Source organism: Spea bombifrons, chromosome 4 (assembly GCF_027358695.1).
Source record: "Spea bombifrons isolate aSpeBom1 chromosome 4, aSpeBom1.2.pri, whole genome shotgun sequence".
NCBI lineage: Eukaryota > Metazoa > Chordata > Amphibia > Anura > Pelobatidae > Spea > Spea bombifrons.
In genome coordinates, this window is record NC_071090.1 from 11,048,182 (window position 1) to 11,120,270 (window position 72,089).

The window sequence follows — 72,089 nt, forward strand, 5'->3', positions numbered from 1 at the left end:
CTATTAAGAAGAATTTAGTGAATCCCCAGATTTTTTTTCTGTTCGCCATCAGGTTACATTTTGAATCTGAATTAAAGTCCTTTTAAAATCCAAAACAAGTGTGGTTTAGACTAATTTGTTTTTCCATTCATGACCTAGATTAGGATTATGGAGAATCTTCTACATGTCAGGGCATCACAGAAAAATGTTATATTAATTATTTTGGTATGAGCAAATTGAACCCAAAAAGTTGAATTGGGTATTCAGCCAGTTTAGTAAAAGCTTTTAGTGGAAAACACTTAATTCAAATTGGGTTCAAAGGGACCTTTACCAATTACATTTGGCAGCAGTTCATTATGATGATTACTGATTTACAAAAAAATGAATCAAAATGACTATGTACAGTCTCAAAACTTCAATGATCTGAAATAATTAAATGAATGCACAAGTGTCAAATGCAGCCTCTTTGCAGTATTTTAATGCATTATTTAACCTATTAAAAAACAAGACAACTTTAGGAGAAGCTGCATCACCAAATGTGTGACATTTTCTGCGAGGTCTCGTTACATGCGCCCCAGGAACTTATTACTTGTGCTTGTGTAGTAATGTGATTATAGTACATTTTGGGATTTCAAAGGTTGGGGTTCACATCATTTCAAGCAGAAACGTTTCCGTAGCAGAGTTGTGTGCTCTTGTTGTAAGTGGCAGCATTGAAACATATAAGGGGGAAATTCTCTGACTGCTATTTTACAAACAAGATTGCCATGAGAATTTGTCACTTAGTTAATAAACACCCCAGATATACAAATCATCATTGGGATTTATTCCCTAAAGAAGGAGTCGGAGGGACAGTTTTTATTTCACTGAACTCAGGGAACACGGCAGTAAGCCCTTTATAACGGGTATTTAAATCAGTGACATTTTCTGTGCCTCACTTATTGAGCCATGCAGTATGCAGACACTTGCCAGCGATTGCTCTTTATAATGCTTAATGAATTCAAGAAAGGAAAACCACAACGCTCCTTCCAAATCCAAATTTCCATGAGTAAACTCCATTGATTTCAACGGGAAAACTCGCAGTACCTGAGATGTCACAATTTCACCGGAGAGTTATTACCTTGGCTTTCTGAATGTTGTTTCTTTAAAACATTCTTTATACATATATATGTATATATACACACACTGATTCACATATGCACACCATCAAATACACATAATAATACATTTAATATTATATATATGTATATATCTCACATACACACTGATTCATATATGCACACCGTCACATAAAATACATTTAATATTATATATATATATATGTATATATCTCATATACACACTGATTCATATATGCACACCGTCACATAAAATACATTTTTTTTTTATATGTATATATGTCACATACACACTGATTCGTAAATGCACACCATCACTTACATATAAAATACATTTTATATATATATATATATATATATATATATATATCACATACACACTAATTCACATTATATATTATTAGGAAGCCTTGGAAACCATGTTGATTTCAGATTTAATAATATACATACACTCATTACACACATGAGTAGATTCAGAATGTAAACTCCTTTATTTCCAGGCATGAGTAGATTCAGAGAATTACCTCCTCCTTCACTCAGCCTTCTCATTCTGGGACAGTGCGTTGACCCAGACTGAGACCGCGCGGCACTTAAAGTCCCATTCATGTGGCATGTGGTCAGTGACCCTATATCCAGCAAGAGACAGCAGCCACCGCAATTTCAGCATCATTTGTCAGCTTTGAAAAAAGGAAACATAAAAGTGTATTTTATTAATCTTGTGCTTTTTGTCTCATTTTGTTTTATGTATTTACTGTCTAGAGTAGATAAAAAAAATAATCTTTATTAAAAATAAGGAATCATCCACAGAAAAGCTGCTCCATTCTTCCTATTTTACGCCTCCAAGATTCCACGCTGTAGTATTCTATTAATCAGAAAAGTGAAAACCTAACTGAAGTCCTGACTGTCCTCACATTTACCATCCAAACAATAGAGTAACACTTTCCCTCCTTTTTGAACTTTCCACCAGGCTGCTTCCGGGTGTTCTCTGATCATATGACCACCGGAGTCACGTGATTTGGTAATTCCCAGACATGACATCATTCGCTCCATCAGCTGGATGGGGAATGTCCTATAGCGTGTGACTTCCTGTGCAGGCTGAGCTATGTTGGCAGATAGGGGAGGAGGAGGAGGAGGAGGACATGGCTGATCAGTATGTGAAGCCAGGTGAGGAGAACCGGGGGCTTTGAAATGCTTATGAAATGTTAAAAAATGAAGGTGGGCATTAAGGGGGTGATGAAGATCAGGGGAGTAATGCAGAGAAGTACAGACACGTGGAAGGGGCAGGATCTATTCCAGAGGGGCTTCAAGAATAGAATGCTTAGTACAGAGTGATTTAACAACTGAAGCTAAAATAGACACAGAGAGCTGAAGAGGATCTCTTATGTACATTATATATATATATATATATATATATATATATATGGACCTATCATTGTTTATAGTGCCTGTCCCCTCATTCTATAAATACATGTATCCTATATTATTCTTTATTCTAATGTTTAGGTAAGCAGCTATTCTATCTGTCCCCTCATTCTATAAATACATTTATTCTATATTATTCTTTATGTTAATGTATCAGTAAGCAGATATTCTGTCACCTCATTCTACAAATGCATTTATTCTGTATTATTCTTTACACTAATGTATAGGTAAGCAGATATTCTAAAATACATTTTCCCCGTGAGTTCACTAGAACAATTTATATATGATATGGTATTATTTTAGTCAGCCCAACAGCTGCAATGAGTCAATTTTCACAAAGACCAGAGTCATATAATAACATTAGAAGATATCAGTTCTAAATGAATAAATTACACATATGGTTGTAGAGAGGGTTTTTATGGTAATTTTCGGTTTGGAATTAAAGTATATTCCATATTGCGGTATTATTACTACTATGATCTATTATTTATAAAGCGGCAACAAATTACGCAGTGCTGTACAGTTTAACACAGACCTGGGCAAAGCACGGCCCGCGGGCCACATCCGGCCCGCTGAATAGCTCGGACCGGCCCGCAAAGAGTGTCCTGGTGACTCACCAATGAGTCCGGTGTCCCGCCCCGCCCCGCCCCGGTCACTTACCTTAAACTCCTGTGTTGGAAGCGTTTGTCTCGGGTGCCGGCGCTTTACGCTGGGCGCCGGCATATGACGTCAGACGCCGGCGATCAGCAGTGAAGCGCCGGCACCCGAGACAAACGCCTCACGCTTCCAACACAGGAGTTTAAGGTAAGTGACCGGGGCGGGGGGGGAGATCCTGAGAAGGGGGGGTTAGGGAGTTAGAGGGGAGATACTGAGAAGGGGGGGTTAGGGAGTTAGAGGGGAGATACTGAGAAGGGGGGTTAGGGAGGGAGGTCTTACTGTGTGTGTGTGTCTTACTGTGTTTGTGTGTGTGTGTCTTACTGTGTCTGTGTGTGTCTCACTGTGTCTGTGTGTGTCTTACTGTGTCTGTGTGTGTCTTACTGTGTCTGTGTGTGTCTCACTGTGTCTGTGTGTGTCTTACTGTGTCTGTGTGTGTCTTACTGTGTCTGTGTGTGTCTCACTGTGTCTGTGTGTGTCTTACTGTGTCTGTGTGTGTCTTACTGTGTCTGTGTGTGTCTCACTGTGTCTGTGTGTATCTTACTGTGTCTGTGTGTGTCTTACTGTGTCTGTGTGTGTCTTACTGTGTCTGTGTGTGTCTTACTGTGTCTGTGTGTGTCTTACTGTGTCTGTGTGTGTCTTACTGTGTCTGTGTGTGTCTTACTGCGTGTGTCTTACTGTGTTCATAGCTTATTCAGTTATTGTAATAAATATTTTAGCCCATTTTTTAGCTCAAAATATTTTTTCCTTTTTTTTCTCCTCTAAAATCTAGGTGCGTCTTATCAGCAGGTGCGTCTTATAGAGCGAAAAATACGGTATGCACTCCGAAGCCTTGTTCATTTTGTTCACTTCTGTGCTGTGCTAATAGTTATTCAGGCCTTACTTATTCAAGCACCTCTACCAATGACGTAGGCTTGAATAACTTTATTAAACAGCACATAAGTTAACAAAATGGACAAGGCTTCGGAGTTTGTAGTTTGTAGAGGTCTGGCCCTCTAAAACCATTCCAATTTCTCATGTGGCCCCATGGGAAAATTAATTGCCCACCCCTGGTTTAACACATACGTCACAAATATACATTAATGCATACAGACACATCAGGAGCTGAGAACCCTGCCCGGGAGCTGCCATTTAGCCTTATGGTACTTTACACAGAGCTCCTGGCAGGAATGGTGGGGTTTTGGGGTCCCGCTCGTGAGCTTACAATCTAAGGGACGAGTATGGGCAGTAATTCACCAGGCCACGTTTCTTTCTACCTACGACACACTAAACCGCAATGACGTAACGCCGTACATTTATGTTTACTGGTTCATCATGTGGTGACTGTCGCTCTCTTCTGGTCACGCTAGTTGATGGGTAAATATTCTTTACAGAAGTGAGGAAAACGCAGAGCGGAACAGGATCTGTTTTAAGTAGGGATCCTATATATATATATATATATATATATATATATATATATATATATATTTCAGTATACATTTCTATTGATTATTCTTCAAGAAATCTGCAAAAATAAGACAAAGTAAGATCATGGGCCAGTTTTACCTAAAAAGTAGGTCTTACAGACTGTTAATTTATGATGTCATTTTAATTGACAAACACAATATATATCATTCTCATTGGCTAATGTTTATTTATTCTATAGGCAACAAAGAGAGAGGGTGGAACGATCCCCCCCAGTTCTCCTATGGCCTACAAGCTCAGCTTGGAAGTGGTAAACGGACACCGCTCAATAAGAGGGTTCCTGCGCCTTTGCACGGACCTCCGGCAGGTAAGCAACAAACAGGGTTGGGTTAGGATAAGCTTTGGTTAAATGGAACACAACGTTTATCCTTATCATCTGAGTCATCGAGTAAACACGCTGCAGTGTATTCCTAATGAGCCATGACACAAGATGAAGACGTGCACAGAACACGTGAGCAAAACTACCATGTAATGAATTATTACCTCTTAAAACATTCGGGAGAAACCAAACAAAAAATAGAATGTAATAGACTAGTATATAATGTTCAGTTACTTGGACACCCAAATCCAAGCAGGACCAGCATGCAAAAATAAAAAAATATATAGAAATGTCAACGTATTTTTTTTATATCCTAAACGTGCATTAAAACATTATAGTAGGGTTTTCAGACATGGCATCTTTCCAAGGAAAGTAAAATATAAAAATGTCTCCCTTTTCTATTATTTTTCATGGTGTTAAAACTTCAGACTAATAAGAATGATTAATTCTAATAAAAAAAAAAAAAAACTAGACGTGATTAAAGCTTAACGATCCATTTAAGTTTTCGTGGTATCCCCCTTGCAAATGCATGGTGGAATTCTGAAGAAGCCCCCCATATGCGTTTTCCCCTATTGAGACCCCCATGTGCATGCACGGAGATCAATTCCATTGATTAGCTGCATGCATCCGTTTGTGGCAGGTAAGCAGGCTGGTCTACGTTTACAATGTATATACGCATGTGTGTTGATATTGTAATGCTGTTGTGTTGCTCATATACTATTAACACTTCTTTCTATAGCTCCTGCTGTGCAATCCCTTCCTTCTAACACCCCTCCAAAATGTCCGGCAAGTACAGTCGGCCCTCCGCCCCTAGGACAAGCTGCGTTGCAGATTAAAAGTGATGGAGTAAAGTCGTGTTCCAGTCCGACAGAGGTCGAGTGTAACATCGATGTAAAAGACGTTATAACTCCACTGAGCGAAACATTGGAAGCCTGCAGGGATGCAATCAAGGTATTTAAAACCAAAAAATTTGAAGATCAGATCAGATTTATATTTTGAAAAATAAAAAAAGCTGCTTTTGGTTTGGCTTCCTAGAATTTCCTTATTTCCATACAGTGTCCAGCCATACAACGAAACAAGCATACACTGTTGGCAGTGAGTTTTGTTATGTTTCCCTATAAATATGAAAGGAAAACAATTGGTCATCTGCTTTGGTACATTTGCTTATGACTGTAAACTTTACATGATTAAACTTGTGTGTTTCTAGAAACAAGTTTTTAATGATATTAGCAAGAGGCTGACCATGCTAGAAGAAATGTGGAACAGCGGAAAACTATCCCCTCCTGTACGCAAGAGAATGAGCATCCTGATAAAAGGTAATTGATAATTGTGTATAGAAGCCGAAGGGGAGAAGGCAACGGCTCAAGTAGCCCAACCCCACCGGGCACAGGTCTCCCTACCTGTTTTGTCAAAACAGGACTAATAGGTGATCAAGTCCTGTTTGGACAAAACACGTCAGGTAGATCACTAACTGATTTCTATCTTCTCATGCTCTGGTTTAACTTTGGATTATAATAAAAGCTATGTTTTAGCTGAAGACTCCAGCTCGGCTCTCCTATCTAATTGCGGATTAGTAAAAATAAAGTAAAATATCAGTGATTACATTAACAACCATCTTTCAGCTGTGATACTATTGGTAATATCAGTCCGTTGGATCGGCAGTGGTCTAGGATCTACAGATCACCTATAAATGTTTAAAAATCCATAAAAACATGTTGACTTCTGAACTAGTTATTATCAGATATCTCAGTAGTTTTTCCTATAATTTCTAACACTGGTTTTAAAACATCCAATAAAATTTTCCCAGTTTGTTCATTGCTGCTTTAAATTTACATTTTTTTTTCAAATAATCACGTCATCTCATTTTGTCTAAAGAATGTTTACTATAATAACCCCCTCCGTATAGATACAACGTATAGTAGTGGGTGCATGTAAGGATGTTATATTATCATTCTAGAGCTGAAATGCCAGAACTGGGATTCTGCGGATGAGATCCACAGGTCACTTATGGTGGATTATGTGAATGAAGTCAGCCAGTGGATGGTCGGAGTTAAGCGCTTAATTGCAGAAGCAAGGAACTTACCTACGCATGAAAAGGATGAGAAGCCAGAAGTCAGTACCGGAGAAGATGTTAAGCAAGAAATTTAAAAAGGAACTACTTTTTGCTCCCTAATAAATGGCTATGGTGTTTTAGGTGCACTTTTTTTGTGCTTCTGCTTCTTCCATTATGAGGAGGTGGACTACTCCTGCTGATTCTGTACCCCCTTTCTTCGGTTATAACTACAGCATAAAAAAGGAGAGATTAATTTATAAGGCATGTACTTATCTTAGCCTTCCAGGAACAATTACAACAGAATCTCAGAAAATGTCTAAAAAATAGCATCGAAATCGAAATCTAATCGCTCCTAAAATAATATAGCCATTTATTTAAAGGAGAAAAATCCATATTCCAACCTCTTCGATGAGATTTGCTGCGAAGCCATGTTTGGATTGCTATGCAATCTGTATGTGATATCAAAAACTAATTCCCACAAGAACAAAGTCTAGAGCAAAATAGTTCTTGTGTTAAAATATTAACACTTTTCTGCTCCAGGGCGTGAAATTAGTTTTTCATCCTGATCAGTATATGAACTTTTAAAAAGAGTTCTGTTTACATTTGGAATCCTCCAGTTGTATTTTTTCATGGGGATTATAAAAAGAAAAGTGCGAATGTTTCGTATTCCTAACAGAACATTAAATGTTTTTAAGGTGCTTATTGATCAACCATCTATTTTTTTCCTGTTTTAATACGAATATTGAAATATTGTGTTCTTTTGAATAAATTTGGTTACACTTCTGAAAATGTCAATGTTTTCCTCCCTGGTATTGGCATCATTGTATTTGCTTGCATGATTGATTACAATGACGGGGGCAAACATTCTTCATGGTGTAAAAGTTATCAATAAGGGAGCAGCATTGCAGCCAGATTCATTGATGAACTGAAAACGCAGCCCTTGCCAGGTTGTCCCTGCTGAAAATTACTGTTGTTCTATACTCAATATTTCTGCTCATGTGAAGATGACAAAGCAAACATTTATACAGTATATTTCACAATATACATGAATATGAATTTTAAGATTCAAAGTACTTTTAAAGGGGCGAGTGCATTCATGGTATCACATAAAATAAAGTATAGGAATCTCTATATTTGAATCGGGTAATGATACCATGTTTTGGGGTGAGAATATTTTTTCGCTGAATTGTTAGCTGTATACTTTATGCACTAAGATAGTAATTTAGGTTGGAAAAAAAAAACCTAATCATCCCTTCTGCCTTCCTGCGTTTGACCCAAAAGAAGGCAAAACAAACGCTATTAAGCTATTTTTCTAATTTTAGGGGGTTAAAAGATTTCTTCTTATCTCCAAAAGGCAATCAAATTTCTTCTTGGATTAAGAAGCTCTAAAATATTTAAAAAATGTTTATTCTATAATTTATAAGCCTGTAAATGTTGCTTTTCTAAAAAAAAATATCCAGACCCTTTTTGAAGGCATTTATTGAATTTGATACCCTGTATTTGCCCGACTGAACCCTTAGTGGGCACCACATCTGCCTTACACTCGTCTATTGGCAATATACCCGAACTGAAGGAGTCCCTAAAGATCCAAAATAGTGGTCTCGTCAGAATAAGGCTTAGCTCCTTAACCCCTTCATGACAAAGCCTGTACGGGCTCACAATGCATTGTCATTAATGGGTTTAGGGCAACCTGTTGTCCTTAAGGGGTTAAGTACTCTTGGGTGTATACTATCCTGGCCTGGGGCCTTGTTTACCTAAACAGTATTTAAATGATTAAGCTCTTTTTTCTGTGTCAGCCAATCCCATGTTTGTTGCAACATTTCTGTAAAATGAGACCAACAGGGGCTTAACCATCAGAATCATTTTTTTAACCCCTTCACTTCAAATAATGTATGTTTTTGGGTTTTTTTTTTACCATTTTCACCATATGTGGGTTTCATTAAGATTCCCATTTTCTGCGTTTGATGCACCCACACAAATTATACATATTTTTTTCCAGAACAAATAGGGCTTCTTAAGGGCTTCTTTATGTTCTGCGATATACCCTGATTAGAAATATTTTTTATGTCCTAGAGGGCCACATCCATCCCTTAAAGAGTACCCTAGAGGGTAGCCATGCTTTTTACAATGGTATGTATCTATTTTTATTATTTTATTTTTATTTAATTATTTGCAATTATCGGTGCAATGTGGATAGAAATTCCTCTAGGGACCACTGGAACATATTGTTATGGTAGTGATGTCACAATGACATCACTTAGCTCAATTTATCATTTATTTTTTATTTTTTTCGTGATTTTATTTAAATAAATTAAAGCAAAACTTATTTTCCCAATTCTGGGAAGGGATCTCTTCCCTGTGATCCCCTCACAGCGTGATCAAGCATTTCTCATCTAATGCTGGCTTCTGCTGACAGAGAGGAGATATCCCTGTCGCTGCATGAAAGTCAGGACGTACCGGTATGTACTAAGGGTCTTTATTGGACGCTTTTTTAGTTGTTCCAGAATTCCAATCGATGCCTGGGTAAATAAAATCTCCCATGATTAAAACTTCACCCAGAGTTACAGCCTTTTCAATTTTCAATAAAAGCAGATCCTCCCCATCCATGCCAATGTTTGGCGGCTTGTAGCATATGCCTACATGTAATGTGTGACCCTTTTTAAAGTCTGTGCTAATCTCCACCCATAGTGTCTACACAATAGTACCAGAATCATCACACACACCTTCCTTAATACTGGGCTTTAATTTAGAGTTCACTAAATAGTGAAAAACATTATAAATTTACTGACCAGTCATGTATATCATCCCACCATGATTCTGTGATACCGATCACATTATATTTTCTCACTCCCCAATATTTCCAGCTCACCCAATTAGTTTGTCAAGGTCATTGACCCACTTTTAAATGTGCCACAAGCCACTCCATTAATTGGAGGTCAAACTATTAAAAACAATGGTATAATAGAACCTATAATGTCTTACAGGACATTGGGGCTCGCACAAAAAGCCTTTTCGGGGCAGGATCCATCCACCAGAACCCCAGTTGTCCCTGAAACCCCTGAGCTGGATTTTCACACATTAGAATGCACAATTTAATACTAAAGATACAATCATATAAGATACTTAATATCATAACCGGTATCCCAGAAACATGTGTTTTTTCCATTGGTAAACTGGTTTCTCTCTTTTGCATCATTTTTGATCTTGGGATTCATCAATAAATAACAATAATATTATTATAATAATAATAATGAATACTTCTATATGTAATGAAAAGATAACCATGCATGACATTTTATTTACATAATTGTTTTCAAACCATAATAATCCATGCATAATTACATGCTAACCTTAACTTTTTTTAACATTTTCTTGAGCAGTAATAATTATAAATATTAAATTAAAATGGAGGCAGCTGGATTGCGTACTTAGCACAGTTTGAGTACGATCCCTAATCAATGTCATAGGTACACCCATACTGACAAATTCATGAAATATTTTGGTACGTGTACAAGTTCTCAGCAAACACAATGAGCTGGTTTGGTGAAAAAACATTATAGCCATCGGTCCTCAACTGGCACCTAATTTTTCCTTTGCGCCGGTTTCATCATTTGTATCATCAATATACTCTTGTTCAGGATAGATGAGGAATCCTGTAAATAAACTGTCTGTCCAATATGGGTCATAAAATAGTCCATTCTGCTCAGAATAAAAGATCTGAAGCCACACTTCATCTCCAAGTTTCAAAGGAAGAACAGTAGAACCGGATGCAACGTCATGGTTTCCTGTATTTGCGTCGAATGTTTTTATCCTGTAGTGACCATTGTGTACCAAACCAATAGCTAAGTGTTTATTTGCCAGTGTGATGTCATAAGTGAAGAAGTAAATGCCGGGAATGCTACATATATATTTTCCGCTGGATACATTGTAATGGCCTCCTTCATTCATAAGTACTTTGTCAAACTTAATAGGCAAACGTTCTTTGGGGTAACTTTTCGTGACAGCCACTGAGAAGGCTGACTTGGCCTTCTTTGATCCACAACTGCACGGCCCTGGCATGCCCATATCCCCTTTCTTCCCCTTTGGTCCTTTGGTCCCTACATCACCTGGTTTTCCTCGATCTCCAGAAATTCCTTTCGGTCCTCTTGGGCCAGCTCTTCCAATGGCTCCTTGTTTTCCTTTAAAACCTTGTTTTCCTGGATTCCCTACTCTTCCAGGTGTGCCTATGGAATACACAATTGTTTAGTTCTTGCAGTGAAGACCAGACATTCATTATATGTACTGCACCGTTTTTAATATCAGTTTTCAATCTGCACAGCCCTATTATTAGTGATCAACAGAAGATGCCGTATCTGAGGCCTTGTACAATTGGTTATGAGGTATGTGTTCTAGCCCAGTGTTAGAACATACATTGTTTTGTGGGCAATCGACATATACTGTATGTACAGCCACATACTGGGTCCGTTTTGATAACAATTGACATGTCAGACACGTCACAGGAAAAAATCCCCTTGGCGACAATTGATGTGCCTGGCACATCATGAGTTTAACCAGGTACAGAAAGTGATCTATGATTGCTTTTTTCTCCCAAATAGTGTTGCTGTAATGCCTCCATGTCGTGGCATTCAGCAACATTGAAATCCACAGCAGGGGCCTGGTCTGATCGTTTCATGGACCGTCAATGTGAGCCATATTACATTAAAAAAAGTTAGGAGACGATCAACGATCGCCTTCTAGAATCCACCCAGGGTGCACTGTGACTGCCCTGGAGAGCAGTCACAAGCACAATAGACTTTGCCTCTCGCAAGATGGCGGCACCAATTCAGAAACAAACAAGGTCTCAACAGGGTCTCTCCTGACCCATAAAGGTATTGCGGGACACACCATTTTTAATTGAGAAGTGGGCAGGGAGTAGGGCGTGCTGGAGCCTCTGGTAAAACCCGGGGAGTTCCCAGGTATGATCATATCCCAGCACTCACATCTCCTTCCCACTTGCCCCTGCCTAAGGTTGGCCCTGGGTGCTTAATTTATTACCTTTACAGACCTCTCTTTAAATTCAGAGAACAATGTCAGACACATTTACCAGTCTGATATGAACAAAAAATATCAATGATGGTAAAATCTCCATGTTTTATTAAACTATAAATTAATACAGAGATGGCTATAGATAAAGGAAGGTTGGTTATTATTATAGTCATTACCTTCATCTCCCCTTTCTCCCTTGTCTCCATCTTTTCCATCTTTCCCATCTTTCCCTGGAAAACCCATTCTTCCAATGGTTCCAGTAGATCCTGGATGACCTGGTATTCCTGGTAAACCAGGAGGGCCTGGTAAGCTGCAGAAAAGCTGAGAAGTGTCCCCTGGAAAATGGGGATCTCCTTTAACAGGGCTGCTGAAAAATATATGAGCAGCAAATGGTATGGTCCAAACAAGTAGTATTAGGGAAATCATGGTGAACCCTGAACCCTGGGAAACAAAAATGTAGAATTAATATATAAGATTAAGAGATTAATATATTAAGAAATGAGATTAAAAAATACCTAGTACAATGCTAAAAATATTAAAACTCAATTATTCCAGTACTATTAATCTACAGAATAAACCATTCTCTATGTTTGTTCCTCAAAAAGAATCATTTGGAGTCAAACCCCATACCTTAAATAATATAATGCTCAATAGAAAGCCCTCTTTTTCCTCTTCTGGAGAAATTTGGTATTCAACTATGACGTATCTGACGTCTGCTCAGGCTAATATCTCCCTTGGCTAGGAAAGCAATCCTCTCAACTGTCTTGGTTTTGATGGAAGATTTCTGCTTTTGTGGACAGTGTTGATCAAGGGCCAATAGGCAAAATAATAGATAAACTATCTGGCTCTAAACACAATGAAGGTCTATGCTTTTGCACGCCTCCATTGGCTTCTGAAGCTGGGCACCACAATGTGGTTCTTTGGGTAAGATGGCCTGGTGACCACACTGCCCATTTCCAGTGCCAGCCCTGCACCTCCCCACCTCTTACCTCACACCTCAAGACAGGTGTCATGATTTGGACACCTAAAATGTTGGGGTGTATAAAAAAAGGTGACATTCAACTGTAGCGGACACTTGGGTTACTACCTGTAAACCACAATAGAAAAACAGGAACTAAAGGACACGTTCACAACTCAATATAAGTTTCCCTGCTCCTCAAACCTATTTAGCAAACATTGACCTATTATAAATATGCCACATACATGAAAAACATTGTGGGAGTTCACCTTTAGGTTTGATTATTTTACATTTCTGTGTTAAAATTCTAGAAATACAAGTAGCTGGTCATCAAAGGAGATAATGTCTTAAAATGCACGTTCTCAATTAAATACACTTATCCACTAAAAATAAAATACTTAAATTACACTCATTTACAATGGAGTACTTTCAACATTACTTGGTTTATAGTTCGCAGTATTTTTCAGTAAAAGAATTGCTGCATAGACCACGTAACCTATCCATAACAGAAAACATATCTCCTCTGTGAAAATTGGAAGCAGAAACACAGAGTTGTCCTCTCTGCTATGCGTAGGAGTCTTCAAAAAAGAGACTTTCCAGAAAATGAAATATTGTTTGATATTTGTCCACACACATGTGTGAAACACACTTAGTAAAGAATTCCTAGCAGGAAATTAAGGTTTGAGAAGCTTTATGTGCAAAAAGAGAGGGGAGGATATGTTGGGCGACGGTATCTGAAACCTTACCCACTGCAACTGAAGACTGGCAAAAGGCAACAGAGGACTCAAACATTGGTCAATACTTACTGTACTACAGAGCAAAGGGCACATAGCTCTCTAAAATGAAAAAATACAGAGCTGTATCCATTTCACACGCACGATGTCAATGCCATGACTGCTAGGTTGTCAAGTTGTGTGGTCAAGACATCTTAGTAGATCAGTCCTACGCTCCTCTGCAAAGGAGCCATCTGAGATGACAATGACCTGCGTACTACAATAACTCACGTGGTGTTCCTGCTTCCAAGGACATGGATAAAGCAACCAGTATTTGAGTGACTATTTGAGTAAGTCTTCCAAGATGTGTGTGGAGTCAGGACCACAGGGGTCGTGAGCAGAAGAATTCCAGAAAGTCTTTGGCCGCATTTTTTATATGCCTTGTGCAGCCTGTCATTATGGGGGGGGGGGGGTCAACAAGTATATTTTAGGGATAAAACCTCCTATAATTTCACCAATATATAATAATCAAATGGTGAGTGTTTCATATATCAGTAGTAGCCTGTTCCAAGAATGCCCCGGGACGCTGCAGGTCATGATGTCACACATGGGTCCTCCTGCAGGACATGGAACGGCAGTATGACGATGAATCGTGCTTCTTCCATGTTGTGACATCACATCTTGTCGGACCAGCGGGCAACTGGTACAAATTCAAATTCTGTAAATGTTATTTATACTGGGCCTTAGTTAGTGCCCCCTCCATGCAGTAAAGAATGCAAGAGAACATAAAGGTGGATATTTTGACACTGGACGTCTACAGCTTAACTATCTGTGCTGACGGCTCGATACACGCAGCCGCACGCTACATTTTTATGCTCACGTAGGGTGTGGAGGGGCTAACCCAGCCAATGGCTGCACGCTGTAGCACCCACTTTGCCGCTGGAGAGTCAGATTGGGTGAGTGTGTGGCACTATTGGCCAGCATCCCACCGGGCATATGTTCAGTGTGCCACTTTAACTCACAATGTTATATCACAGGTTTTTTTCTCATAATTCATATTTATCTTGTTAGTGAGATAGTTTACATTTTGAATCTACTACAAAAAACCTATTTCTAACGGCTGTAAAAATAGTCGCTCCTACAGTTTCTGATCGTTGTGCATGTAAGATGCCAAGTCTCACACAAATAATCCCAGGGGTGAAATTGTACAATTGTAATAAATTATAATACATTTAAATTGCTAATTTTGTTTGTATTAGCGGCAACTTGAGTTCATTACTCATTACCATTCTGATTTTGTACCCAGAAATCAGAGCCGATCACCAGGCGTCCGGGTCAGTTGGTTAATCTACAGGGAAACGCTATTTTGCCAAGCCGACTCCATGTCCAGGTCCTGCTCGCTCCCCCTTCCAAATATATCTGGGGCTACCAGGGGAGCTAGTCTTGCCTTATGTAGATAGTGCCCCCTACTGCCTGCTATAAGATGCAGCAGAAGCATAGCTTTAGAAGATGAGCCCTGGGAAGCAATGTTCATCAACATCAGAGGAGGAACTGCAAGCTCCATGATGTCATTTGAAGAACAGGTGCCGAGGACTTGCGCTACATACTCAATGTGGGGTCTTGACATTGACCTATAAAATACTTTTCCTCCTGTACCTCTTTTTATACATGACAATATCTTACTAGCCTTTACAGCAGCTACCTGACATTGAACACGTTTGCTTGTTTATTGTCTACATTTACTCCCAAGTCCTTTTCATTTAATGATTACCATAACCTATAATTTAAACATTTAGGTATTTATTTTCCCCCAAATTCATGCGTTCAGAGTGTCTGGAAAGGTGCAACCTGGCCCGAGAAACCACACGCACAACTTATAGGAAGAGCCACCTTGCAGCGATCAGCTGAAGAGCATCATAAGGTGGTCACGAAGGAGCTGCGACGGAAGTCAATGCTGCAACAACACAGATTGATTTTACAAAACTGAATCATGACCCCCACTGGCCACAAAAGCAGGAAAGTGCGGGACAAAGGGGCAGCTGCCAGCAGAATAGTGCCTGCATATTGGGACTGTGCCACAAGCACTGGGGCTATAGGGAGGTATGAGGAAATAATCCAAAATCTCCAACTGACTTCATAATCAGGGTCATCCCTATGCTACATAAAAATACATTTTGTTTATCCAGTTCTGAGCCTCCTACTGCTCCATTCCGGATATATTTAAACTTGCTTTAAATGATGGTGTTAACTCTTGGGAAGCCATAAGTACCCAAAGCATGCCTCCCAGCTGTCCCGCTTTGCGTGGGACAGTCTCAGTGATAAGAATCCCTTGCTTCATTCCACTTAATAGGCATCACTGTGCTATGAAACATTTTAACAACAAACACAGTACATCAAATCTGCCGTCCTCGGTGCCTGAATACATGCATATGCACATATATACGGCACATACGGTTCTATAATGTTGGCTGTTTTTCTTTGAAGCTGCATTTTATACTCACGTCGACCGGTGGACTGTATACAATATATAGGCGAGCAGCTGGAAGGCTTTCTGCGTTCCTTAAAGAGTTGCTGGAATGCTCCTGCTGATTAGCTTATTCTGCATTTTCTTCTTGTACTATAACTGGAACCCAGTCCCATCCGCTCCTACTCTCCCAGCTCTCCCTCCAGCCTGAACTTCTTTCATTAATCTTTGCCAATGCATATTTCTCCAATGCTGTAACCGGCTCTAGGCATTTCTTACAGGCTACGTTGCAACGGAAATCACGTCTTTAAACAGATGGTTCAAGGATCTGTTGACTCCTTCGATGCTCTAGAAGAGAAATATTGTACAGCAGAGCTTAACATTATCATGTAATATTACCCCTTGCCCATTTAACCCCTTAATGACAAAGCCCGTACATGTACAGGCTCAAAATGCATTGTTTTCAATAGGTTTAGGGACTGCCCATTGTCCTTAACGGGTTAATATTTCAATATTTACATGATACTTTTTTTGTTTTTGACAGTTACTATAAACTAGGATCTATAGCATATAACTAGTATCTTACCGTGTATCCAAGACGTAATATATATTTCAATTTCAGGCCTGGAGTGGCTACCTGGCACACTTGGCAAATGCCCGGTGGGCTGCTGACCGACGACATCACCCAATCAGCTGACTGCAACGGGTGGCCACTGGCTGGATATTCCCGGTATTTTGGACGTTTACATAGTATGGAATCCTTAAGCTATCACCAGAAAAAGTGAAAAAAACCTTTTATAACCAACTGCCGTTTAGCACGAGATTCATTTGGGCATTAAGGTTCCGCACACAAACCTTCTAGTGCTAAGTGTCTGAATTTTGCATCCGCCAACCAACCAACTCCTGAGCTGAGCTCCCATTGATTTTAGCGAGAAGCCAACTCAGGAGCATAACTCATGGGAAACCTTAAGGTCATTCGTACCTAGTAAAGTCTAACGTTTGGAGGCTTCAATAGGGAACCTAAGGTGGTGAGGGACACGCTCACCGTACATGTTAGATGTCCAAATCATCACATCTGTACTATGTGGCATAACAATGTAACGTGTGACCACACTTACGTCATTAACCAGTCACCGGCCTAAAAGCGCCAGGGCTGCCTCGTTATGCCCAGTCCGGCCCTATGCAGGTCCATCCACCCATCCAAAGAGCCAACTGCGAGGGGAAAGGTTGTGAAGGTCCATAGAACGTCATTAAATTGTCCACCACAGACTCCTGATGTCCACCATGAGCAATGTTGGCGCCTACCCTTGGCCACCTTGGCAAAAAACCAGACACTTGGGAGGTATGTTGGTGATTTTGCTTTCGCACTTTCACTGGTTTACTGGAACGTATCACTATATTGTGTTCCTTAATTTACGTATAAATGCCTTTTTATTATAAATGTCTCTAACCTGTTTCGCTTTAAAGCTTCTAAGAACCTTAAGCAGTTTGCATCACTGACCCCTGAGGATAAAATGATATATCGGTAATTGTTATTATGAAATTCTTCTAACCCTTAAAATGGTTTGTCAGATTATTTTAGGACGCTATTGACCGAATACATTTTTCGTAAGGAATTTTTTTATTACATGTGATCGTATTTAAAGCCAAAGACTTGCAGCTATGCGGGACCAGTCAGGAGTGCTTCAGGACACTTAGTAGGTATGATCTATACGCACTAACCAGGTCTGTCCAAAATTCATTAAGAGGATGTATAGAAAAACGAGAGATCTGCAGAAAAACGGATCCAGTCAAGGGCCACATGAAGTCCATCTTACTATAGACATCCTGGTAAATGTATGTAGAAAGGCTATAAACCTTTATCATCAATATTGCCCCCCTTAAACCCCCAGGGCAAAACTAGAGCACAGAATAATAACACGTAGAGTTCGGTGCAGAAAGGGTTAATTCGAAGACTACACAAACTCCTCCCATTGGCTGGTGCGTCCCGTCGGCCCTGGTGGTTGTTGTCGCGGTCACGCGCTCAGTTCCCGACCGGAGGCGGCGAGTTTTAGGTGAGGATTCAGCTACCGAATCGTGGATTTATTATTGTTTTTTTTTTTAAAGTCTTTATTAAGCAGGTGGGTGGCCCGGAGCGGGTCAAAACGGCGATCGTGCTACCAAATATCGGGCTGCTAGGCCGCTGTGTTTACTTGGAGAGCAAACGTCTTCCTGTGCGTGTGTGTATCCGGGCCTGTTCCTCCATGCCGTAAGGCGAAGAAAGCCTGGTTACCCCAGTTACCGTGTGCTGCTAGAGTGCCGTCTGTACGGTTTCCCCTGTGCCGGTCTGTGCCCCAGAACGGTCTCTTTCCTCCCCGTTGCCGGTCTGTGGCCCCTGAATGGTCTCTTCCCTCGCCGCTGCCGGTCTGTAGCCCCCGGAACGGTCTCTTCCCTCGCCGCTGCCGGTCTGTAGCCCCCGGTACGGTCTCTTCCCTCGCCTCTGCCGGTCTGTAGCCCCCGGTACGGTCTCTTCCCTCGCCTCTGCCGGTCTGTAGCCCCCAGAACGGTCTCTTCCTTCCCCTCTGCAGGTCTGTAGCCCCCGGAACGGTCTCTTTCCTCCTCGCTGCCGGTCTGTAGCCCCCGGAACGGTCTCTTCCCTCCCCGCTGCCGGTCTGTAGCCCCCGGAACGGTCTCTTCCCTCCCCGCTGCCGGTCTGTAGCCCCCAGAACGGTCTCTTCCCTCCCCGCTGCCGGTCTGTAGCCCCCACAACGGTCTCCCCCCCCCCGCTGCCGGTCTCTTCTTATCCCTCCTCAGCGTGTGTACCTGCGCAAGAGTCTTCTGACCCTGTGCCAGTCTGCATGACCCATTTGTACCGTAGAAGGGTCTCGCTAGCCCACCTCCGAGTACCCAGCCGCGTTCTCCAGTCTCTAATCTGAATGAATCCGTCATGCTGGGTAACGTGGATCCGGATGCCAGGAGGACAGATTTCCAAATGAACTTTTTTTTCTACATTTTTCTGTTTATACCCAAAAACGTGTATTAATGGATTCTTGCGTAATATTGTGAAGTCTCTGTTTTGCAGCAAAAACTCTCCAAAATGCCAGAGGGTACAAAAATGATGGCGGTTCCCGATGGAGGAGGAGGAGGTGCGGACCCAGCCGGCCTGGAGGAGCCTAAAAAAATGACGAGGGAGGATTGGAGGAGGAAAAAGGAGTTGGAAGAACAGCGAAAGTTGGGTAACGCGCCCGCCGAGGTGGATGAAGAAGGAAAGTAAGTTTGTGTGAATTTGTCTGTCTGTATTTCTATATATATCTCTTTTGTAATTAAATGATACCGATGGATATTTAACTCTTCAGTGGCGTACATGTTTTCCCAGCTCCCTCATAATGAATAACGTATAAGTTTAAAAATGAATAAAAAGTGCTGCCTGGTTATGTACCTTTTTTAACTTTTTTTTTTCCCCTTTTTAATTTTATTCTTTCTCCAGAGACATTAACCCTCACATTCCACAGTATATTTCATCGGTTCCTTGGTATGTGGATCCTACAAAGAGGCCTACCTTAAAACATCAAAGGCCACAAGATGAGAAGCAGGCGGAATACACGCCGATGGGAGAATGGTACAAGAAAGGTGTTAAGGAGGTAATCGGTTGAGTTTCTTTTGGGTGCCTGTTCCACAAGGATGTATTTCTTAGTCTGAAGTTGTCCGTTGATTCTATAGAAAACATACTGGGCATTTCTGCTGTTTGATCCTCCCCGAAATAGTAATTTGCATGGAATATTCTTCTGTAGGTAGATGGGTCTCTGAGAGCTCTGTCTGCTTTGACGCCGGCGGTGTTGGCACTCGTTTTCTTTTTGGGGGTTATAGAATCCCCCAAGTTTCTAACTAATAGAATTTCTCTGATAGAGACAAATGTTACTTGCTACTGAAAATGTAACAAAAAATAGCCGACGGCTGATCTACAGCCAGTCTTTTGAGAATGGATGTTGAACGGATGACCTCTCACCTTTACTGCAATCAGGAATCTTCATTTGGTTCCAAAATACCGTGTTTCCCCGATAGTAAGACACCCCCGATAGTAAGACGTATCGGGGGTTTCAGAGGGGTTGGCTAATATAAGCCGTACCCCGAAAGTAAGACATATGTCTTACTTTCGGGGAAACACGGGGGATTTGCCGGGTCCGCCACTCTAAGGGGCCGGGAAGTCCCCACCAAGGCCGGCCTTACGTGTCTGCGGCCGCACAGGATTTAAATTAAAACATCGGGGGTTTTTTTTAACTTTATTTAACATCCTCCATGTTAAATAAAGTTTTTTTAACTTTATTTAACATGGAGGATGTTAAATAAAGTTGAAAAAAACCCCCGATGTTTTTATTTAAACCCTGTGCGGCCGCAGACCCCTAAGGCCGGCCCCTTAGAGCAGGGCCGACCTTTGGGGTGTGCGACCGCACAGGGCGCCACACTCCAGGGGGTGCCAACCTGCGGCACCCGGCACCCCTCCAGAGACGGACAGTAATGTCCGCCGCTGGAGGAGCAGGCTCGCAAGGGAGCGGTATCGGAGGTCTTTAACAGACCTCCGGCTCCCTTGAGTGATTTTAAGCCGGGTTCAACCCGGCTTAAAATCACTCAAGGGAGCCGGAGGTCTGTTAATGACCTCCGATACCGCTCCCTTGTGATCTGCGCGGCAACAGCTGTTGTGCGCCGGGGTTTCTTGTCAGATCCCGGCGCACAACACTGAAGCCGCGCCCACCGCTGTCCGTGCCCTCTGAACCAGGAAGAAGACAGAACTGAAGAAGAGGAGCGAAGAGGAGGAAAAGAAGCTGAAAGAAGAAAGGAAAGGTAGGAAAGAATTAAGTGAGAGTGGATTGGTGTATATGTGTGTGGATTGGTGTATATGTGTGTGGATTGGTATATGTGTGTGGATTAGTGTATATGTGTGTGGATTTGTGTATACGTGTGTGGATTTGTGTATATGTGTGTGGATTGGTATACGTGTGGATTGGTAGGTGTGTTGATTGGTAAGTGTGTGAGAGTGATGGGTGTTATGCTGTACCATTTCCAATGTCTTTTTCATGATCTAATTATGCTCTAAAAGTACATCATAACTCCCATCACTCTCAATTTTTTCCCAATATAAGACATACCCCGAAAGTAAGACATAGTGGGGCTTTTAGGGATAAAAAGAAAGTAAGACACTGTCTTACTTTCGGGGAAACACGGTAGTAGAGGGGATAGAGTTAAGATCTCCTGTATTGAAGCAACAACTGTCTGAGAACAGAACGCAGTGCTGATCACTCAGGGAAATGTAGCTTGAACTGCTTTCATATTTTTTTCTGTAGAAAGGATCCAGAGTTATTCTTTTTAATGCATAGCAGCACTTCCATGAAGCTGCTTTGTGCCAGCTGAGATGTAGCATCTCTAATTTAGGGTATATTCTACCAACTTTAGGTATCGGTCATGGTCTGGAGGATTAGCAATTTCAATTTGATTTTTTTTTTTATCTTTAGGGTTCCATTGCAATAAAATACCGTGACGGAGCATGTGAGAATTGCGGTTCTATATCACACAAGAAAAAAGATTGCTTTGAGGTAAGGACATTCTCCTGCTGTGATAACTCATAACCTTGGGGGTTGTGCTTTCTGTTTGTTTCCTCTTCTGTGTTTGTGTTTATGTATGTATATAATATATAAATATGGCGCATAGTAAATAGCAGATAGTAATAGAATATTTATTGCCTGTTTTGCAAATGGGTGCCATATGTGCTGCTTTTTAAACGGGTACTAAAACAGAAGGAGAAGAAACCTTTCATTGCTGTTTGAAATGTGTAATGGTCTCATTGATATCATAGTCACTCTTTTCTTGTATCTGCAAAGTTGGCTCCCTGGTAGTGAGCTACGGCTTCCACGTTTTAAATGTCTGTTTACTTTAGAGACCCAGAAGAGTTGGAGCAAGGTTCACTGGGACTAACATTGCTCCGGATGAATACGAACAACCTAAGCTGCTGTTGGACTACGATGGCAAAAGAGACCGATGGAATGGTTACAACCCAGAAGAACACATGAAGATCGTTGAAGAGCATTCTAAAGTTGACTTGGTAAATTGGTTCTTCTCAATTCCCCTTCGGGTCCTAATGCAATAGTTAGGAGTGTTTATTTACATTAAAAGGGAATAGTCTTGTCACGCTTGACCAATTCCCACCGCTGTGTGCATTTACCCTTGCTGTTGCAGCATGTTTACATCTGTACCTTCCCTGAAATAGTTGCAATGTTGGGTTGTTGACGACCTCTGGCAGAAGGTTCCTGTGGGCAGTCTGCGAAAACTGGACTTCTCTGACAGAAGTGCTGCATCTTCCCACTTGGACTGACAATGCTGTTCCTGGGAAATCTTCAACTTTTATTTCTGAGCACACAAGAGATGCCCTGATAGTATCCCTCGCTCATAAAAGTGTGTGGCTCTTATAATGGATAGGCACAGGGCAAGGCTTCTCATTAATGTGGCCAGTTGTTATGCCATATCTTTTGCAGGACAGTAACTTAGTATGAGGACAAATTGAAAAATAGTGTTCTAATTGAGATACAGAAAACTTAATCCGAAAGGAAATTTTAGGGATGCGTTCTGTGAATAAAAATCTAATTTTGTATTGTCTATATTAAATATGGCGATGCCTTACTTTAGAGCGACAGTTCGGTAGAACAGAACAATAGGTTGGGTTTTCCCTCACCGGTTTCCATTAGTAACTACAAATTGCTTGCGATAAACACATTTTAATCTAATTAACAAAACACGGTAGAAGAATCGCATGCAGTGGAGGCAAGTTGCAGTGGAGGCAAGTTACAGCGGAGATCAAGCAGATGTACAGTGCTTAAAGTTGGGTAGTATATACACTTTAGTAACATGCACTTTGCTTTTGTTGATCTGCAGGCCAAACGTACGTTGAAGGCTCAGAAACTGCAGGAAGAGCTGGCCTCTGGAAAACTTTCAGAACATGTGGTAAGTAATAGAGATGCTACACACACCCGTATTTACCTTGAAGTGATAATACGCTATTCCTTCAATATTATATTTCTAACTCTGCAAGTTGACCAAAAAGATAAATAAATAACCCTTTGCCCTACTAGATTTTTTGTAACTGAGTAGAGCACAGATGAGACAAACAAATACTTGGATGTCTTTAAACTTTCCATCCTGCGATTCTACATTGAGCACCCAAGCAGGAGATCCTCTGCCCGCACGTTGGGCACCTGTGTGGCACCCATGTTTAATCTGTGGCTTTGTACTTGGTTGTTCACTTGGCAGAAAAATAAGCTTTGTCATATGTAAGATGATTATGAAAGCAGGAAATGTTTGTATAAAAAGGGAAATGAAGACTTTACTGAGTTAGTACCTTTTAATTGGCTCAATGCAGAAAAAGTTCAGGTTAAAGAAGAGACCTCTAACGTCATGATAGCTTGTGACACTACGTCTTTTTTCTATGTTGGTGCAATCAAAGATTTAACTAAAGGCTCGCTCTTATCTTGGACCGATACAGCTATAACATTTTTCCTCATCTAAAGGAAGATCTCCATCTTCTTCCTCATGGCTAGAAATGGAATTAGTATCCTGGTATTTGTAATATACATACACTTGGAGCATTTTTATATAAATCCCCACGCAGTGGCAAAATCATTGATCTTACTCTTGCATTGCTGCAATGCATTTTTTTATTTGACGGTCTTATTTGCATGTATAAAGTTTTCCTTTTATATCTTGTTTCCTTTACTCCAGAACTCCCCAAGACACCAGTGGGGAGATGATGACCAGAATACACCTACAGTAAGCTTTTATTCCTTGGCAGCTCTTAGCGCTTTTTACCGCTTGGGTATTCAGCCAAACTTATTGTAATCGATAGCCATGCATGGTAATACCTGACACGGTTAGGATTTTGTGAAGGACGTGGATCAGGATTTTGTAAGGACGTGGTTCACAGCATAATTTATACATAAGGAACTGTGTAGCCCCCTAAAATGTATGTTGCTGCATGCATTCTTTAGTTAAATTGCCTTAGGTTGGAAAAAGACCTAAGTCCATCAAGTTCAACCCTTCTACCTAACCTTCCTACTCTTGATCCAAAAGAAGGCAAAAAATCCTTAACGAAGCTACTTAATGGCTGAATTCTGCCATCGGGGGGAAAATTCCTTCTTGACTCCAAATGGCAATTGGATTTCTCCTTGGATCAAGAAGCTCTAAAATATTCTATGTATAGCCCTATAAATAATGAGACTTCTGTCACATTTTCTATCTCTCCTGGTTGCCCTTCTTTGACCATGAAGGAATACTATCTAAATCTCTTGCCTCTGTTTTCTTAAAAAACAAAAAAAACAAGTTATCTGTGTTTGGCAGAGGGGTTGGCGTATAGCTATCCTAAATCTAATACAAGACCAAAGACTGATTAAGGTCTTTACAGCAGGAAGTACAGACAGACTAAAATGGTCCTCATGTGCCTTCAAAGTCTGTTTCTATGGTCTGTTTGTTTAAAATCTATTGATTGTTTAAAGTATAATAAAGTTTAGATGCGTGTTAATATCTAATATATGGTCATATTTACATTTATGGTCTTGAAACCCCTCTGAGACCAGTATAATTGTGGGTTTGCACAGAATTATTCCAGTGTGGGCAGAGCCAGGATCACAGCGCCCATTGTGTTCCTCGCTGCCATGATGCTCAATTTGATAATAAATGCGATAAGGAAGCAAATTTGGTAGTCTTAAGAAGTCCGCTTCCTGATGTCTGTCTGCATAAGTTAAAGATACAAAGTGCTGATATTAGCGGTCAAATGTTCTATAACAAACTTGTTTTGAGCTTTAATAATTTAAAAGCGTGATGGATCTCCTCCAGCTGACAATATTTTGTGTATCTGTCATACCAAATCCTGTTTTATATAAACCAGGCTATAGTATTACATCAGCCTCTTTCAGCTCTTTGGCGTAAGGGTGACTTTTTAATATACGTTTAATATAATTTTACTACTAGTGATAAGAATGGACAAGTTGTGCTCTTCCTCGTTTTATGGCAGTGTACTTAAAAACATTACTGAAGAAAACAAATTCAATGGAACCGTAATATGTAACCTTAACTTGGGTTGCTGAACCTTTCAGGAGAGGGATCACAACAGTGAAGATGAGGATGAAGATAAGTATGCGGATGACATTGACATGCCGGGACAGAACTTTGATTCCAAGAGGCGTATTACAGTTAGAAACCTCCGTATCCGAGAAGACACCGCCAAGGTAAGATTATTTTTTTTTATTTGTATGGGGTGGGTGGGGGTCTGTAGTTTGCCCAGTCTTTGCCTTGCTGTATAGTTTGTCTTAACCCTTAAGCAGTATACATTTTATAAATAGTGGCTATTTTTTTAAAAGAACAAATTAATCTATTCCACAAAAAACTTTGGTTCCTATGGAAATAAGAAACTACATAATTCCATGTACAGAATAATCAAGTTTTTTTCTTAGGCTATTGGGTTTCTAATTGTTTTTTTCATATACTTTATTGGTATTTGTTGATTTTTGATTCCTTGACAAATTCAAAATATTTTCCTTTAGTACCTGAGAAACCTGAATCCTAATTCTGCATATTATGATCCCAAAACGAGAGCCATGAGGGAAAATCCTTATGCTGACGGAGGAAAAAATCCAGATGAGTATGTATAATAAACCGGTTCTATATATGTTGCATGAGCTCAATGCTTAGCTTGTAGGTCATGATAAGTAATCCAAGCGCATATTGCATGTTGGCGCATGACTGTCTTTGCTGATTTCCTTATCAAACTACAATTGTGGGACTGATCAGGTTACACTGTCTGGGGAACTCTTCATGGTGGTAAGAAAAGTAAAGATTTTTTTACATACATTTTATTATCACGCTGATAAGTGGCCTCGCTAGAGTATTGTATACAGTTTTCAGGACACCATCTCCAGAAGTATATTGGCATATTACAAAGAGTTCCGTGGGGCTGCTAAAATGGTGAAAGATTTCTAGAATTTTCAGGAAAGACTAAGGGGATCTGAATATGTGTAGCTTGGAGGAGAAAAGAGTGAGATGGGGTAAAAACTTTTACGTAAAGGTATTTAACAAACCTGTGGTTGGGGGTTTATTTCTAAAGAGGAGAAATGTTGGAACCGGAGGCCATACTCTAAAACTAGAGCCTCAGATGCTTCGATGTAATTTTATGTGCATGTAGTGTCCTATCAGAAGTGGTAGAGGCCAATACAGTGAGTGAACTTAAACATGCATGGGATAGGCATAAAGCTATCTTGGCTCTAAGATCAAGGGCTGATTAAGGTGCGAGTCGGTACATCAGAGAAAATCGACCAACAAGAAGGGCTGAATGTTTCTTATGTGCTGTCAATTCTGTGTTTCTGTGTAATATCACTAAGCTTGTTATAGATTCTGACACACAAACTTTGTCACTTACAAACATGTTTCTGTCGCGTTTACTTGCAGGGTCAGTTATGCTGGAGATAACTTTGTCCGACACACCGGCGACACGGTCTCTATGGCCCAGACACAGCGTAAGTCTTTCCCTTAGCAGTTTTAAGTCTTAAATGTTTAAGGTATTTTCCCGTAGGTAGTTTAGGTATTCTAGTTTTCCGTCCCGGAATAGATGGCTTTTGTTCTCTTCCAATTTACATGTTTTTTGTTCCCTTAATTCAAAAGGTTTCCAGCTGCTGATGGTAAACTTGTGGCAGAATTAACTTGCCGCATTAGAAAAAGTATGGCGTCCAGGGCAGAAATGTGAAAAAAGGCCTTTTTCTGTATTTACGTTTATACCAATAATGCGACAGTGATTTTTAGGCATTGTCCTCGTCATGTGCTTGCAGGATCTTTTTATAAAATCACCTCTAAAGTAAGAATAACCTTAAGATGTGGTTTGTTAATAGTGAGAGTGCTACTGTCTGGTTGCATATTTCTCTGGCAATAAAACTAAAGAGAGAACCATATTTTGCTTTGAGTGTAAATATAAATCCTTTAAGTTTACATTCTAATAGGTATGTATGTGATTACATTTGACATTGTTAATGTGGTGGGAAAGGACCTTGCCAACCTCCAAATAATGCGGATCTGCGGATTATTTTCCCCTCATATAACTCGTAATATATTTTCCCTTCAGTGTTTGCTTGGGAAGCCTATGACAAAGGTTCAGAGGTTCATCTACAGGCAGATCCCACCAAGCTAGAAATGTTATGCAAATCATTCAAAGTAAAGAAAGAAGACTTCAAAGAGGACCAAAAAAAGAGCATCTTGGAAAAGGTTGGCTACTCACAATGAAATAGAGACGTAACTTCCACGAGTAATTCATTGGAATGGCTTTCTAACGTGTTTGTACGTTATTGCAGTATGGAGGAGAAGAGCACTTGGACACACCACCCGTGGAACTTCTTCTTGCTCAGACAGAGGATTATGTGGAATACTCCCGGCATGGGACAGTTATTAAGGGGCAAGAGAAGGCAGTTGTACGTTCAAAGTATGAAGAAGATGTTCTTATCAACAACCACACGGTAAGCTGCTGGACACAGCATAAAAATGTCTTCTCGTTTAACAATCAACTATTAGTGAGAGGTAATCTGGAGAGTTATTATTGTTGGCCAATGGTGTCTCCTTTACCTCCAGATTTAAGTAATTAGTCTTTACATTGTAAGAATATTGCCTTAGGAACTGATTTCTAACACTATTAATGTATTAATCACTTTTGTGTTGATAACTATACTGTTATTTTAACCCAATCCCTGCTCCTTTAACCTTGTCTGCCGATGCTACCCATCTCGCCATGTAGCTCTTCTAGATCTACTGCCCATGTTGTTGTGTTGGCACCTGTCTGTGGCAGTGTTAAGGCTGACAAACCGGCTAATATGCCATCAAACTCAAAGGAGTGTTGCCAATCTGCTCTGCCGAGCTTCAACCTCAACAAGTAACTCCTCTCTGCTGACCTACATTTTGTTTTGTCCAATTTAAATAAGAACATAGTGTTTGAATGTTAATGATTTATTTTTTCTTTTGTTTAGTGTATATGGGGCTCATATTGGAAAGATGGCTACTGGGGATACAAGTGCTGTCATTCCTTCGTTAAGATGTCTTACTGCACTGGCGAGGCAGGAAAGAGCGTAATGGTAAGTTTCTGGCTATTTTACTTTCTTGCCACTAAGTACATTTTAACAGCACATGAAAACCACCTGGCCTCTCAAGTTGGCACACACCGAAGCCACCGTGCATCTTTGAGTGCAATGCATTAGATTGTTTGCTTCATATTACTATTTTCCATCGGAATTGGTTTCAGGGTGGTGCTTGTATATCTGATCATCATCTTGGCTTACAACGGTTATATCACAATGAACCTCAAAAGGGAGCTTTAACTTCAGTGAGGTTATTTACAAGCTACAAAAAAAATGGTTTTCTGAAACTGAAGAGACTCTTTAGTGCCCAGTACAACCTCGGCAAAAAAGAATGCACATTAAAGTAGTTGGCTAGTGAAAGTACACTTACTTTTACTTACTCACCGGCTCCTCCATTGCCAGTCATTGACAGGAAAGCTCTCGCGTTGAAATGAATGAATGAATAGGAGTACTTTGAGTCTGTATAGACCCACTGGGACACTTGCTAGGGCTGGCAGTGAGTATAGTAACATTGCGCACATAGCCAAACACACCTCCTCTAAACCAAGGAGAGGTCTGGGGACCGTGGGAAAAGAGGGCCAATTCCCTACAGACATTTAAATTGCATATAATGGCTGGAGTGTCCCTTTAGTATACCATTAAAGTAGCAGCTGGTTTGGATCAAGTATGGTTAGTAATAGTCTAATTTTCCAAATTCATACTGCGTTTTACATTAAAAGTTTCTAATTTTCCCCCTTTACTTGTTAAACCTTTTTAAATACATTTATTTCTGTGTTTTGCTGCAAGAACTTATATACCGTATTGGCTCGGATATAGGCCGCCCCCGTATATAGGCCGCACCCTAAAAGTTTGGTGCTTTTTTAAAGAAAAAGTTTTTTTCTTTAAAAAAGCACCAAAAAAAACATGCTGCCACTGTCCTCCCCCCCGAGATATGCTGCCACTGTCCTCCCTCCCCGAGATATGCTACCACTGTCCTCCCTCCCCGAGATACACTGCCGCTGTCCTCCCTCCCCGAGATACGCTGCCGCTGTCCTCCCTCCCCGCGATACGCTGCCGCTGTCCTCCCTCCCCGCGATACGCTGCCGCTGTCCTCCCTCCCCGAGATATGCTACCACTGTCCTCCCCCCCGAGATATGCTACCACTGTCCTCCCCCCCCCGAGATACGCTGCCACTGTCCTCCCTCCCCGAGATACGCTGCCACTGTCCTCCCTCCCCGAGATACGCTGCCACTGTCCTCCCTCCCCGCGATACGCTGCCGCTGTCCTCCCTCCCCGCGATCCGCTGCCGCTGTCCTCCCTCCCCGCGATCCGCTGCCGCTGTCCTCCCTCCCCGCGATCCGCTGCGCTCCCTCCCCGCGATCCGCTGCGCTCCCTCCCCGCGATCCGCTGCGCTCCCTCCCCGCGATCCGCTGCCCTTCCTCCCCGAGATCCGCTGCCCTTCCTCCCCGAGATCCGCTGCCCTTCCTCCCCGAGATCCGCTGCCCTCCCTCCCCGAGATCCGCTGCCCTCCCTCCCCGAGATCCGCTGCCCTCCCTCCCCGCGATACGCTGCCCTCCCTCCCCGCGATACGCTGCCGCTGTCCTCCCTCCCCGCGATACGCTGCCGCTGTCCTCCTCTGCCCCCCCTCCTCGACTTACCGGAGCAGACTCCCGGGTGTCTTCAGGGCCGGCGAGGGACATCTACGCAATACGCGTATGCAACTTCCGGTACCGTTACCGGAAGTTGCATTTGCGTATTGCGTAAATGTCTCCCGCCGGCCCCGCAAGACACCCGGGAGTCTGCTCCGGTAAGTCGGGGGTGGGCAGAGGTAAAACGCTTAGATAACCTCCCGTGCCGGCACCCCCCCCGTGGGAAGTGCTGGCAGGGGAGGCTGTCTGAGCGTATCGGGGAGAAGGATGCAGGTCCCCTGCACCGCTGCGGGGGATCTGTATCTTAACCCCGCTGCCTGCCCGGCGCCCGGGACTGCATGTCCCGGGCGTCGGGCGCTAGACCCCGAATATAGGCCGCACCCCCACTTTAAAAACTTAAAGTGGGGGAAAAAAGTGCGGCCTATATTCGAGCCAATACGGTATCCAGAATTATTGTTCTAAAAAATATAATCACTAATATTTATTCCATTTTAGAACACTGATCTTTGTGAAGAGGACTTGATAGAAACGGTGGAGGAAATGCCAAAAACGTTAGTCGAGGTAAGTTAAAATTTGATTCTTACAATATGTGTTCTGTTTCTTAAATTATTACGCTTTTTTTTTTCCGTCTGAAGCTCCCACCTTTCTAGTTAAGAGCTGCAGATATGTGAACGTTTCGGTTCTGCAACAGCATTTAATTTCTTTATTGCCTTTTTACTCATCCATCATACCCCAGAAAATATCCATCTTGTCTGACACCTGCTTGCATGTAAATTTGTCGCTCGGTAGTTTAAAAAACTTCAGAATGCTTGGTTCTTAAAGTTTACTATAGCTCCATGATAAAGGCATGCCCATGTTTTACCGCGTATGCCTGCCTTAGCACATCTGCTGCAGTAAAATTAAAATGGCACCAAATAATTGCAAGGTTAGTCTTTTAAACCAACAAACTACTTCAGCCACATAATCTACGCCTTCAAAATAATTTAAAAAAACATTATCAAGGGCAGAAATGTTCTGGAGCATTATACCCCTTTGTAAAAGGCCCCAGTGATCTTCAGATGTTGATCCAGGAAAAACTCAGTTTTCAAGCATCCATTTTCCATGTTTTATAGATTCACCAAGACAACCTTAAAAAGAAAAAGAAGAAGAAAAAGCACCATAAAAGTGGTGGTTCTGACAGTGACAGTGAGGATAAGAAGAAGCAGGAAAAGCTAAAGAAGGTATGAGTCCAGCATTTCTGTATATCATGAATATATTGGAAGATATGCAACTAGAGAGTCTTGGAAATGAGTTATAAAGCAATCCCTGCGGTTATTGTCAATACATTTATTTGCGGGTTGAGTGGATTTGTGAGGAGACGCTGTATCACTTGATTTGTGTTATGATGGATCAACTCCACATAAGACATGTTATATCTGTAAAGAAATTACATTACAGCTACTCACCAAGGGGGACCAACTTCACCTTTCTTGCTTACTTGAGATGAAATGTATTGCCGTGGCTCATGTGAACTCCAGGGTGGTTTTCTTTGTAGATTACATTGCTGTGGGTTTTCAATATATATTTGTTATTCTGAATGGTTACTAAAGACTTATTTTATTCTTTCTTTATTACAGGCATTAAATGCTGAAGAAGCACGACTGAAGCATGTAGAAGAGTTATTACAGGTGGATGAGAGGAAGAGGGCATACAACAGCTTGTATGAGTCACGCGAGCCAACCGAGGAAGAAATGGAGGCTTACAGAATGAAAAGACAGAGGGCAGATGACCCAATGGCCTCCTTCCTCGGGCAGTAGTTGTACTGTGACCACCATGTAACTTGGAAAGCTTTGTACATATTTTACTATCTAATGGGGGGTGTGATGGGGAGATTTCTAAAACTATAATAAAACACATTAAAAACTAAGCTGTTTAATATCTTGCGTCTTCGTAATGCAGGTTTTTTTTTTTTATTTATAAAAGCTTGTGGGTTGCAGGGAAAGGCTTTCCCTTTAGGGGTAGCCAACAAGTAGGGCACCATATGTTTAGGTATACATGCCATGGTTCTTAACTAGCCTATATTGATCAACTAATGTTTCCACCGTGTACTGGGCAGCTGCATGCTGGCTATACCTGCAAGTGCGAGGATCAGTAAGATGTATATATATCAAATATGTTTATAGTTACTATGTAATGTATAAAATACTGTGTGTCGCCAAAACGGATGATTTTGCTCCCTTGATGATGATTATAATTATTTTATGTAGCGCCATAAGATTCTGCAACGCTGTACAAAGGGTAGACAAAGGTGAAAATTTACATCTTGTTCAAATCATGTAAAATGCTGTGTGTGATGGCCCAGGATTAATAAGTGCCGTCTGTAGTAGCTATTGTTTGATTTCTGTATGTCTCAGTATATGTGTGATTATTGTTATGCTTTTTGTTCCCCTCATGTACTGCCCTGTCCATATTCTACATGCCCTGCCCGTGGACTTTAACCCTGTATAGCCTGGACACCATCAACCCCACCAGAGTGCCCCTTTCGTGGAGTTAACCCACGGGGGTGGGGTACGCACCAGGAGTGGTTCAGAGAGAGAGAGCCTCCTACAGATCCCCGGCCGCTGGGGCCACCAGGAGAGCAGAGATCAGCCGGCTATCTCGCGGTCCATCCTGGCTTTTTGGACAGGATACCCTTTGGACCCCATGCTATCCATCGGTACCCCAGGATCACCCCGAGAATGACGGTCAAAGTTATTTGGACATTGAGGGAGCTGAGTATGTTAACCCAGGAGGGGTGGATGGGGCTACGGTCTCCACCTCTGAGCCACAGGGATACTGGGTGGCTAGCCCAGATCCGATACCGGGGCTGTGCGACTGCTCCACAACCAAATCCAGAGACTAGATTAATTGTCTGCGGATGTTAACCCAGGAGGGGTCGTGGGACTATGATCTCCACACCTGGGTCCTTGGAATGCTGGGCAATTTGCCCAGGTCATGTAGCCCCAGCTGAAGCGCTGGCAACAGGACAGAGCACCGCTGGTCAGCCCATCTCCCCAGCTGCAGGAGGAGATGCAGGCGGGAACACTTCCCAGCAGCTGAGTGAGTACCCCAGAGATGGCGCAGCTGGTCAGTCTTCCCCGGCAGCAGCTCACAAGCCTGGAAGCGGAGGAATCAGTCCTCCCTCCCCAGCGGCAGATCCCAATTGCGGGAGCTGAGGATATCATTCTCCCCAGCAGCTGGCAGATGGCCTGGGAGACCATCTCCCCGGCCGCACCAGGGAGGGGGTGCAGGCGGCATCACTCCCCGGCATCAGGGGCATTCAGCCCTTCTCTCCATCGGCTGGTATGCTCATCGGGAGAGGCAGGGTTTGGCTGCGCGATCGCTACCATTGTAGGGGCAATTGGGCTAGGGGACTGTCACTAAAGCCTCCGTGCCATGGGTTTCTGGAGGGGCCTGAGGGCCAGCCTCCTCCCTACAGACTATGGTGCCCAAATTATAAGAGACTCCAAAGACTGTGGAGGGGACACAATCTAATATCCACCTAGCTTTCCTGGACAGCCCCAGGTCCACGCGTTGAGGATCTAGCCGGGTCTGCCGGACTATGGGGGGGGGGGTTTGGTTGGTTGTGACGGCCCAGGATTAATAAGTGCCGTCTGTAATAGCTATTGTTTGATTTCTGTATGTCTCAGTATATGTGTGATTATTGTTGTGCTTTTTGTTCCCCCCATGTAGTGCCCTGTTCCACATGCCCTGCCCACAGACTTTAACCCTGTATAGCATGAACAACATCAACCCCACCAGAGCGCCCCTTTCATGGAGTTAACCCACGGGGGGTTCTAAGAGGACTTCTACAGATCCCCGGCCGCTGGGGCCACAAGCAGAGATCAGTCGGCGCAGTTGTCGTATGCATGCCGGCTATCGCGGTCCATCCCGGGGAAACTGTTGCCGCTCGGGGTGCCTTCGGGCGATCGCGTCGCTTTTTGGACAGGATACCCTCAGGACCCCGTGCTATTCGGTACCCCAGGATCACCTCAAGAATGATGGCCAAAGTTATTCGGGCATTGCGGGGCTAAGTGTGGCGCTGGGCGGGAAGATGTGGACATGATTTATGGTTTGTTTCTCACCTAACCTATATATAAGCCTGTGTGTTTCCCAAATAAAGAGTTCCTCTTTCACCTCAGTACGAGTCTCGTCTTGTTATTGAGGTAAGCCTCGTTGCTGCCCTTATCTAGCAGACATGTGATTGGCTGCTACATCTATGACTTCGATTGGGGGTACAGAGTTTTTGTATTCTAACCCAATAACTAAACACAGGCATGCTCCACTTAGCATGCAGTAAAACACTGCAATATGGACTGTAACTTGGAATAAAAATATTATTTTGGGGTCTAGACTACTAATATTTTTCCATTGGGTTTTTTCTTTGAAAGGGACAGTCTAATGTCCCATACTGTCCTGCCAATGAAGAATGCATATTAAAGTTATTCGCGAGTACTTTAATCTACACTATTTTCACATTCACAATTTAAAAAGAAACCAAAAACCCACATCTGGTGCAAACAGTCTTTTCTGCTGCTCTTGCTTGGCACCAGTTTTGGTTGCTTGAAGCAGCCAATCACTGTCAAGAAAGTGCTCCCATTGAGGCCAATGTGGCGATGCTAGTGGAAAATGCTTTGGGTATCGCTCTTACAAAAATGGAGTTCTTGAACACAAGCAGGGCATGTCACGAATGCGCACTATTCCAAGCGGGCACGTGATTTATTTTGGCTGTAAGAGTATCGCTATCTGTCTTCACTAGATCGAAAAATAATGACTAAACGTCCCACTTACACACCTCCCACTCTAATATAAAGATAATGCTCCCACCAAACCAAACCAAACCAAACATCAGCATTAGTCTTTCTCTCACACATTACAAGAAGATAACATACAGCAGCCAACACACACGCAAATCAGCAACATATATATATATATATATATACATATACACACATATAATACATACAATCCATGCAAAGTATACATGATTGATTCATTTTACACATCAATCAGCTTCAACATTAACTTCCCCTCCCCCTGCTAGAATTGTGTTGCTAGGCAGTGATGTCATAATGATGACTCTTAACATCAGTGAGCTTACCTTAGTCTTTCTCTCACACATTACTGGAACATAACATACAGCTACAGCATATGTAACAGCAGCCAACACACACGCCAATCAGCTACATACATGTATATATATATCTGATACATACACTCCACGCAAAGCACACATGATTGATTCATTTTATGGAGCCGTCTGGATCGGGTGCGTTTCTTGACTGTTTGGTGAAAGTCGGGTAGGACGATAATCTTTCTATTCTCTGTTGTTTATTTCAATCTGTATTTCTATTTAATGCTTTTTCTGCCTTCCCTACTTTCTGTTTTTGTTGGTTTTTCCCCTTGCTTCGTATTGTTATGTTTCCGTTTTATGTATATATCAACGACTTTTGCTAAAGTATTTTTAATGTGTCAGAATTTGTCCCAAATGAAGGCAATTAGCTCATAATTTTGTGTATTAACCAGCCCCCAATCCCAAAAACCAAATTTCCTAATTTTTGGTAGCCACCATAGGACGAAATCCAAGACTTTAGATGAAATCCGCTGTAAGTTTGTCATTTAACTTCTAGTCTTCCATTGGGACAAAAAAATGCATAATATGGAAATTCTTTGCTTTTGCTTAACCCTTTCATGACCAGTGGTATTTATTCAACTATACTTTCTTTCCATCATTTAATGCACCCACAGATAATAAGGCGAGTCCATTGATGCTGTATTGAAACGAATATAATGCCTTATTTTGGATGTTTAAATTATAAAGAATACATTTTGATAAAGGAAAGAAAGACGCTGTAGGAAATACCCAGACTTATCGCTCAGACATTTAACCTGTGTAAATATAACGGTGATCGGACTATTTCTTCCAGATCTGGTAAATCCTGCCCCTTTTTTTGAAGTGTCGGCCACCAGATCTCCAGGATAGATTTGGGGAAACAGTAAGAATCTGATAATATTTGGACACTAAGCTTTTTCACCCATTAGATACTTTTGAAAGTAAGGAGAATGATTGAAGTGAAAAGCTTTGTGTTTTCCTGGCAGTTGGTGGCCTGCATTGGGAAGCCCACGGGCACAATTTATATTAGAATGAAATATATTGGATTTTAGTGTTCAGCTGCATTTAAATGATTGAAATAGTGAGCCACAAAAATCCATGAAAGTCAGCACTGTCAAGATATTTGCGAATGTTGTTTTTTTACTATTGCTATTCGGGAAATTCCAAAAAAGCTGGTTAATGTCCAGAAAAAAGGCGTAATGTGGGCAAATCCACTTATTGTCTCAGAAATTTAGAAACAAAATGTGGCCTTTTTTCCCCACATTAATCAGCTTTCTCATTAATTGTTAGTTTTCTTCAAAGAAAGAGCTAAAATTTGTTGGAAAGTTTAGAGACTAAGAGCGTTAATTGAAGGCTTTTCATTTATGTTTTTATACATCTACCAAAAATATGTATAGAGTTGAAAAAATAATATGTGAATGAAAATTATTTGCATTGTATGCCACCGATTTTTCATTTTAGGTATTGATTTCAGTTTAGGTAGAGAGCTGCAGCAGATCACCTCCTCCATGGTCTAACATTTTGTGCTTTCTGCCCATGCACATGGAGGGGTCTATCTTTAGGAAAGATTTGGCAACTTTACAATTATAAACTTATGTTTTTTGCCTAGAACAGTTTTTATAGATAAAACAATGAAGAGACTGATCACAGAAGGGGAAGATAAACACAAACAAATACTCAGACTAATACAACCAGGCACACACAAACGTAGCCAGACACTCACACTAACACAGACACCTAAACTCAAATACTTTATAGTGTAACACTTGGAGGACCAGCGTTGCAGGAAACTTTGAGAGAGTAAAATCCACAACAGGAGGATTTTCTCTGACGTGTTACCTGCTAATAGCGCTCAGTACTATGCACCCTTAGGACCGCAGGACAGTGAGAGAAAACAAGTCGCTGATCGCGGAAGGGGCAGTTACACTAACACACACACAAGCACTCACAGATGAAAGCCACTCACACAAACACCAAGACACAAATACGTATAGTGTAACACTTGGAGGACCAACGTTGGAGGTGCCCGATAGAGAGTTGGTTTCCAGACTGATGGATTTTGAGCGGTAATAGCGCTCAGTACTATACACCCTTAGGACAGCAGGACAGTCAGAGACAACAAGTCACTTTAAGGATGAAAGAAAGAATCACAGGTAGCCTGAAGAGACACAGACAGGTGGAGAGGTGCAGATAGAATCCGATAAGGAGGGTTTTCCTCTTATGTTGTCTGTAAAGGCTTGAGCTGGTAAAATGCAAAAGAGCTTCTCTGGTAAGTGCTTGTCGGCGACGACAGATGGGAGAAGTGGCACATCCAGAGACTGATCGTGGAAGGGGCAGTTACACTAACACACACACTCACACTAACACAAACCAAACCACTCACACAAACACCCTTAGGACAGCAGTACAGTCAAAGACGACAAGTCACTTAAAGGATGAGGCCAGAGACCTTACATGAAAGAATCACAGATAGCCTGAAGAGACATGGAGAGGTGCAGATAGAATCCGATAAGGAGGGTTCTCCTCTTACATTGTCTGTGATGGCTTGAGTAGGTAAAATGCAAAAGAGCTTCCCTGGTGAGTGCTTGTCGGAGACTGCAAACGGGACAAGTGGTCCATCCAGAGACTGATCGCGGAAAGGGGCTGATACACAAACACACACAAACACTCACACAAACACAGACAATGCCACCAACACAAAAACCTTGACACAAACACTTGGAGGACCAGCCTTGCAGGAACCTGATAGACATTAAGATTCTAGACAGATGGATTTCAAGCGGTATGGTACCTGGCAATATAGCTCAGTACTATACATCTTTTGGACCGCAGGAGAGTCAGAGACAACAAGTCACTTCAAGGATGAGGCCAGAGACCTTACATGAAAGAATCACAGATAGCCTGAAGAGACATGGAGAGGTGCAGATAGAATCCGATAAGGAGGGTTCTCCTCTTACATTGTCTGTGATGGCTTGAGTTGATAAAATGCAAAAGAGCTTCCCCGGTGAGGGCTTGTCAGAGACGACAAACGGGACAAGTGGTCCATCCAGAGACTGATCGCGGAAAGGGGCTGATACACAAACACACACACACTAACACAGACAATGCCACCAACACAAACACCTTGACACAAACACTTGGAGGACCAGCCTTGCAGGAACCTGATAGACAGTAAGATTCGAGACAGATGGATTTCAAGCGGTATGGTACCTGGCAATATAGCTCAGTACTATACATCTTTTGGACCGCAGGAGAGTCAGAGACAACAAGTCACTTCAAGGATGAGGCCAGAGACCTTACATGAAAGAATCACAAATTGCCTGAAGAGACATGGAGAGGTGCAGATAGAATCCGATAAGGAGGGTTCTCCTCTTACATTGTCTGTGATGGCTTGAGTTGGTAAAATGCAAAAGAGCTTCCCCGGTGAGGGCTTGTCGGAGACGACAAACGGGACAAGTGGTCCATCCAGAGACTGATCGCGGAAAGGGGCTGATACACAAACACACACAAACACTCACACAAACACAGACAATGCCACCAACACAAACACCTTGACACAAACACTTGGAGGACTAGCCTTGCAGGAACCTGATGGACAGTAAGATTCGAGACAGATGGATTTCAAGCGGTATGGTACCTGGCAATATAGCTCAGTACTATACATCTTTTTGAAACGCAGGAGAGTCAGAGACGACAAGTCACTTCAAGGATGAGGCCAGAGACCTTACATGAAAGAATCACAGATAGCCTGAAGAGACATGGAGAGGTGCAGATAGAATCCGATAAGGAGGGTTCTCCTCTTACATTGTCTGTGATGGCTTGAGTTGGTAAAATGCAAAAGAGCTTCCCCGGTGAGGGCTTGTCGGAGACGACAAACGGGACAAGTGGTCCATCCAGAGACTGATCGCGGAAAGGGGCTGATACACAAACACACACAAACACTCACACAAACACAGACAATGCCACCAACACAAACACCTTGACACAAACACTTGGAGGACTAGCCTTGCAGGAACCTGATAGACAGTAAGATTCGAGACAGATGGATTTCAAGCGGTATGGTACCTGGCAATATAGCTCAGTACTATACATCTTTTTGAAACGCAGGAGAGTCAGAGACGACAAGTCACTTCAAGGATGAGGCCAGAGACCTTACATGAAAGAATCACAGATAGCCTGAAGAGACATGGAGAGGTGCAGATAGAATCCGATAAGGAGGGTTCTCCTCTTACATTGTCTGTGATGGCTTGAGTAGGTAAAATGCAAAAGAGCTTCCCCGGTGAGGGCTTGTCGGAGACGACAAACGGGACAAGTGGTCCATCCAGAGACTGATCGCGGAAAGGGGCTGATACACAAACACACACACACTAACACAGAAAATGCCACCAACACAAACACCTTGACACAAACACTTGGAGGACCAGCCTTGCAGGAACCTGATAGACAGTAAGATTCGAGACAGATGGATTTCAAGCGGTATGGTACCTGGCAATATAGCTCAGTACTATACATCTTTTGGAACGCAGGAGAGTCAGAGACAACAAGTCACTTCAAGGATGAGGCCAGAGACCTTACATGAAAGAATCACAAATAGCCTGAAGAGACATGGAGAGGTGCAGATAGAATCCGATAAGGAGGGTTCTCCTCTTACATTGTCTGTGATGGCTTGAGTTGGTAAAATGCAAAAGAGCTTCCCCGGTGAGGGCTTGTCGGAGACGACAAACGGGACAAGTGGTCCATCCAGAGACTGATCGCGGAAAGGGGCTGATACACAAACACACACACACTAACACAGACAATGCCACCAACACAAACACCTTGACACAAACACTTGGAGGACCAGCCTTGCAGGAACCTGATAGACAGTAAGATTCGAGACAGATGGATTTCAAGCGGTATGGTACCTGGCAATATAGCTCAGTACTATACATCTTTTGGACCGCAGGAGAGTCAGAGACAACAAGTCACTTCAAGGATGAGGCCAGAGACCTTACATGAAAGAATCACAGATAGCCTGAAGAGACATGGAGAGGTGCAGATAGAATCCGATAAGGAGGGTTCTCCTCTTACATTGTCTGTGATGGCTTGAGTTGGTAAAATGCAAAAGAGCTTCCCCGGTGAGGGCTTGTCGGAGACGACAAACGGGACAAGTGGTCCATCCAGAGACTGATCGCGGAAAGGGGCTGATACACAAACACACACACACTAACACAGACAATGCCACCAACACAAACACCTTGACACAAACACTTGGAGGACCAGCCTTGCAGGAACCTGATAGACATTAAGATTCTAGACAGATGGATTTCAAGCGGTATGGTACCTGGCAATATAGCTCAGTACTATACATCTTTTGGAACGCAGGAGAGTCAGAGACAACAAGTCACTTCAAGGATGAGGCCAGAGACCTTACATGAAAGAATCACAGATAGCCTGAAGAGACATGGAGAGGTGCAGATAGAATCCGATAAGGAGGGTTCTCCTCTTACATTGTCTGTGATGGCTTGAGTTGATAAAATGCAAAAGAGCTTCCCCGGTGAGGGCTTGTCGGAGACGACAAACGGGACAAGTGGTCCATCCAGAGACTGATCGCGGAAAGGGGCTGATACACAAACACACACACTAACACAGACAATGCCACCAACACAAACACCTTGACACAAACACTTTGGACCGCAGGAGAGTCAGAGACAACAAGTCACTTCAAGGATGAGGCCAGAGACCTTACATGAAGGAATCACAGATAGCCTGAAGAGACATGGAGAGGTGCAGATAGAATCCGATAAGGAGGGTTCTCCTCTTACATTGTCTGTGATGGCTTGAGTAGGTAAAATGCAAAAGAGCTTCCCCGGTGAGGGCTTGTCGGAGACGACAAACGGGACAAGTGGTCCATCCAGAGACTGATCGCGGAAAGGGGCTGATACACAAACACACACACACTAACACAGAAAATGCCACCAACACAAACACCTTGACACAAACACTTGGAGGACCAGCCTTGCAGGAACCTGATAGACAGTAAGATTCGAGACAGATGGATTTCAAGCGGTATGGTACCTGGCAATATAGCTCAGTACTATACATCTTTTGGAACGCAGGAGAGTCAGAGACAACAAGTCACTTCAAGGATGAGGCCAGAGACCTTACATGAAAGAATCACAAATAGCCTGAAGAGACATGGAGAGGTGCAGATAGAATCCGATAAGGAGGGTTCTCCTCTTACATTGTCTGTGATGGCTTGAGTTGGTAAAATGCAAAAGAGCTTCCCCGGTGAGGGCTTGTCGGAGACGACAAACGGGACAAGTGGTCCATCCAGAGACTGATCGCGGAAAGGGGCTGATACACAAACACACACACACTAACACAGACAATGCCACCAACACAAACACCTTGACACAAACACTTGGAGGACCAGCCTTGCAGGAACCTGATAGACAGTAAGATTCGAGACAGATGGATTTCAAGCGGTATGGTACCTGGCAATATAGCTCAGTACTATACATCTTTTGGACCGCAGGAGAGTCAGAGACAACAAGTCACTTCAAGGATGAGGCCAGAGACCTTACATGAAAGAATCACAGATAGCCTGAAGAGACATGGAGAGGTGCAGATAGAATCCGATAAGGAGGGTTCTCCTCTTACATTGTCTGTGATGGCTTGAGTTGGTAAAATGCAAAAGAGCTTCCCCGGTGAGGGCTTGTCGGAGACGACAAACGGGACAAGTGGTCCATCCAGAGACTGATCGCGGAAAGGGGCTGATACACAAACACACACACACTAACACAGACAATGCCACCAACACAAACACCTTGACACAAACACTTGGAGGACCAGCTTTGCAGGAACCTGATAGACATTAAGATTCTAGACAGATGGATTTCAAGCGGTATGGTACCTGGCAATATAGCTCAGTACTATACATCTTTTGGAACGCAGGAGAGTCAGAGACAACAAGTCACTTCAAGGATGAGGCCAGAGACCTTACATGAAAGAATCACAGATAGCCTGAAGAGACATGGAGAGGTGCAGATAGAATCCGATAAGGAGGGTTCTCCTCTTACATTGTCTGTGATGGCTTGAGTTGATAAAATGCAAAAGAGCTTCCCCGGTGAGGGCTTGTCGGAGACGACAAACGGGACAAGTGGTCCATCCAGAGACTGATCGCGGAAAGGGGCTGATACACAAACACACACACTAACACAGACAATGCCACCAACACAAACACCTTGACACAAACACTTTGGACCGCAGGAGAGTCAGAGACAACAAGTCACTTCAAGGATGAGGCCAGAGACCTTACATGAAGGAATCACAGATAGCCTGAAGAGACATGGAGAGGTGCAGATAGAATCCGATAAGGAGGGTTCTCCTCTTACATTGTCTGTGATGGCTTGAGTAGGTAAAATGCAAAAGAGCTTCCCCGGTGAGGGCTTGTCGGAGACGACAAACGGGACAAGTGGTCCATCCAGAGACTGATCGCGGAAAGGGGCTGATACACAAACACACACACACTAACACAGAAAATGCCACCAACACAAACACCTTGACACAAACACTTGGAGGACCAGCCTTGCAGGAACCTGATAGACAGTAAGATTCGAGACAGATGGATTTCAAGCGGTATGGTACCTGGCAATATAGCTCAGTACTATACATCTTTTGGAACGCAGGAGAGTCAGAGACAACAAGTCACTTCAAGGATGAGGCCAGAGACCTTACATGAAAGAATCACAAATAGCCTGAAGAGACATGGAGAGGTGCAGATAGAATCCGATAAGGAGGGTTCTCCTCTTACATTGTCTGTGATGGCTTGAGTTGGTAAAATGCAAAAGAGCTTCCCCGGTGAGGGCTTGTCGGAGACGACAAACGGGACAAGTGGTCCATCCAGAGACTGATCGCGGAAAGGGGCTGATACACAAACACACACAAACACTCACACAAACACAGACAATGCCACCAACACAAACACCTTGACACAAACACTTGGAGGACTAGCCTTGCAGGAACCTGATGGACAGTAAGATTCGAGACAGATGGATTTCAAGCGGTATGGTACCTGGCAATATAGCTCAGTACTATACATCTTTTTGAAACGCAGGAGAGTCAGAGACGACAAGTCACTTCAAGGATGAGGCCAGAGACCTTACATGAAAGAATCACAGATAGCCTGAAGAGACATGGAGAGGTGCAGATAGAATCCGATAAGGAGGGTTCTCCTCTTACATTGTCTGTGATGGCTTGAGTTGGTAAAATGCAAAAGAGCTTCCCCGGTGAGGGCTTGTCGGAGACGACAAACGGGACAAGTGGTCCATCCAGAGACTGATCGCGGAAAGGGGCTGATACACAAACACACACAAACACTCACACAAACACAGACAATGCCACCAACACAAACACCTTGACACAAACACTTGGAGGACTAGCCTTGCAGGAACCTGATAGACAGTAAGATTCGAGACAGATGGATTTCAAGCGGTATGGTACCTGGCAATATAGCTCAGTACTATACATCTTTTTGAAACGCAGGAGAGTCAGAGACGACAAGTCACTTCAAGGATGAGGCCAGAGACCTTACATGAAAGAATCACAGATAGCCTGAAGAGACATGGAGAGGTGCAGATAGAATCCGATAAGGAGGGTTCTCCTCTTACATTGTCTGTGATGGCTTGAGTAGGTAAAATGCAAAAGAGCTTCCCCGGTGAGGGCTTGTCGGAGACGACAAACGGGACAAGTGGTCCATCCAGAGACTGATCGCGGAAAGGGGCTGATACACAAACACACACACACTAACACAGAAAATGCCACCAACACAAACACCTTGACACAAACACTTGGAGGACCAGCCTTGCAGGAACCTGATAGACAGTAAGATTCGAGACAGATGGATTTCAAGCGGTATGGTACCTGGCAATATAGCTCAGTACTATACATCTTTTGGAACGCAGGAGAGTCAGAGACAACAAGTCACTTCAAGGATGAGGCCAGAGACCTTACATGAAAGAATCACAAATAGCCTGAAGAGACATGGAGAGGTGCAGATAGAATCCGATAAGGAGGGTTCTCCTCTTACATTGTCTGTGATGGCTTGAGTTGGTAAAATGCAAAAGAGCTTCCCCGGTGAGGGCTTGTCGGAGACGACAAACGGGACAAGTGGTCCATCCAGAGACTGATCGCGGAAAGGGGCTGATACACAAACACACACACACTAACACAGACAATGCCACCAACACAAACACCTTGACACAAACACTTGGAGGACCAGCCTTGCAGGAACCTGATAGACAGTAAGATTCGAGACAGATGGATTTCAAGCGGTATGGTACCTGGCAATATAGCTCAGTACTATACATCTTTTGGACCGCAGGAGAGTCAGAGACAACAAGTCACTTCAAGGATGAGGCCAGAGACCTTACATGAAAGAATCACAGATAGCCTGAAGAGACATGGAGAGGTGCAGATAGAATCCGATAAGGAGGGTTCTCCTCTTACATTGTCTGTGATGGCTTGAGTTGGTAAAATGCAAAAGAGCTTCCCCGGTGAGGGCTTGTCGGAGACGACAAACGGGACAAGTGGTCCATCCAGAGACTGATCGCGGAAAGGGGCTGATACACAAACACACACACACTAACACAGACAATGCCACCAACACAAACACCTTGACACAAACACTTGGAGGACCAGCCTTGCAGGAACCTGATAGACATTAAGATTCTAGACAGATGGATTTCAAGCGGTATGGTACCTGGCAATATAGCTCAGTACTATACATCTTTTGGAACGCAGGAGAGTCAGAGACAACAAGTCACTTCAAGGATGAGGCCAGAGACCTTACATGAAAGAATCACAGATAGCCTGAAGAGACATGGAGAGGTGCAGATAGAATCCGATAAGGAGGGTTCTCCTCTTACATTGTCTGTGATGGCTTGAGTTGATAAAATGCAAAAGAGCTTCCCCGGTGAGGGCTTGTCGGAGACGACAAACGGGACAAGTGGTCCATCCAGAGACTGATCGCGGAAAGGGGCTGATACACAAACACACACACTAACACAGACAATGCCACCAACACAAACACCTTGACACAAACACTTTGGACCGCAGGAGAGTCAGAGACAACAAGTCACTTCAAGGATGAGGCCAGAGACCTTACATGAAGGAATCACAGATAGCCTGAAGAGACATGGAGAGGTGCAGATAGAATCCGATAAGGAGGGTTCTCCTCTTACATTGTCTGTGATGGCTTGAGTAGGTAAAATGCAAAAGAGCTTCCCCGGTGAGGGCTTGTCGGAGACGACAAACGGGACAAGTGGTCCATCCAGAGACTGATCGCGGAAAGGGGCTGATACACAAACACACACACACTAACACAGAAAATGCCACCAACACAAACACCTTGACACAAACACTTGGAGGACCAGCCTTGCAGGAACCTGATAGACAGTAAGATTCGAGACAGATGGATTTCAAGCGGTATGGTACCTGGCAATATAGCTCAGTACTATACATCTTTTGGAACGCAGGAGAGTCAGAGACAACAAGTCACTTCAAGGATGAGGCCAGAGACCTTACATGAAAGAATCACAAATAGCCTGAAGAGACATGGAGAGGTGCAGATAGAATCCGATAAGGAGGGTTCTCCTCTTACATTGTCTGTGATGGCTTGAGTTGGTAAAATGCAAAAGAGCTTCCCCGGTGAGGGCTTGTCGGAGACGACAAACGGGACAAGTGGTCCATCCAGAGACTGATCGCGGAAAGGGGCTGATACACAAACACACACACACTAACACAGACAATGCCACCAACACAAACACCTTGACACAAACACTTGGAGGACCAGCCTTGCAGGAACCTGATAGACAGTAAGATTCGAGACAGATGGATTTCAAGCGGTATGGTACCTGGCAATATAGCTCAGTACTATACATCTTTTGGACCGCAGGAGAGTCAGAGACAACAAGTCACTTCAAGGATGAGGCCAGAGACCTTACATGAAAGAATCACAGATAGCCTGAAGAGACATGGAGAGGTGCAGATAGAATCCGATAAGGAGGGTTCTCCTCTTACATTGTCTGTGATGGCTTGAGTTGGTAAAATGCAAAAGAGCTTCCCCGGTGAGGGCTTGTCGGAGACGACAAACGGGACAAGTGGTCCATCCAGAGACTGATCGCGGAAAGGGGCTGATACACAAACACACACACACTAACACAGACAATGCCACCAACACAAACACCTTGACACAAACACTTGGAGGACCAGCTTTGCAGGAACCTGATAGACATTAAGATTCTAGACAGATGGATTTCAAGCGGTATGGTACCTGGCAATATAGCTCAGTACTATACATCTTTTGGAACGCAGGAGAGTCAGAGACAACAAGTCACTTCAAGGATGAGGCCAGAGACCTTACATGAAAGAATCACAGATAGCCTGAAGAGACATGGAGAGGTGCAGATAGAATCCGATAAGGAGGGTTCTCCTCTTACATTGTCTGTGATGGCTTGAGTTGATAAAATGCAAAAGAGCTTCCCCGGTGAGGGCTTGTCGGAGACGACAAACGGGACAAGTGGTCCATCCAGAGACTGATCGCGGAAAGGGGCTGATACACAAACACACACACTAACACAGACAATGCCACCAACACAAACACCTTGACACAAACACTTTGGACCGCAGGAGAGTCAGAGACAACAAGTCACTTCAAGGATGAGGCCAGAGACCTTACATGAAGGAATCACAGATAGCCTGAAGAGACATGGAGAGGTGCAGATAGAATCCGATAAGGAGGGTTCTCCTCTTACATTGTCTGTGATGGCTTGAGTAGGTAAAATGCAAAAGAGCTTCCCCGGTGAGGGCTTGTCGGAGACGACAAACGGGACAAGTGGTCCATCCAGAGACTGATCGCGGAAAGGGGCTGATACACAAACACACACACACTAACACAGAAAATGCCACCAACACAAACACCTTGACACAAACACTTGGAGGACCAGCCTTGCAGGAACCTGATAGACAGTAAGATTCGAGACAGATGGATTTCAAGCGGTATGGTACCTGGCAATATAGCTCAGTACTATACATCTTTTGGAACGCAGGAGAGTCAGAGACAACAAGTCACTTCAAGGATGAGGCCAGAGACCTTACATGAAAGAATCACAAATAGCCTGAAGAGACATGGAGAGGTGCAGATAGAATCCGATAAGGAGGGTTCTCCTCTTACATTGTCTGTGATGGCTTGAGTTGGTAAAATGCAAAAGAGCTTCCCCGGTGAGGGCTTGTCGGAGACGACAAACGGGACAAGTGGTCCATCCAGAGACTGATCGCGGAAAGGGGCTGATACACAAACACACACACACTAACACAGACAATGCCACCAACACAAACACCTTGACACAAACACTTGGAGGACTAGCCTTGCAGGAACCTGATAGACAGTAAGATTCGAGACAGATGGATTTCAAGCGGTATGGTACCTGGCAATATAGCTCAGTACTATACATCTTTTTGAAACGCAGGAGAGTCAGAGACGACAAGTCACTTCAAGGATGAGGCCAGAGACCTTACATGAAAGAATCACAGATAGCCTGAAGAGACATGGAGAGGTGCAGATAGAATCCGATAAGGAGGGTTCTCCTCTTACATTGTCTGTGATGGCTTGAGTTGGTAAAATGCAAAAGAGCTTCCCTGGTGAGTGCTTGTCGGAGACTGCAAACAGGACAAGTGGTCCATCCAGAGACTGATCGCGGAAAGGGGCTGATACACAAACACACACAAACACTCACAGAAACACAGACAATGCCACCAACACAAACACCTTGACACAAACACTTGGAGGACCAGCCTTGCAGGAACCTGATAGACATTAAGATTCTAGACAGATGGATTTCAAGCGGTATGGTACCTGGCAATATAGCTCAGTACTATACATCTTTTGGAACGCAGGAGAGTCAGAGACAACAAGTCACTTCAAGGATGAGGCCAGAGACCTTACATGAAAGAATCACAGATAGCCTGAAGAGACATGGAGAGGTGCAGATAGAATCCGATAAGGAGGGTTCTCCTCTTACATTGTCTGTGATGGCCTGAGTTGATAAAATGCAAAAGAGCTTCCCCGGCGAGGGCTTGTCGGAGACGACAAACGGGACAAGTGGTCCATCCAGAGACTGATCGCGGAAAGGGGCTGATACACAAACACACACACACTAACACAGACAATGCCACCAACACAAACACCTTGACACAAACACTTTGGACCGCAGGAGAGTCAGAGACAACAAGTCACTTCAAGGATGAGGGCAGAGACCTTACATGAAAGAATCACAGATAGCCTGAAGAGACATGGAGAGGTGCAGAGAGAATCCGATAAGGAGGGTTCTCCTCTTACATTGTCTGTGATGGCTTGAGTAGGTAAAATGCAAAAGAGCTTCCCCGGTGAGGGCTTGTCGGAGACGACAAACGGGACAAGTGGTCCATCCAGAGACTGATCGCGGAAAGGGACTGATACACAAACACACACACACTAACACAGACAATGCCACCAACACAAACACCTTGACACAAACACTTGGAGGACCAGCCTTGCAGGAACCTGATAGACAGTAAGATTCGAGACAGATGGATTTCAAGCGGTATGGTACCTGGCAATATAGCTCAGTACTATACATCTTTTGGAACGCAGGAGAGTCAGAGACAACAAGTCACTTCAAGGATGAGGCCAGAGACCTTACATGAAAGAATCACAGATAGCCTGAAGAGACATGGAGAGGTGCAGATAGAATCCGATAAGGAGGGTTCTCCTCTTACATTGTCTGTGATGGCTTGAGTTGGTAAAATGCAAAAGAGCTTCCCTGGTGAGTGCTTGTCGGAGACTGCAAACGGGACAAGTGGTCCATCCAGAGACTGATCGCGGAAAGGGGCTGATACACAAACACACACAAACACTCACACAAACACAGACAATGCCACCAACACAAACACCTTGACACAAACACTTGGAGGACCAGCCTTGCAGGAACCTGATAGACATTAAGATTCTAGACAGATGGATTTCAAGCGGTATGGTACCTTGCAATATAGCTCAGTACTATACATCTTTTGGAACGCAGGAGAGTCAGAGACAACAAGTCACTTCAAGGATGAGGCCAGAGACCTTACATGAAAGAATCACAGATAGCCTGAAGAGACATGGAGAGGTGCAGATAGAATCCGATAAGGAGGGTTCTCCTCTTACATTGTCTGTGATGGCTTGAGTTGATAAAATGCAAAAGAGCTTCCCCGGTGAGGGCTTGTCGGAGACGACAAACGGGACAAGTGGTCCATCCAGAGACTGATCGCGGAAAGGGGCTGATACACAAACACACACACACTAACACAGACAATGCCACCAACACAAACACCTTGACACAAACATTTTGGACCGCAGGAGAGTCAGAGACAACAAGTCACTTCAAGGATGAGACCAGAGACCTTACATGAAAGAATCACAGATAGCCTGAAGAGACATGGAGAGGTGCAGATAGAATCCGATAAGGAGGGTTCTCCTCTTACATTGTCTGTGATGGCTTGAGTAGGTAAAATGCAAAAGAGCTTCCCCGGTGAGGGCTTGTCGGAGACGACAAACGGGACAAGTGGTCCATCCAGAGACTGATCGCGGAAAGGGGCTGATACACAAACACACACACACTAACACAGACAATGCCACCAACACAAACACCTTGATACAAACACTTTGGACCGCAGGAGAGTCAGAGACAACAAGTCACTTCAAGGATGAGGCCAGAGACCTTACATGAAAGAATTACAGATAGCCTGAAGAGACATGGAGAGGTGCAGATAGAATCCGATAAGGAGGGTTCTCCTCTTACATTGTCTGTGATGGCTTGAGTTGGTAAAATGCAAAAGAGCTTCCCTGGTGAGTGCTTGTCGGAGACTGCAAACGGGACAAGTGGTCCATCCAGAGACTGATCGCGGAAAGGGGCTGATACACAAACACACACAAACACTCACACAAACACAGACAATGCCACCAACACAAACACCTTGACACAAACACTTGGAGGACCAGCCTTGCAGGAACCTGATAGACATTAAGATTCTAGACAGATGGATTTCAAGCGGTATGGTACCTGGCAATATAGCTCAGTACTATACATCTTTTGGAACGCAGGAGAGTCAGAGACAACAAGTCACTTCAAGGATGAGGCCAGAGACCTTACATGAAAGAATCACAGATAGCCTGAAGAGACATGGAGAGGTGCAGATAGAATCCGATAAGGAGGGTTCTCCTCTTACATTGTCTGTGATGGCTTGAGTAGGTAAAATGCAAAAGAACTTCCCCGGTGAGGGCTTGTCGGAGACGACAAACGGGACAAGTGGTCCATCCAGAGACTGATCGCGGAAAGGGGCTGATACACAAACACACACACACTAACACAGACAATGCCACCAACACAAACACCTTGACACAAACACTTGGAGGACCAGCCTTGCAGGAACCTGATAGACAGTAAGATTCGAGACAGATGGATTTCAAGCGGTATGGTACCTGGCAATATAGCTCAGTACTATACATCTTTTGGACCGCAGGAGAGTCAGAGACAACAAGTCACTTCAAGGATGAGGCCAGAGACCTTACATGAAAGAATCACAGATAGCCTGAAGAGACATGGAGAGGTGCAGATAGAATCCGATAAGGAGGGTTCTCCTCTTACATTGTCTGTGATGGCTTGAGTTGGTAAAATGCAAAAGAGCTTCCCTGGTGAGTGCTTGTCGGAGACTGCAAACGGAACAAGTGGTCCATCCAGAGACTGATCGCGGAAAGGGGCTGATACAGAAACACACACAAACACTCACACAAACACAGACAATGCCACCAACACAAACACCTTGACACAAACACTTGGAGGACCAGCCTTGCAGGAACCTGATAGACATTAAGATTCTAGACAGATGGATTTTTAGCGGTATGGTACCTGGCAATATAGCTCAGTACTATATATCTTTTGGACCGCAGGAGAGTCAGAGACAACAAGTCACTTCAAGGATGAGGCCAGAGACCTTACATGAAAGAATCACAGATAGCCTGAAGAGACATGGAGAGGTGCAGATAGAATCCGATAAGGAGGGTTCTCCTCTTACGTTGTCTGTAAAGGCTTGAGATCGTAAAATGGAAAAGAGCTTCTCCGAAGAATGTTTGTCGGAGACGGCAAACGGGAAGAATGGTCCATCCAGAGACTGATTGCAGAATGGGGCAGTTACACTAACACACACAAACACTAACACAGACCAAGCCACTAACACAAACACCTAGACACAAATACCTATAGTGTAACACTTGGAGGACCAGCGTTGCAGGAACCTGATAGACAGTAAGTTTCCTGAGAGGTGGATTACGAGCTGTGTGGTACCTGGTAATAGCGCTCAGTACTATACACCCTTAGGACCGCAGGACAGTCAGAGACAACAAGTCACTTCAAGGATGAGCCCAGAGACCTTAAATGAAAGAATCACAGATAACCTGAAGAGACACGGACAGGTGGAGAGGTGCAGATAGAATCTGATAAGGAGGGTTCTCCTCTTACGTTGTCTGTAAAGGTTTGAGTTTGTAAAATGCAAAAGAGCTTTCCTGGTGAGTGCTTGTCATGAGAGCAGACGTGACATTAGGCAGATCCAGAGACTGATCGCGGAAGGGGCAGTTACGCTTACTCACACAGATACTCAGAGTAATACAACTAGACACGCTAACATACACAGACACTCACACTAACACAATCCACTGACACAAACACGTACACACAGATACCTATATTGTGGATTTCGTGGAGAGTGGTGCCTGGAAATAGCGCTCTGTAATAGACACCCTAAGGACCGCAGGACAGTCAGAGACAACAATCACTTAAGGATGAGGAAACAACAAGTCACCTTAATGGTGAGCAAGAGACCTTACAAGACATCCTCTCTGAGGAGAGGTGCAGGTAGAATCTGGTGAGGAAGGCCCACACAAACGGGGTGAGGGGTATGTCTCTCTATAGCTGTATACTCTGAAGGTATCATGTTTTTGCCAGTAGCTGATATGTAGAGCTGTTAATGTAACTAACTTTTTCTGTTGCTTTTTTTTTTTAGAAGGGTGCATGATCAGCATATGTTCTTCAAACTCACCTGAACAAGTTATTAAGTTTCAATAGCATGATATTAAGATCCACAGAGCCATCTTCACCATGTCCTTTCTACTGCCAGTACGAATGTGCTTTAAACTACTGTTGAAATACTAACCTCTTATTGCCCAGAGGGATGGGCAGTCCTTTTAGCCATGGATCCCCAGAGGTTTCCCCCACAGGGGGTTTTCCTCTCCTGAGTGCTGGAGGATGACTCTAAGTGAGTCCAGAGGGCGCTTTCTGTACATTTGACTCCTACTTAACTTACTTGACCAGGCATTTTGTAAAAATTATGCTAAGTGGTACTACCTTGTAACTTTCTCTAATAAATGATACAATTTTAAATTTAAAATGTACTACTTGTCTTGTTTATTATTCTTCTTGTGACATTTTCATGTGGTTTAACCTATGGACCTCATCCTGTCTATTCACTTGGGAGAAGGGTATCTGATTTAACAATGAAAAATTCGGTATTTAGTCTCCATATCATAAAATAATTAAAACATGTACAATATTTTATATACTCCCTAGCCAATGATATTAATCGATATTAGTAGTATAGCAACTGATATTTAAGAAAGGTGGGTAGCATCTTCATGAACCATCACAGTAAGTTGGACAAAACTGAGGGTATGGGTGGAACAGGCCTCAGGTGAAGCTTATTTTAGCACTTCGGAGCTCTGATCTACTAATTTTAGATTCTACAGTGACAAATACATTATTATAAGCATATACTGGAATTATCTGTACTAGAACTTCCACATAGAGTTTAAGGGATTCCAACCATTATGGAAATAAATTGATAAAAATAGGCAGCTGCACAGTTAGCTTAAAGAACATTTTTAATTAATACTAAAGTTAAGTCATAAAAACACAAGAATGATGCAAAAAAAAAAAGTCTACAAACATTTTAAAAACAAAATATGTCATAATGGTAAAGTAACTAAGCATATCCAGTTGTAACATATTCATGGAGTCTCTTCTGCTTCAAAGGATGTGAACAATTGCGAAATAACACACAAGGGTAAAAAATAAAAAAATATATACTATATATACTTAAAAATAGAAGTAAAACGTTCTTCACTTTCAAGAAACTTCAATTTTCTCCTCTTAACTTGAAGACGTGGAACATAGGACAAAGTTACCCGGCAGAAGAACTTGAAAGCATTACTTTTTTTGGGAGCTTTGACAACTGTGTGGATGAGTCTTTGTCCTCCATGATGTGTCCGTATGCATGTGGTAGGCGTGAATCCCATGCAGGTTAACAGAACCAGAGTGAACCTCTTAACACGTAACACGGATCCATTGAGTAGTTACCCACGTATGCATTTATTTCATTTGACTCACAAGCAACTTCATTGACGTGTGACCATCACTATTACCAGTCAGCTCTTCTTCACTTACTTTGAAGATTCAAATCACGTAGAATTGTAAAAAAATACACAAGTAACTATTCTTATTTTATTTAAAATCAATACTATTTGTACATTTTAACAAATTAGAGAGGAACTTGCTAACGCAATGTTGATATTCACAGCAATCGCTTTGTATTCAATTAAAAATGTGGTCATTTTATATGATCATATCTGGACTCCTTTATCTATTGTTAACGATCTCCGTTAATGTGATTGTCCATACCTACTAAAAGAAGGGGGATAAAGAGCATTGAATATACATAGCACTCAATTTAAGTTGTGTAGATGCTAAATCTGCATAAATCAGGTGGTTGGGAATGTCCAAGCAAATTCAGGGCTGTTGGTAGTTATGGAAGAGCAGTGTAACTAGGCTGGTCGGTCTGGAAGTCCTTGAAGACTGCTTAGGACTTCCTTCTTCCATTGGTGGGAAAGTCCATGGTTTGTAGTACTTGGTGTTTAGTGGTGAAGCGGGAGAACTAGTCGATTTGTAAGTTAATGTCGTTTGTGACAGTTCACAGGTGGGCTCCTGGATTTGCTTACATATTGCTTACCTTACTGTCAAGCACTTCCACTGCCCACTCAATCCCTCCTCGACTATGGAGGCCAGCAGTGTCCATATCACGGCGCCAGTTCATCATCCAAGTTGGAAGAGAATTCTCCATATAGAAACTGCCGGCACACTTTTGGAGAGAGGGAGCGAGCAGCAGGAAGCGATTGATGGTTAGGTAAGCAAAATGGGCTTTTTACTCAGATAATTAAGGTAACCATTATGCAAAGCTTACTTTTCCTAGGGGAAAAGTTTGTTCAATCATTTTCTTACGAATGAAGAACAAAGTTTCATGTCAACAATTATAACAACTAAGGAACCGAGGAAATACCCCTTGTGATTTACTACGGGAAACCAATTGCCTGCCTGGTGGCAGATTTGCTTCCGATTACAACAGCTGGGGGGGGGGGGTAGGGCGTAGTTGTTCACACAAAACCATTGCTGTTCATGAATTTGCTTGCATACGCTGAACTTCCACTTTACATTCAAATGGGCAAATGAAGAAGTGAAACAGCTTGAGATCTCTTCATGCCACTCATGGCCTCGGCATTTATCTGGGGGCTTCTTATTATTTTCTTGTTCTCAGGTAAGTGCCAAAAAAATCTAAACTCTTCCAGGGGGACAGGGGGTAAGGACTAGTCAAATGTTCTTTCTTCACCTGCGCTTTAAGCTTATGTTCCCTGCTTTCACTACCTGCCACATTTTGGGGTCGAGGTCCCAGCGACGTATCCCAGTTTGATGACCACTTATCTATTCCTAAACGTTCTTCTAAAAATGGTAACACTTTCCCTTCACGGTAAAAGGATATATTTTAAAGTTCTAAGCTACGCTGAAAGGCTGCGTGAAAAATAAGGGAATTCTAAAAATTGCGATAGCGAATGTTCTGGATTTTTTATTTGGGTTTTTGAAGCTTTTTACGTCTCGTGTAATTGTGCAAGAAAAAAAACGGTAACATATCATAAATCATGTGGAGGAATGTTGAAGAACGTTCATGTTCAATAACCTTCTCTGTTGTGTGTTTTTTTTAATTATTCAAAGACCATGTGATACAAGCTGAAGATGTGAGGGGCACTTCTGGCCAAACTATGACCTTACCCTGCGCATACTCTGTTAGTGGAGAAGCGTCACCCATGTGCTGGGGCAGGGGTGGCTGCCCAGTGTTCAGCTGTGACGATGTGATCATCAGGACTGATGGCAGGAAGGTGACCCAAAGGCAGTCCGAGAGATACTGGTTACTGGGGGACATGGCAAAGGGGAACGTGTCCCTGACCATCCATGGGGTGACCACCAGTGACACAGGAACCTACTGCTGCCGTGTGGAGATACCGGGAATATTCAATGATATGAAGAAGGACATAACGGTGGAGATCCAGGAAGGTGAGCAGAGATCTCACGGCAAGTATATGTATTCCATTACACAATCACAGGGATGTCACGATCGCATTAAATGGTCCATGTGCACGCCACTCAAGTCTCCATCTTTAGGACTGACTGTCCCTCTCTGTGACCCAAAACCCCCCTGTTGCTTTTTCCTCCATAATCCCCCAGACAGGGTATCCAGAACGGGGGTGCTTGCACACCTAATATGAAACGCACTGGGTGTTGACCAGAGGAAACATCTCTAGTCTTCGGCATTGTTGATGCACGCAAAGACGACCGCACACATTGTCAAATAATACATTGGTTTCGTTATGAGTCATCGCCTCTTCTGGTGTAATTTCAGTGCTTAAAGACCCAAACCATAAACATTATTAAGATGACATTGAAGTAGGTTTATTTAGGAGGATGGTTTGTGATAGAAACATAAAAAATATACAACGCAAATAAACAAAAAATGCAGGATTTTCTGAAACACCAAAAATATACAACACTCTGTAATTATTATTTGTTTTATCATAAAAATACTACTACTACAAATCAACTGTCTACTTGTAGAACTACTAGGCAAATATTAATCTGTTATTATCCTTAATAGCACATTACATTAAAAATAGAACAGAAGATAAAGAGAACTTGTTCTAGAATATATAACTGTTATAGATCCCTCTAGTGAATCAATTTTCATTTAAATCTAGACTAATGATGTCATAAACGGGATCTTAAAAAATGTCTTCAAAATCATAGAAAAAGAGGGAGGAAGACTTGGGAGCAGGGGGGTGGTGATAAAATATCACAAAACCCCCAAAAGGGGAAACTTTGTGAACCTAAATTAAAGGGACAATTTACAACAAGTAAGGTCGGATTACGAATGAGCTGCTGCTGTGGCAGAGCTGCCCCTTCTTTAGCCATATTAGCCATGCTAAAGAAGTGGCAGCTCTGCAGCAACCGCTCATCCGTAATCCAACATTACTTGTTATTGATTGGTTTCTTGAAGTAGCCAATCAGTGGCCGGAATGCACAGGGGTTTAAAGAGACACACGTTCGACCAAGCCAGCTGATTTCAGGGTGGCAGCTGGGGGACCTGGAAGGGACAAATGTATATGGGGAGCGCCACAACGGCATATAATAGCTGAAGAGTCCCTTTAAATGAAAGAAACAATTCTCCTTATTGTGCCCGTAATCTCTGTAGATATTACTCATTTCATGATTTATTTAATTTGTAGTTCCCAGCCTTTCAACAGCGATTCCTACAACAGCTCTTCAAGAAAACGGCTCGTATTCCCCTAAAGAAAACCTGGTATGAGACGCATTATCGCTGTTATTTTCATTACAGGTTAAATGATAATTGATCCGCCGACCCGCGTTACACGAGCATACGATGCAATAATTCATCCAACGCACAAGCCTTTAAAAGGACAAATACAATTTAAAAGAAAGTCACGGCACAATTCTTTAAATGTGATATTTTAATAATATTAATAATAATAGTCAGATCTGTATGCACATATAAATAATCTACTATTAAAATATAAATACATGTAAATGTGATTCTGCTACAAAGTTTCAAAAGCAGTCCAATTAACCTGGCGACCAATCAACCACAGACATTCACGCCGGATTCACGCCTTATTTGAAAAGATGTGTTTAGCTGCTCTTTACTCGTCACAAATGACAAACGGCTCTAATCACCTTTATTTTAATTTTTCCACCCAATAATTTTAGGAGATTCCCAGCTCACGGAATGAGAACATGGTGGTTTCTCATATTATTGTTCGTGTTGTCCTCACGTCTGCGATTCTCCTTTCCGTGGCGAGATTGTTCTACGGGTGTAAGTACTGTGCTAATGCCCCTTTAATAATTTATACCCCCTCCCCAACATTAGCATGGATATGTGTGACGGAGACAGGCACAGCGTTGGATTCTGGAATAAGATGACTAGGGCAGCAAGTCTATGGGGGGCAGCAGTCTCCTGCCACGAAAACAGGAGGGATATCGCCCTCTTTGTGCGATCAGACCCCCTGGCGTCCCATTGCTCAAGAAGCCAGTGACGAGCGTACCTGGGAACTTTCAGGCACCAGCGGCCTGGAAGCCCTCCCTTCGAGGTCCCAACTCATGCTGCAGGAAAGCGTAGTTGGAGGGGCAACCACACAATGATCAGACAATTCTATAAACTGCATCTTTTAGCCAGAATTGTAATACAAAATGTTGACCACCCAGCGAGCTTTGCTGAGGGTCTTCCCTCTCCATGTATCTATCCATGTGATGATGTCAATGCCCGTGTTTCTAAACGTCATCCCATAGGTATGAAATCAGAACTCATTTGTGTGCAGTTATATTACAGAGCTAATAGACCCTAAGTGTCCGTTACACTTTCCTGACAGGACTATCCCGCTAAAATAGGGACTCTTGGTATGTTGGTTCCCCGGGGTAAAATAGCCTGTTTAATATACATACACACCCTGATCAGCCATAACATTATGACCACTGATGGGTGAAGTGAATAACACGGGTAATCTTGTAACCGTGTCACCTGTCAGTGGGGGGGATATATTAGGCAGCGAGTTAACATTTTGTCCTCAAAGGTGATGTGAAGCAGGAAAAATGGGCAGCGTAAGGATCTGAGCAACTTTGACGAGGGCCAAATTGTGATGGGGAGACGACCGGGTCAGAGCATCTCCAAAACCGCAGCTCTTGTGGAGTTCCCGGTCTGCGGTATGCTCGTGAGAACACATGGAACGCATCCATGGAGGCCGCACCTCGCAGCTTACAGGACTGAAAGGATCTGCTGCTAACGTCTTGGTGCCGGATACCACAGCACAGCTTCAGAGGTCTAGTGGAGTCCATGCCTCGACGGGTCAAAAGGGGGACCTACACAATATTAGGCAGGTGCTCATGATGGCTGATCGGTGTGTGTATATAATATAAACAACTTCATTGATTGAAAAACAAAACAAAAGCAGAAATTATCTTAATTTGTCTGGAAAAGTCCCGGTTTTGGGGTCTGATTTGTTAAAGTCTTTCTTTGTCTGGTTGTGATGTATTAAATACTTTAGAGTGTATTTAGGATGAGAATACTGTGTTTATTGTTTTTATAAATATATTTTTTCTGATAGATACAAAAGAATGAAGAGCGCAAAATCCAGGTAATAACATTTTCCTAGAAAACCCTGTATGTAGCAGCGTAAACGCAATGCATCACTTTATAACAGGGCTATGGTTTTAACCAAATCTCACACAAAAAAAAGCAGTTCAAAAGTTTGGGGTCACTCAGCTTTATCCATAGAAAATGAAAAAATTTCTGGCTGTTACATAATTGCAAAAGGGGTTTCTAAGAATCAAATAGCCCTTAAGCTTGGATCAGCAAACACAACGTGCCACTGGAACACAGGAGTGATGGGAGTGATAAAAGGCCATTGGAACACAGGAGTGATGGGAGTGATAAAGGGCCATTGGAACACAAGAGTGATGGGAGTGATAAAGGGCCATTGGAACCCAGGAGTGATGGGAGTGATAAAAGGCCATTGGAACACAGGAGTGATGGGAGTGATAAAAGGCCATTGGAACACAGGAGTGATGGGAGTGATAAAAGGCCATTGGAACACAGGAGTGATGGGAGTGATAAAAGGCCATTGGAACACAGGAGTGATGGGAGTGATAAAAGGCCATTGGAACACAGGAGTGATGGGAGTGATAAAAGGCCATTGGAACACAGGAGTGATGGGAGTGATAAAGGGCCTCTGTACGCCTATGAAGAGATTCCATTAAAAATCACGTTTCCCGCTACAATAGTCATTTACAACATTAACCCCGTCTGTGCTGGATTTCTGATCCATTTCATGTTAATGGACCAAGGCCTCCCAGGGCAATTCGCACCTCGCCATCATACCTGGATACTCTCAGGGTTCTTTACTGCTTTGAACATACATAAGACTCTCAATTGGTGCTTTTGCTATCACTGCTTGAATGCAGGTGACTCATTTAAGTATATCTTTAAATAATGACAAGTCAAGGATTCCCCGACGACCAGTATTAAAACCACTTGGTTAACACATTTGATGATTCACTACATAGAATCTGGGCTATTAAAGGTTTAACATTTCAAGCGTCTCAGGGTCGACTCATTTTGAAAGTTCGCAGGTATGGATATGATGTCATATTCTGATGCTCACCAGAGAAGAGTGTGATGTGGCCACTGCCTTGAGTTAGCGCTAGTCGGCCCACAGCCTATATATATACCTCTCTATATGTATTAGAATACTGCCTTATGGGTATAGCATGGGGGGGGCATCTTAACTTTCTATTCTACTATGTAAAAAAAACACAGGTTAACTTTGAAGACGTTTTCAATGACAACAACCTATCAGTGCTTGCATCTGTGTCACATGACAATTAAGGGTTCCCTGCAAAATTACAGAATTTTTACTCACTAAATAACTATTTCTGGGAAGTTTGGGCATTTAATACTGCAAAGAATGATAGCTCAAATGCTGCATTCATTATGTGCCACTTAAGGAGGAGCTGTACATGTATGTGGGCAGGATTTGAATGGGGTGGGAGGGGAATAGGGCGGGGAGTGGGTGTGCCTACTACCGCTCTGGCATCCTGTAGAGCGCACGATGTGACTCAGAGATTGGCCGATTCACCCGGAGACTCCAGGTGAAACCTTGTGTGTTCCCAGGTATGATAATATTCTGTTTTTCACAGCGGTCTCCCCGTGATTGGAGGAGAGGACAGCTTGCAGATCCGAGCCACGGAGAACATTTACACGATTGGATAAAGAAACATCAAACACTTGGTGGATCGCTAAAATTTCAGACAGAAATAAAACTGTTTCATTCTCACTGCTTTCTAAGCAGCCATGCAGAGTATGACGAGGCTATAAAAATCCATAAATAATGATAATACAACATTTTTCTGAAAATATTGTGTAATAGGATATATAAATAAATATATATATATAAATATATATAAATATAAAATATTGTGTTTATAGGATCCAACTCCAAGGCACGGAACCACATAACATCACATGAGATTCTGTCCATGGTCCACGGCAATATGATATATAGGTGGGGGGTGATGTCATGGGGAGTTCCAATATTATGATGATGATGGTAGGAGACACGGATATGGTGGTTGGGGGATATGACTTATATGAATTATGATGTGTGATGAGCAGCTCTACACTTACACATACATACATACATATATACAATCTAATACCTTACACATACATACATACATACATACATACACACATACACACACACACAGCCTCTCCAGCACCATACACTTGCACGTAATTACATGCACACCATCTAAGCACTATGTGTGTCACTACATGAGCAGAGAGAATTTACCCCTAGACGGTGTCGGAATCTGGAAACCTCTAATTTCCCCAAAAGATATCCCATTTCTGACGCCATACATTATACATCCATTTTATTACTAAAATTGTAGGTCTTCTGAAGATATTTATTAAAACATGTCTTGGGCATATTTGTTAATTTGTACGTTTCTCATTTGATCTATACACACGATGCAGGGTTTGCATGTGTTACTCGTTGATTCATGCGCGCGTTCTGCCCAGTGAAAGCAGATAAATGGAGAGTAAAGCCGGGCCTCGGGGACATCCCCTGGAATTCAGGTTCCTCTGGCATAAGGCTGGCTGTGTATAATAGGAGTTTGCATGCTGGACATGGCCGGGCTGACACAGCACTTTAAGTGTATTTAAATTGTAGTAGTTTAAGTATTTAACCCCCTTGCTTCTTGCTGTGTAATCTCACATGTTTCTTACAGAGACCCACCTCCTGCCAAGTGCCCGTTTATATATATATATATATAGTGCCCTATAGACTCTGATTTAATTCCTAGTGTTTTATGAAGACAAAAAACCCTTTTATGACCAAGGATATTTGTTCAACTATAATTCCTTTCCATCATTTAATGCAACCAGGGGCGTAATTAGAAACCACGGGGCCCTGGTGCGAAAAATTGGAAGCCTTGGAAACCCCGTTTATTTCAGATTTAATAACATGCATACAATCGTTACACACATGAGTAGATTCAGAGTGCCCTTTCCTGCAGCCCCACCCCTTTCCTGCAGCCCCACCCCTTTCCTGCAGCCCCTCCTCACCAGGAATCATTAACCCCTCCTTCGGTCTGCCTGGGCCAATCATTGTGCCCTTACAGCCGGATGTTCCCAGGGCTGCCTGTATATATTTCAATAAAATATACTGGATTTTAGTGTTAAGCTGCGTTTAAATTATTAAAATATTGAGCCACAAAAATCCATGGAATCTTCAGGACAGAGTCAGTAGAGTTACTGTTATAAAGGAAACTTATTGTTGTTTATTTTGCGCATTAAGTGATAGAAATCCCAGTCAAGGTAATTTTTAATGTTCTTTGTTTTATTTTTGCAGTGTAGGCTGCCAAGTCCCATAAAAACCTGATTAGTGTTACAAAAAAGGCTTAATATGTCCAAAATACATTTATTGTCTACACAAAATGTGGCCCTTTTTACACATTAATCAGCTTCAATATTAACTTCCCCTCCCCCTGCTAGACTTGTGTTACTAGGCAGTGATGTCATAATGATGACTGCCAGGTGATGTCATAATGATGACTCTCAATAACAGAGCGCCAACATTAATCTCTCACACACCAGAGGAAGATAACATACAGCAGCCAACACACACGCCAATCAGCTACATACATACAAGCAAAACACAACATACATACACACAAATCAGCAACATACATGTATATATATATCTGATACATACACTCCACGCAAAGCACACATGATTGATTCATTTTATGGAGCCGTCTGGATCGGGTGCGTTTCTTGACTGTTTGGTGAAAGTCGGGTAGGACGATAATCTTTCTATTCTCTGTTGTTTATTTCAATCTGTATTTCTATTTGATGCTTTTTCTGCCTTCCCTACTTTCTGTTTTTGTTGGTTTTCCCCTTGCTTCGTATTGTTATGTTTCCGTTTTATGTATATATCATTGACTTTTGCTAAAGTATTTTTAATATGTCAGAATTTGTCCCAAATGAAGGCAATTAGCTCATAATTTTGTGTATTAACCAGCCCCCAATCCCAAAAACCAAATTTCCTAATTTTTGGTAGCCACCATAGGACGAAATCCAAGACTTTAGATGAAATCCTCTGAAACTTTGTCATTTAATTTATAGTCTTGCATAGAAAATACTTGCTTCTGCTTAACCCCTTCATGACCAAGGGTATTTGTTCAACGATACTTTCTTTCCATCATTTAATGCCCCCACAGACAATTAGACAAATCCCTCGCTGCTGTATTTAAATGAATATAATGCATTATTTCGAATGTATAAATGATAAAAAGATACATTTTGATAAAATACTGCATTAGATATTTTTGAAAGCGAGGAGAATTAGTGAAGAGAAAAGCTTTGTGTTTTACTAAAAGCGATGGACATTATTGTGAAGGTCCTGTGAGGCTTAATGTAACAAAGTATAGATTTATTCTATCAGAACTTTATGTAAAACATTGTATACAAAATGTAGCCCTTTTTACACATTATTCAGCTTTCACATTAGCTTCCCCTCCCTGCTTGGGATGCTAGGCAGTGATGTCATAATGATGACTGCCAGGTGATGTCATAATGCAGACTCTCAACATCAGCATTAGTCTTTCTCTCACACATTACAGGAAGATAACATACAGCAGCCAACACACACGCAAATCAGCAACATATATATATATATACACATATACACACATATAATACATACAATCCATGCAAAGTACACATGATTGATTCATTTTACACACCAATCAGCTCCAGCATTAACTTCCCCTCCCCCTGCTAGAATTGTGTTGCTAGGCAGTGATGTCATAATGATGACTCTTAACATCAGTGAGCTTACCTTAGTCTTTCTCTCACACATTACTGGAACATAACATACAGCTACAGCATATGTAACAGCAGCCAACACACACGCCAATCAGCTACATACATGTATATATACATCTGATACATACACTCCATGCAACGCACACATGATTGATTCATTTTATGGAGCCATCTGGATCGGGTGCGTTTCTTGACTGTTTGGTGAAAGTCGAGTAGGACGATAATCTTTCTATTCTCTGTTGTTTATTTCAATCTGTATTTCTATTTGATGCTTTTTCTGCTTTCCCTACTTTCTGTTTTTAGTGTTTTTTCCCCTTGCTTCGTATTGTTATGTTTCCATTTTATGTATATATCATTGACTTTTGCTAAAGTATTTTTAATGTTGTCAGAATTTGTCCCAAATGAAGGCAATTAGCTCATAATTTTGTGTATTAACCAGCCCCCAATCCCAAAAACCAAATTTCTTAATTTTTGGTAGCCACCATAGGACAAAATCCAAGACTTTAGATGAAATCCGCTGTAAGTTTGTCATTTAACTTCTAGTCTTCCATTGGGACAAAAAATGCATAATATGGAAATTCTTTGCTTTTGCTTAACCATTTCATGACCAGTGGTATTTATTCAACTATACTTTCTTTCCATCATTTAATGCACCCACAGATAATAAGGCGAGCCCATTGATGCTGTATTTAAATGAATATAATGCCTTATTTTGGATGTTTAAATTATAAAGAATACATTTTGATAAAGGAAAGAAAGACGCTGAAGGAAATACCCAGACTTATCGTTCAGACATTTAACCTGTGTAAATATAACGTTGATCGGACTATTTCTTCCAGCTCTGGTGGGGCCACAAATCTTGCCCCTTTTTTTGAAGTGTCGGCCACCAGATCTCCAGGATAGATTTGGGGAAACAGTAAGAATCTGATAATATTTGGACACTAAGCTTTTTCACCCATTAGATACTTTTGAAAGTAAGGAGAATGATTGAAGTGAAAAGCTTTGTGTTTTCCTGGCAGTTGGTGGCCTGCATTGGGAAGCCCACGGGCACAATTTATATTAGAATGAAATATATTGGATTTTAGTGTTCAGCTGCATTTAAATGATTGAAATAGCGAGCCACAAAAATCCATGAAAGTCAGCACTGTCAAGATATTTGCGAATGTTGTTTTTTTACTGTTGCTATTCGGGAAATTCCAAAAAAGCTGGTTAATGTCCAGAAAAAAGGCGTAATGTGGGCAAATCCACTTATTGTCTCAGAAATTTAGAAACAAAATGTGGCCTTTTTTCCCCACATTAATCAGCTTTCTCATTAATTGTTAGTTTTCTTCAAAGAAAGAGCTAAAATTTGTTGGAAAGTTTAGAGACTAAGAGCGTTAATTGAAGGCTTTTCATTTATGTTTTTATACAGCTACCAAAAATATGTATAGAGTTGAAAAAATAATATGTGATGAAAATTATTTGCATTGTATGCCACCGATTTTTCATTTTAGGTATTGATTTCAGTTTAGGTAGAGAGCTGCAGCAGATCACCTCCTCCATGGTCTAACATTTTGTGCTTTCTGCCCATGCACATGGAGGGGTCTATCTTTAGGAAAGATTTGGCAACTTTACAATTATAAACTTATGTTTTTTGCCTAGAACAGTTTTTACAGATAAAACAATGAAGAGACTGATCACAGAAGGGGAAGATAAACACAAACAAATACTCAGACTAATACAACCAGGCACACACAAACGTAGCCAGACACTCACACTAACACAGACACCTAAACTCAAATACTTTATAGTGTAACACTTGGAGGACCAGCGTTGCAGGAAACTTTGAGAGAGTAAAATCCACAACAGGAGGATTTTCTCTGACGTGTTACCTGCTAATAGCGCTCAGTACTATGCACCCTTAGGACCGCAGGACAGTGAGAGAAAACAAGTCGCTGATCGCGGAAGGGGCAGTTACACTAACACACACACAAGCACTCACAGACCAAAGCCACTCACACAAACACCAAGACACAAATACGTATAGTGTAACACTTGGAGGACCAACGTTGGAGGTGCCCGATAGAGAGTTGGTTTCCAGACCGATGGATTTTGAGCGGTAATAGCGCTCAGTACTATACACCCTTAGGACAGCAGGACAGTCAGAGACAACAAGTCACTTTAAGGATGAAAGAAAGAATCACAGGTAGCCTGAAGAGACACAGACAGGTGGAGAGGTGCAGATAGAATCCGATAAGGAGGGTTCTCCTCTTATGTTGTCTGTAAAGGCTTGAACTGGTAAAATGCAAAAGAGCTTCTCTGGTAAGTGCTTGTCGGCGACGACAGATGGGAGAAGTGGCACATCCAGAGACTGATCGTGGAAGGGGCAGTTACACTAACACACACACTCACACTAACACAAACCAAACCACTCACACAAACACCCTTAGGACAGCAGTACAGTCAAAGACGACAAGTCACTTAAAGGATGAGGCCAGAGACCTTACATGAAAGAATCACAGATAGCCTGAAGAGACATGGAGAGGTGCAGATAGAATCCGATAAGGAGGGTTCTCCTCTTACATTGTCTGTGATGGCTTGAGTAGGTAAAATGCAAAAGAGCTTCCCTGGTGAGTGCTTGTCGGAGACTGCAAACGGGACAAGTGGTCCATCCAAAGACTGATCGCGGAAAGGGGCTGATACACAAACACACACAAACACTCACACAAACACAGACAATGCCACCAACACAAAAACCTTGACACAAACACTTGGAGGACCAGCCTTGCAGGAACCTGATAGACATTAAGATTCTAGACAGATGGATTTCAAGCGGTATGGTACCTGGCAATATAGCTCAGTACTATACATCTTTTGGACCGCAGGAGAGTCAGAGACAACAAGTCACTTCAAGGATGAGGCCAGAGACCTTACATGAAAGAATCACAGATAGCCTGAAGAGACATGGAGAGGTGCAGATAGAATCCGATAAGGAGGGTTCTCCTCTTACATTGTCTGTGATGGCTTGAGTAGGTAAAATGCAAAAGAGCTTCCCCGGTGAGGGCTTGTCGGAGACGACAAACGGGACAAGTGGTCCATCCAGAGACTGATCGCGTAAAGGGGCTGATACACAAACACACACACACTAACACAGACAATGCCACCAACACAAACACCTTGACACAAACACTTGGAGGACCAGCCTTGCAGGAACCTGATAGACAGTAAGATTCGAGACAGATGGATTTCAAGCGGTATGGTACCTGGCAATATAGCTCAGTACTATACATCTTTTGGAACGCAGGAGAGTCAGAGACAACAAGTCACTTCAAGGATGAGGCCAGAGACCTTACATGAAAGAATCACAAATAGCCTGAAGAGACATGGAGAGGTGCAGATAGAATCCGATAAGGAGGGTTCTCCTCTTACATTGTCTGTGATGGCTTGAGTTGGTAAAATGCAAAAGAGCTTCCCCGGTGAGGGCTTGTCGGAGACGACAAACGGGACAAGTGGTCCATCCAGAGACTGATCGCGGAAAGGGTCTGATACACAAATACACACACACTAACACAGACAATGCCACCAACACAAACACCTTGACACAAACACTTGGAGGACCAGCCTTGCAGGAACCTGGTAGACAGTAAGATTCGAGACAGATGGATTTCAAGCGGTATGGTACCTGGCAATATAGCTCAGTACTATACATCCTTTGGACCGCAGGAGAGTCAGAGACAACAAGTCACTTCAAGGATGAGGCCAGAGACCTTACATGAAAGAATCACAGATAGCCTGAAGAGACATGGAGAGGTGCAGATAGAATCCGATAAGGAGGGTTCTCCTCTTACATTGTCTGTGATGGGTTGAGTTGGTAAAATGCAAAAGAGCTTCCCCGGTGAGGGCTTGTCGGAGACGACAAACGGGACAAGTGGTCCATCCAGAGACTGATCGCGGAAAGGGGCTGATACACAAACACACACACACTAACACAGACAATGCCACCAACACAAACACCTTGACACAAACACTTGGAGGACCAGCCTTGCAGGAACCTGATAGACATTAAGATTCTAGACAGATGGATTTCAAGCGGTATGGTACCTGGCAATATAGCTCAGTACTATACATCTTTTGGACCGCAGGAGAGTCAGAGACAACAAGTCACTTCAAGGATGAGGCCAGAGACCTTACATGAAAGAATCACAGATAGCCTGAAGAGACATGGAGAGGTGCAGTTGAATCCGATAAGGAGGGTTTTCCTCTTACATTGTCTGTGATGGCTTGAGTAGGTAAAATGCAAAAGAGCTTCCCCGGTGAGGGCTTGTCGGAGACGACAAACAGGACAAGTGGTCCATCCAGAGACTGATCGCGTAAAGGGGCTGATACACAAACACACACACACTAACACAGACAATGCCACCAACACAAACACCTTGACACAAACACTTGGAGGACCAGCCTTGCAGGAACCTGATAGACAGTAAGATTCGAGACAGATGGATTTCAAGCGGTATGGTACCTGGCAATATAGCTCAGTACTATACATCTTTTGGAACGCAGGAGAGTCAGAGACAACAAGTCACTTCAAGGATGAGGCCAGAGACCTTACATGAAAGAATCACAAATAGCCTGAAGAGACATGGAGAGGTGCAGATAGAATCCGATAAGGAGGGTTCTCCTCTTACATTGTCTGTGATGGCTTGAGTTGGTAAAATGCAAAAGAGCTTCCCCGGTGAGGGCTTGTCGGAGACGACAAACGGGACAAGTGGTCCATCCAGAGACTGATCGCGGAAAGGGGCTGATACACAAACACACACAAACACTCACACAAACACAGACAATGCCACCAACACAAACACCTTGACACAAACACTTGGAGGACTAGCCTTGCAGGAACCTGATAGACAGTAAGATTCGAGACAGATGGATTTCAAGCGGTATGGTACCTGGCAATATAGCTCAGTACTATACATCTTTTGGAACGCAGGAGAGTCAGAGACGACAAGTCACTTCAAGGATGAGGCCAGAGACCTTACATGAAAGAATCACAGATAGCCTGAAGAGACATGGAGAGGTGCAGATAGAATCCGATAAGGAGGGTTCTCCTCTTACATTGTCTGTGATGGCTTGAGTAGGTAAAATGCAAAAGAGCTTCCCCGGTGAGGGCTTGTCGGAGACGACAAACGGGACAAGTGGTCCATCCAGAGACTGATCGCGGAAAGGGGCTGATACACAAACACACACACACTAACACAGACAATGCCACCAACACAAACACCTTGACACAAACACTTGGAGGACCAGCCTTGCAGGAACCTGATAGACAGTAAGATTCGAGACAGATGGATTTCAAGCGGTATGGTACCTGGCAATATAGCTCAGTACTATACATCTTTTGGAGCGCAGGAGAGTCAGAGACAACAAGTCACTTCAAGGATGAGGCCAGAGACCTTACATGAAAGAATCACAGATAGCCTGAAGAGACATGGAGAGGTGCAGATAGAATCCGATAAGGAGGGTTCTCCTCTTACATTGTCTGTGATGGCTTGAGTAGGTAAAATGCAAAAGAGCTTCCCTGGTGAGTGCTTGTCGGAGACTGCAAACGGAACAAGTGGTCCATCCAGAGACTGATCGCGGAAAGGGGCTGATACAGAAACACACACAAACACTCACACAAACACAGACAATGCCACCAACACAAACACCTTGACACAAACACTTGGAGGACCAGCCTTGCAGGAACCTGATAGACATTAAGATTCTAGACAGATGGATTTCTAGCGGTATGGTACCTGGCAATATAGCTCAGTACTATACATCTTTTGGACCGCAGGAGAGTCAGAGACAACAAGTCACTTCAAGGATGAGGCCAGAGACCTTACATGAAAGAATCACAGATAGCCTGAAGAGACATGGAGAGGTGCAGATAGAATCCGATAAGGAGGGTTCTCCTCTTACGTTGTCTGTAAAGGCTTGAGATCGTAAAATGGAAAAGAGCTTCTCCGAAGAATGTTTGTCGGCGACGGCAAACGGGAAGAATGGTCCATCCAGAGACTGATTGCAGAAAGGGGCAGTTACACTAACACACACAAACACTAACACAGACCAAGCCACTAACACAAACACCTAGACACAAATACCTATAGTGTAACACTTGGAGGACCAGCGTTGCAGGAACCTGATAGACAGTAAGTTTCCTCAGAGGTGGATTACGAGCTGTGTGGTACCTGGTAATAGCGCTCAGTACTATACACCCTTAGGACCGCAGGACAGTCAGAGACAACAAGTCACTTCAAGGATGAGCCTAGAGACCTTAAATGAAAGAATCACAGATAACCTGAAGAGACACGGACAGGTGGAGAGGTGCAGATAGAATCCGATAAGGAGGGTTCTCCTCTTACGTTGTCTGTAAAGGTTTGAGTTTGTAAAATGCAAAAGAGCTTTCCTGGTGAGTGCTTGTCATGAGAGCAGACGTGACATTAGGCAGATCCAGAGACTGATCGCGGAAGGGGCAGTTACGCTTACTCACACAGATACTCAGAGTAATACAACTAGACACGCTAACATACACAGACACTCACACTAACACAATCCACTGACACAAACACGTACACACAGATACCTATATTGTGGATTTCGTGGAGAGTGGTGCCTGGAAATAGCGCTCTGTAATAGACACCCTAAGGACCGCAGGACAGTCAGAGACAACAATCACTTAAGGATGAGGAAACAACAAGTCACCTTAATGGTGAGCAAGAGACCTTACAAGACATCCTCTCTGAGGAGAGGTGCAGGTAGAATCTGGTGAGGAAGGCCCACACAAACGGGGTGAGGGGTATGTCTCTCTATAGCTGTATACTCTGAAGGTATCATGTTTTTGCCAGTAGCTGATATGTAGAGCTGTTAATGTAACTAACTTTTTCTGTTGCTTTTTTTTTTAGAAGGGTGCATGATCAGCATATGTTCTTCAAACTCGCCTGAACAAGTTATTAAGTTTCAATAGCATGATATTAAGATCCACAGAGCCATCTTCACCATGTCCATTCTACTGCCAGTACGAATGTGCTTTAAACTACTGTTGAAATACTAACCACTTATTGCCCAGAGGGATGGGCAGTCCTTTTAGCCATGGATCCCCAGAGGTTTCCCCCACAGGGGGTTTTCCTCTCCTGAGTGCTGGAGGATGACTCTAAGTGAGTCCAGAGGGCGCTTTCTGTACATTTGACTCCTAATTAACTTACTTGACCAGGCATTTTGTAAAAATTATGCTAAGTGGTACTACCTTGTAACTTTCTCTAATAAATGATACAATTTTAAATTTAAAATGTACTACTTGTCTTGTTTATTATTCTTCTTGTGACATTTTCATGTGGTTTAACCTATGGACCTCATCCTGTCTATTCACTTGGGAGAAGGGTATCTGATTTAACAATGAAAAATTCGGTATTTAGTCTCCATATCATAAAATAATTAAAACATGTACAATATTTTATATACTCCCTAGCCAATGATATTAATCGATATTAGTAGTATAGCAACTGATATTTAAGAAAGGTGGGTAGCATCTTCATGAACCATCACAGTAAGTTGGACAAAACTGAGGGTATGGGTGGAACAGGCCTCAGGTGAAGCTTATTTTAGCACTTCGGAGCTCTGATCTACTAATTTTAGATTCTACAGTGACAAATACATTATTATAAGCATATACTGGAATTATCTGTACTAGAACTTCCACATAGAGTTTAAGGGATTCCAACCATTATGGAAATAAATTGATAAAAATAGGCAGCTGCACAGTTAGCTTAAAGAACATTTTTAATTAATACTAAAGTTAAGTCATAAAAACACAAGAATGATGCAAAAAAAAAGTCTACAAACATTTTAAAAACAAAATATGTCATAATGGTAAAGTAACTAAGCATATCCAGTTGTAACATATTCATGGAGTCTCTTCTGCTTCAAAGGATGTGAACAATTGCGAAATAACACACAAGGGTAAAAAATAAAAAAATATATACTACCGTATTTGCTCGATTATAAGACGACCCTGATTATAAGACGACCCCCCAAAATCTGAATATTAACTTAGGAAAAAAAGAAAAAGCCTGAATATAAGAGGACCCTAAAGGAAAAAAGTTTTACCAGTAAATGTTAATTCATGTAAACTATTTTTTTTAATAAAAGCTATGATTGAGAAAAATATTTTTTTTTTGTTTTTATTTCTTGTATTTTCCAACCTGTCCCCCAGTTACGCACATCTGCCCCCAGGCTTGCCACACCAATATGGCACTGTGGCCCATGATATGCCTTTTAACTCTCTATATGCCACTGTGCACCATGGTATGCCTTTTGACCCCCTATGTGCCACTCTGCCTCCAGAAATGCCTTATACCCCTATATCCCATTCTGGCATTTAGGGGGTTAAAATGCATATTATGGGGCAGAGTGGCATATAGGGAGGTATAAGGCATTCCAGGAGGCAGAGTGGCATTAAGGGAGTTAAAAGGCATTATATAGAGCACTCTGCCTCCAGAAATGCCTTATACCCCTATATGCCACTCTGGCATTTAGGGGGTTAAAAGGCATATTATGGGGCAGAGTGGCATATAGGGAGGTATAAGGCATTTCAGGAGGCAGAGTGCACTATTAAATGCCCCCTTAACGCCAC

The 72,089-nt window shown here is 42.6% G+C and overlaps 3 protein-coding genes across 3 annotated transcripts; 2 read left to right on the forward strand and 1 right to left on the reverse strand.

Annotated features, from left to right (window-relative positions):
- The first annotated feature begins 2,155 nt into the window (after positions 1-2,155).
- SRA1 (steroid receptor RNA activator 1) lies at positions 2,156-7,795 on the forward strand. The gene is made up of 5 exons (XM_053462277.1): positions 2,156-2,258; positions 4,816-4,941; positions 5,693-5,904; positions 6,161-6,269; positions 6,911-7,795. The coding sequence occupies exons 1-5, from the start codon at positions 2,234-2,236 to the stop codon at positions 7,099-7,101; spliced, it is 663 nt and encodes a 220-aa protein (XP_053318252.1). The 5' UTR covers positions 2,156-2,233; the 3' UTR covers positions 7,102-7,795.
- Positions 7,796-10,478: 2,683 nt separating this feature from the next.
- Positions 10,479-16,424, reverse strand: C1QTNF2 (C1q and TNF related 2). The gene is made up of 3 exons (XM_053464206.1): positions 16,204-16,424; positions 12,208-12,465; positions 10,479-11,229 (listed from the first exon to the last, which is right to left on the reverse strand). Exons 2-3 carry the CDS (start codon positions 12,455-12,457, stop codon positions 10,577-10,579), a joined length of 903 nt encoding a protein of 300 aa, XP_053320181.1. The 5' UTR covers positions 12,458-12,465; positions 16,204-16,424; the 3' UTR covers positions 10,479-10,576.
- Positions 16,425-18,128: 1,704 nt separating this feature from the next.
- Positions 18,129-31,828, forward strand: SLU7 (SLU7 homolog, splicing factor). The gene is made up of 16 exons (XM_053462638.1): positions 18,129-18,220; positions 19,228-19,415; positions 19,633-19,786; positions 21,653-21,733; positions 22,075-22,239; positions 23,067-23,135; positions 23,910-23,957; positions 25,280-25,411; positions 25,727-25,824; positions 26,628-26,695; positions 27,295-27,434; positions 27,521-27,682; positions 28,187-28,291; positions 30,418-30,483; positions 31,035-31,142; positions 31,539-31,828. The coding sequence occupies exons 2-16, from the start codon at positions 19,243-19,245 to the stop codon at positions 31,716-31,718; spliced, it is 1,749 nt and encodes a 582-aa protein (XP_053318613.1). The 5' UTR covers positions 18,129-18,220; positions 19,228-19,242; the 3' UTR covers positions 31,719-31,828.
- Positions 31,829-72,089: the final 40,261 nt, after the last annotated feature.

Excerpts from the sequence above, each read along its gene's own strand:
- SRA1 (XM_053462277.1), top strand. The coding sequence starts at position 2,234 with ATGGCTGATCAGTATGTGAAGCCAG. Across the intron at positions 2,259-4,815 it reads TGATCAGTATGTGAAGCCAG|GCAACAAAGAGAGAGGGTGG; the intron begins GTGAGGAGAACC and ends TTTATTCTATAG. Across the intron at positions 5,905-6,160 it reads CCTGCAGGGATGCAATCAAG|AAACAAGTTTTTAATGATAT; the intron begins GTATTTAAAACC and ends GTGTGTTTCTAG.
- C1QTNF2 (XM_053464206.1), bottom strand. The coding sequence starts at position 12,457 with ATGATTTCCCTAATACTACTTGTTTGGACCATACCATTTGCTGCTCAT. Across the intron at positions 11,230-12,207 it reads GGGAGAAAGGGGAGATGAAG|GCACACCTGGAAGAGTAGGG; the intron begins GTAATGACTATA and ends TGTATTCCATAG.
- SLU7 (XM_053462638.1), top strand. The coding sequence starts at position 19,243 with ATGCCAGAGGGTACAAAAATGATGGCGGTTCCCGATGGAGGAGGAGGA. Across the intron at positions 21,734-22,074 it reads AGAAAAAAGATTGCTTTGAG|AGACCCAGAAGAGTTGGAGC; the intron begins GTAAGGACATTC and ends TGTTTACTTTAG. Across the intron at positions 23,958-25,279 it reads ATGACCAGAATACACCTACA|GAGAGGGATCACAACAGTGA; the intron begins GTAAGCTTTTAT and ends TGAACCTTTCAG.